Source organism: Schistocerca americana, chromosome 1 (assembly GCF_021461395.2).
Source record: "Schistocerca americana isolate TAMUIC-IGC-003095 chromosome 1, iqSchAmer2.1, whole genome shotgun sequence".
NCBI lineage: Eukaryota > Metazoa > Arthropoda > Insecta > Orthoptera > Acrididae > Schistocerca > Schistocerca americana.
The window spans coordinates 988,242,877-988,314,965 of record NC_060119.1 but is presented as its reverse complement, the minus strand read 5'-3'; the positions used below and the strand labels follow the sequence as shown (position 1 = coordinate 988,314,965).

The 72,089-nt window shown below is 41.4% G+C and overlaps 4 non-coding genes across 4 annotated transcripts; 1 reads left to right on the top strand and 3 right to left on the bottom strand.

Moving 5' to 3' along the window:
• Window positions 1-52,593: 52,593 nt before the first annotated feature.
• Window positions 52,594-52,668, bottom strand: Trnas-cga. Its single transcript has one exon. It is a non-coding gene; the product is annotated as a tRNA-Ser (tRNA).
• Window positions 52,669-52,894: 226 nt separating this feature from the next.
• On the bottom strand, window positions 52,895-52,969 carry Trnas-cga. Its single transcript has one exon. It is a non-coding gene; the product is annotated as a tRNA-Ser (tRNA).
• Window positions 52,970-53,195: 226 nt separating this feature from the next.
• Trnas-cga lies at window positions 53,196-53,270 on the bottom strand. Its single transcript has one exon. It is a non-coding gene; the product is annotated as a tRNA-Ser (tRNA).
• A 251-nt stretch (window positions 53,271-53,521) lies between these two features.
• On the top strand, window positions 53,522-53,596 carry Trnas-cga. The gene has a single exon. It is a non-coding gene; the product is annotated as a tRNA-Ser (tRNA).
• The last annotated feature ends 18,493 nt before the right edge of the window (window positions 53,597-72,089 follow it).

Sequence of the window (72,089 nt, the reverse complement as noted above, 5' to 3'; positions counted from 1 at the left end):
CTGTTCTCATTTCTATTACATCTCATTACCTTCGTCTTTCTCCGATTTACTCTCAAACCATACTGTGTACTCTTTAGACTGTTCATTCCGTTCAGCAGATCATTTAATTCTTCTTCACTTTCACTCAGGATAGCAATGTCATCAGCGAATCGTATCATTGATATCTTTTCACCTTGTATTTTAATTCCACTCCTGAACCTTTATTTAACTTCCATCACTGCTTCCTCGATGTACAGATTGAAGAGTAGGGGTGAAAGGCTACAGCCTTGTTTTACACCCTTCTTAATACGAGCACTTCGTTCTTGATCGTCCACTCTTATTATTTCCTCTTGGTTGTTGTACATATTGTATATGACCCGTCTCTCCCTATAGCTTACCCCTACTTTTTTCAGAATCTCGAACAGCTTGCACCATTTTATATTGCCGAACGCTGTTTCCAGTTCGACAAATCCTATGAAAGTGTCTTGATTTTTCTTTAGCCTTGCTTCCATTATTAGCCGTAACGTCAGAATTGCCTCTCTCGTCCCTTTACTTTTCCTAAAGCCAAACTGATCGTCACCTAGCGCATTCTCAATGTTCTTTTCCATTCTTCTGCATATTATTCTTGTAAGCAGCTTCGATGCATGAGGTGTTAAGCTGATTGTGCGATAATTCTCGCACTCGTCAGCTCTTGCCGTCTTCGGAATTGTGTGGATGATGCTTTTCCGAAAGTCAGATGGTATATCACCAGACTCATATATTCTACACACCAACGTGAATAGTCGTTTTGTTGCCACATCCCCCAATGATTTTAGAAATTCTGATGGAATGTTATCTATCCCTTCTGCCTTACTTGACCGTAAGTCCTCCAAAGCTCTTTTAAATTCCGATTCTAATACTGGATCCCCTATCTCTTCTAAATCGACTCCTGTTTCTTCTTCTAACACATCAGACAAATCTTCACCCTCATAGAGGCTTTCAATGTATTCTTTCCACCTATCTGCTCTCTCCTCTGCATTTAACAGTGGAATTCCTTTTGCACTCTTAATGTTACCACCGTTGCTTTTAATGTCACCAAAGGTTGTTTTGACTTTCCTGAATGCTGAGTCTGTCCTTCCGACAATCATATCTTTTTCGATCTCTTCACATTTTTCCTGCAGCCATTTCGTCTTAGCTTCCCTGCACTTCCTATTTATTTCATTCCTCAGCTACTTGTATTTCTGTATTCCTGATTTTCCCGGAACATGTTTGTACTTCCTCCTTTCATCAATCAACTGAAGTATTTCTTCTGTTACCCATGGTTTCTTCGCAGCTACCTTTTTTGTACCTATGTTTTCCTTCCCAACTTCTGTGATGGCCCTTTTTAGAGATGTCCATTCCTCTTCAACTGTACTGCCTACTGAGCTATTCCTTATTGCTGTATCTATAGCGTTAGAGAACTTCAAACGTATCTCGTCATTCCTTAGTGCTTCCGTATCCCACTTCTTTGCGTATTGATTCTTTCTGACTAATGTCTTGAACTTCAGCCTACTCTTCATCACTATTATATTGTGATCTGAGTCTATATCTGCTCCTGGGTACGCCTTACAATCCAGTATCGGATTTCGGAACCTCTGTCTGACCATGATGTAATCTAATTGAAATCTTCCCGTACCTCCCGGCCTTTTCCAAGTATACCTCCTCCTCTTGTGATTCTTGAACAGGGTATTCGCCATTACTAGCTGAAACTTGTTACAGAACTCAATTAGTCTTTTTCCTCTTTCATTCCTTGTCCCAAGCCCATATTCTCCTGTAACCTTTTCTTCTACTCCTTCCCCTACAACTGCATTCCAGTCGCCCATGACTATTAGATTTTCGTCCCCCTTTACATACTGCATTACCCTTTCAATATCCTCATATACTTTCTCAATCTGTTGATCTTCAGCTTGCGACGTCGGCATGTATACCTGAACTATCGTTGTCGGTGTAGGTCTGCTGTAGATTCTAATTAGAACAACCCGGTCACTGAACTGTTCACAGTAACGCACCCTCTGCCCTTCCTTCCTATTCATAACGAATCCTACACCTGTTATATCATTTTCTGCTGCTGTTGATATTACCCGTTACTCATCTGACCAGAAATCCTTGTCTTCCTTCCACTTCACTTCACTGACCCCTACTATATCTAGATTGAGCTTTTGCATTTCCCTTTTCAGATTTTCTAGTTTCCCTACCACGTTCAAGCTTCTGACGTTCCACGCCCCGACTCGTAGAACGTTATCCTTTCGTTGTTATAAAGCCTAATATATTTAGTCGTGCGTTCTCTACTCCGTCGCTATAAAGCCTAATAAAAGCCTAATATATTTGGTCGAACACGACCGTAAAAATCCGGACACGTCCAGCTAAAGCTGAACTCCAGGCAAACCTAGTGGCATGGCCTATAGGTGGTACTTATGTACGTGCAGTGCGCAAGACTTTACCTCACCTGGTCTATACGATAGTTCCATGCCGACGTCCTCGGACATCATTTGCATTTTAAAATGGTACCAGCCCTATTTTGTGGAAGTAAGAAACCAATGAAGTATGGTAACAATAAAGTACAATGATACATTTGGTTTAAAAGATTAAAAATGGGAGCAGGTGCAGCAAACTTGCTACGTCATATAACGGGAAAACATCCATTATGTTCCTTAGAAGGGAAGAAAAATTTGATTAATATACTTGTAATTTTATTGATATCATTCGGATAATAACTAAACCCTTAATTCTGTGGTCGCTTCAGGATGAAAAAATCATACCAGCCGAAAGTGAAGGTGCAGGGAAGTCGTCAACTTGTGACCTTTCACTCTCGCTGTCCCCGCACCAGTCGACTTCATTTTTGCAATCTTTGCTGGAGACAATGAGGCCGATTTCTGCAGCAGCCTCAACTGAGGCAGTTGATAAAATATAAATATATCGATATTTCAAATGGTTCAAATGGCTCTGAGCACTATGGGACATAACTGCTGAGGTCATCAGTCCCCTAGAACTTAGAACTACTTAAACCTAACTAACCTAAGGACATCACACACATCCATGCCCGAGGCAGGATTCGAACCTGCGACCTTAGCTGTCGCGCGGTTCCAGACTGTACCCTCTAGAACCGCTCAGCCACCCCGGCCGGCCTGAGGATAAACGGGCTGCTAGCTTGTTGATGTACAGAATATGTAATAATAGATCAATATTCAAATACACAGCTCTAAAACCGGCAGTATATTTTTATAGGCCGGGACGTCGACATCTTTCCCGTCGATATATCAATACATCGGTACTTTTTTCGATATATCAACGGCCGTAAATGATAAATATTTAAATATCAATATATCAGTCTACCGATATTTTTAAAAATATTAACAGTCCAAGCCTCAATCCCTTATCGGTCGTGACCTTCTATTCCTTCATCTTGATTACAATTTTTTAGTCTTTGTTCGAAGACTACATATGTTACTGGAAGTAACAGCAATAAAAAAACCGAAAATCGGTTATTTCACAAACCGGTTGTTTTGAGAGGTTTTAACAGTCAGGTTAAACTGGGGACGAGAAAAATCGGTGTGACCCAAAACAGGTTCTCTCAGCTATAACCGGCACCTCTACTCTGTTGTCGATCGATTCTAAGTGGTGCTAGGTGTCTTCATCCCACGTCAAAATAGATCTGCGTAAAATACAACTGGTGTAAGTTTTCCTACTATTAACCACTTTTAAGGAAATCATCAGTGTAGATGCATAATTTTCTGAAAATGACTCCGAAATTTTTCTATTGCGCACTGGAAAAAATTATAAAAACTGAGTGCGGAGTCGCGTTCACTATGCGAACTAAAATGTAAAGAAATGTCATGTTCCCTTTTTAGAGGAGTGACATAGAAAAAATGTCTCGAGAGAAACAGACTGAACGTTTTGCTTAATATAGTCGCTATCAGTGCGTCTCATCTGACGGTTAGCGAAATTGCACACGGCCTTTGCGCCAAACGAGGTAGTTAATTGCGTCCATCAGCTGGCACTGTCCGGCGTCGTCGCAGGAGCTTAGAGGCGGTCCGGCCGGCGTGCATTAATTACAGGACCGGCCGGGGCTGGATCTGCAGAGGGGCACAAGAGAGCTCCGCACGCAGCCACGCGGCGAGACGACCACTTCGCCGCGCTCGGCCGCCTTCACGCTTCGCCTGGTGACATCACAAGTGCCGGACTGCTCTTTCCAGATAATAATCACCGTTTTCTCTGCCGCCTTTCCTCTTGCGAATAAAAGAGCGTACTGATTCTCCGTACCCATTAAGCACTGCAGGAGAATATGAACTTGTGACTTTTCAACAGCTACTGCCTGAAAACGTTACTGGCTGAAGGTACCAAATTCAAAAATACTAAACTTGAAAGAGACATATATTTCCCTAGACAACTTGATTTTTGCTCCTCTCTTCAAATTTTATTTTAATTTAGAACATTGTCACCAAGTGTCACTTTTATTGATACATAAAATGTCGACTGCCAAACGACAGTGAAACCATCATCATCATCGTTATCTGATTCTTCTTCATTTTCTCCTTCTCCACTTCATGAATTAGGACTTATGCCTGCCCCTTTACTGCATACTGTCTACTCATCTCCGCTTAAGTCTTTCCACGTCCCTCCAACCCTCTGATTTACAGGGCAATGCTAATTTTATAAGTCGTGTGTTTTACGTGTAGTACGTGCTCGTTCACAGGCGTTAGGATATTTAACTATCCTACAGTTACTGGGTTGCATTTCTTGCCCATGAAATTGCTTTTTTTTTTTTTTTTTTTTTTGTCCGATTCTGGGAAGCCTTAGATTCACCTCTAAATATTCATTTCTTCACTGATCCTTATGTTTTCATTGTAGACAATCGGCGTTCGTGCACACAGCATGTGGGGACAGCTATATTTCTCTTCGCCAGTTTTGTCCAGTGGCAAAATAACAAATGTATCAAGCAAATGTTGTTTAACCACACATGGCTTCCTTTCCCGTATCGTTACAACAGTATGTTTAAAACAAAACAAAAACTTTCGTTTTGTATTACCTGTAGGTTTTCTCTCCTCACGAACTGCTCGAAAACGTATAACATACTCACATAAACACGACATTCATCTTGGTAAGAAATAAAAACGGGGATCTTTATTACCACTTTGTAGTATTGTAATGCATTCAGGGCACAAAATGTGATAGAATGTCCGAATATGCTTAAATCGGTCACCGTGCACAGTCATACACTGGTCCACAAGCTGGATGGAAAAATTCACCCTGTTTCCGGTGCTGCTTCCAGGTATGAGATACAAACAAGGATGGTACACTTCTGTATATTCCCTGGACTTGTTCGAATATCTTTTATACATTCCCAAAGAAAGAATTCTAAAGATGTTAAGTCAGGAAGACAAGCTGGCCAATCCACCATTCCTCCACCATCATTCTATCTGGCAGGATAGCTTCGGTTCAGAACACGACGTTCATGGAGGGCATTATGTGCTGCACATCCATAGTATCGGCACCACATAAGTAGAAACGATTAGCATTTCAACCATGTTTGCCGGCGGATTCAAGGTCAACGTCGATATCACTGCGCAACACCATCTACCGGTAAAATGTGCCTGCAGCTCTCGTTGTCGCTATAAGCCGAAGGTTACGGATCAGTGTGATTTGAGCAGACGTGCAGGATACCTCGCAGGCCTATGCGCGAAAGTACCGTCAAATCAGTGAATTTGAAAGAGGACGAGTTATTGACATGAGACAATGTGATGCATCCATTCGGAAAATGGCTGCTCGTGTGGGACGAAGTGTTTCGGCAGTGAAAGAACATGTGCAGAAAGGTTCACGGAAGGCCATAGAACACGATGCGATGAGTCAGGTCGCGCCACCCCCCCCCCCCCTCCTCCCCCACCCCGGCCCACGCGCCGAGAATGTAACACACATGTGCATCCTCTTCGGTTTTGGCGCGACTATGGAATATTGTAATACACCGTACAGTATCAAGGGTGACAGTCCGTCATCGTTTATTACGGCATGGGTTGCGTACACGTCTCCGCCTATTTTTGACGAATGTATGGAATGACATCACGAGAACATGAATGGTATTAGATATTTTTTTCGGAGGTATCCAGGTTCTGTTTGTTTAAATAATGATGGCCGCATTTTGGTTCGCAGCAGGCAAGAGCCGCCGCGGCATCATAGTGACTGCATTTGCACAATACAGCACCAACCCAAGGCCTCATGATGAGTTGTTCTGCCGGGTACTACCACAAACCATAGTTTGTGTGTGTCCAGCTCACTGTGACCAATGAGGCCTACGTGAATGACATCGTGCGACCCAGTAGCCATACCCTTCTAGACACACCCCAGACGCAATTTTTCAGCAAGAGAGTGCATGACCACGTGTTGAATCACGAAAAAGTGCCTTCTTCGCGTCGTATCCCCCATATCACCAGACTTGTCACGAATCGAAAATGTGTGGGATATGGTGAAACGATGGGTGCTACTCTGTGACCCAATGCCAATCAAAGTTCGTCTGTAACTTCGGAACCAGCATTCGGTATGAATGGCTACACCACATGACGCCATTCGCGCCTGATGAGCGTCGATATCATAACGCATGGAAAAAGTTATCAGGGACCATGGCGGACCCTGTGAGTACTAGGCAACAGGGCAGAAGCTGAACCAATGTGACTGAAATGCTAATCATTTCTGCAGATCATACAAATATACATGTCCTGTGAATACTAGAGTCCTATCTCTAGTCGTTCAAGGCGTTCTGTTTTTTTCTGAACGTGAGTGTGTATATGTTGAATCCTGCCTAGTCGTCAAATGTTGGGTATCTGGGAAACCTGCTTTCTCGGATCGCCAGACAACATTGAAACACAGTATTGAGTTTTATTACAAAAGGAAAAAATACAACACTTTGTGTTAAACAGATGTGTCGCAAGTAAAGCGCGACAGACAAAATAAGAAATCTCTTCAGTATAACAATTCCAAGTTTGAGCTACATAGAATGTACATCTAAAGTAACGAGTGTTGACGCTTCTGTCCTAGTTGCTAGTCTTGACGCTGCTGTAGAACTGGACCGCAACCAGTCCTCTTCGCATAGAGGCCACGGCTGTCGCGTTGTCGTCCTGGAAAGGGGTCGGTCAGCGTGCCATTGGCTGACATCTCCGCTCTATCGTTCCCGACTGGCCTGCCGACGCTTGACTTTAAGCCGCATATAGCAGCTGTATTCAAGACGCGACGAAAGAAATGTAATGCCTGTTCTTTGTACTTATCTGTCTATTATTTGAGAAGAACCATTCAATGATTAAAAAAAAAAGCATCGGAGAATTAGTTCTTGTTGGCAAGGATTTGCTGCTGTGATCTCTGACAGAACTGTACGTCACTGTGGAAATCATTCCCAAGCAATTTTTGTGTAAATGTACATAATGTGGATGTAACTGGCGACATGTTAAAATTAATGTCAGTCTCTTGTTCAAGCTGTCGTGTGCTCAAGTGCGTGTTCGTCTGGCGTCTTCATCTCTGCGAATTCTACAATGATTGTCTTGCTGGGCTGGAACTTCCTGTTTCCTGAAGGGTCATATCAAGAAGAGAAACTTCCGTCGGGAATATTATATACGTATGGTATGTGCTCTTTCGGACATGTCCGACAGAATAGACACCAGTATCTTTCAGTACAGTTATTTCAATTACGGGCTGCGGCCGACGTCGGCCCTCCCTTGAAACATTCGTAGGGAAAGTGGGTTCCTGGCAGCACACCGCCTCTGTGGAGTTCCCCCTGCCTGATGCGGTGCTGTGTTTTATTTAATTATTTTAATTGCTGGTTGACCGCGTTTTGTAACCCACATAAAAACAGATTTTCGTGTGTCAAGGAAACTCAATAATTTCATTACGTATATTGATTGTACTTCTATCCGAACGCTCTTCTAAATTAATTCAAAAATGTTGTTGCAGGTTCTTTTATCACCACGAGAGAGGAAAGCTGATGGGGAAAAAAGCACGGATGACGACAGTGATTAAATTATTCAATTTTATCTGCCGTCAAACAAATCAAATATCTGCCTCTGATCGGCACAGACTGGATACATGCACAAAAAGAATTACGAACTTCTCTGTATTAAAACCCTTTTTTCACTTGAAAAGCTGACCAGACCCTTCTATAAAATCAGTCTTCACTTTCGGTTAAAACATAATGTAAATCTCACTCTAACTTCGCAGGAGGCGAAAATAAAAATTAATCACTCCAGTATTCTGCACGTAAATGAACATCCGTTATTTATGATTAACACGAACTTTTATCCAGATAGAAATAAAGCTGATTATAACTTGTCAAAATCACAGTATTTAATAACTTTCCAACTTCCTAACGCCCTCATTACAAAAAATTGTTCCGAGGACAATACCCGAGCAATGGCTTTTGGTGCATTCGGGGTTGGAGACAAGGTATTCGGCATAGCTTCCTCTTCGCGGGCGTCACGTATCCCTCCGAATTATTTATTTATTTATCGTGTAATTTTACAATTGGAGGCACAAACACCGAGATGGTTAAAATATATAAGATATAAAAATATATACAATATGTTCGAATATGACACAGATACAGTACAAATACTAGCATAAATACAACAAACACCAGTACACTTAATGTCCATATCAGAGGATAGCTGTAGTAGAAGGGGATCTACACTACACAACGAAGTTAAATCCAAACGAGATAGGCACTCAATAGCAGCTGGGCTACCCTCGATAATATCACTCCATTTTCCAGAGAATCTACCCAACAGGCAGTCTAGTACTATAAGTAGCAATGTTTGATCAGCAGTTTGACAATTGTAAACAGCATTGTCAGTATACCTCAAATGTGCATCATGGATTTAGTTTTTGTGTGTCCAGTACTTACAACGTTTAACTGACAACATATTTTGCGGGGAAATCGCATACCTGGGAGTTGTTGGTTGGGGGTCTTCTAGGTTGTGTCGGTTGACGTCACTGTTATTCCACTTAGTTTTCCAGGATTTACAGCTGTCAAACGAAATTCCTTAGGCAAGTAATCTGCCTTTTCATGTTGGTGGTCTTGACTAAAGACGACCTCCACAGTGTTCAACTAGTACTTGGTGTATGATCTTATCATGTTGCCAAACTTCAAGATGAGACCATCCATCCATACTGTGCCATTCCTGGATTGTTTCCTGCTGTCTTCGGATTTCTGGTGGAACAATATTTGATATGGCATGAAGCCATGCTATTGGGGTCGACTTCAACGTTTCTATTATTATTATTTTCACAGTTTCACAGAAATGTACGTCAATTTTTTTCACGTGGGTACTCCTGCTCCAAACAGGAGTCCAGGAGCACAGTACGCCCCTCAGAGTAGACTAGTGCTTGTACGCAGTGCGTAGTGTAGTTGCATTGACAACCCCCTCCCCCCCATTTCCGGATTATATTATTCCGGGTCTTCAATTTCTGGCTAGTTAGCTCCAGGTGTTTTTTGAAGGTAAGTGATTTATCAAGAGTTACGCCAAGGTATTTGGGATATTTGCTGCGTCTTGCAACAGAACTCGGGATCGTTTACTACCTATTTTTCACGTGGCTCATCTGTAAAGGGGGTTGGTAGTAAACGGTTGCATTTGCGCCCCTATTATTGAGTCTGATATTGGCTGGCTTTTGAAGAGCAGTGAATTGAACTATACACGTTCAGATTGAAACTTATTTATTCAAAAGAAACACTTTAACGTTGTGGCCATGCATTTTTAAGTTCACAAATAATAATCGGTGCAATTTGTACACTGTTTGTCTCACAACCACACAATTTCACTTTGTTCCTTCGCATACCCTGGCGTCCATGCTTGCACTCGCGGCACTTTGCCGCTCCAAAACTCCACCACCACGGCCAACGACCAAAGACCCCGATTTTCCCGCTCATATCCACAGTCCTGAGTCGGGTCACATGATTAGATTAGATTAGATTAGATTAGATTAGATTAATACTAGTTCCATGGATCATGAATACGATATTTCGTAATGATGTGGAACGAGTCGAATTTTCCAATACATGACATAATTAGGTTAATTGAACAACATACTTAAGTTAATATAACTACTTTTTTGTGTTTTTTTTATTTTTATTTTTTTATTTTTTTTATTTTTTTAATATTTTTTTTCTTAATTTATATCTAAAAATTCCTCTATGGAGTAGAAGGAGTTGTCATTCAGAAATTCTTTTAATTTCTTCTTAAATACTTGTTGGTTATCTGTCAGACTTTTCATACTATTTGGTAAGTGACCAAAGACTTTAGTGCCAGTATAATTCACCCCTTTCTGTGCCAAAGTTAGATTTAATCTTGAATAGTGAAGATCGTTCTTTCTCCTAGTATTGTAGTTATGCACACTGCTATTACTTTTGAATTGGGTTTGGTTATTAATAACAAATTTCATAAGAGAGTATATATACTGAGAAGCTACTGTGAATATCCCTAGATCCTTAAATAAATGTCTGCAGGATGATCTTGGGTGGACTCCAGCTATTATTCTGATTACACGCTTCTGTGCAATAAATACTTTATTCCTCAGTGATGAATTACCCCAAAATATGATGCCATATGAAAGCAATGAGTGAAAATATGCGTAGTAAGCTAATTTACTAAGATGTTTATCACCAAAATTTGCAATGACCCTTATTGCATAAGTAGCTGAACTCAAACGTTTCAGCAGATCATCAATGTGTTTCTTCCAATTTAATCTCTCATCAATGGACATACCTAAAAATTTGGAATATTCTACCTTAGCTATATGCTTCTGATTGAGGTCTATATTTATTAATGGCGTCATACCATTCACTGTACGGAACTGTATGTACTGTGTCTTATCAAAATTCAGTGAGAGTCCGTTTACAAGGAACCACTTAGTAATTTTCTGAAAGACAGTATTGACAATTTCATCAGTTAATTCTTGTTTCTCAGGTGTGATTACTATACTTGTATCATCAGCAAAGAGAAGTAACTTTGCCTCTTCATGAATATAGAATGGCAAGTCATTAATATATAATAAGAACAACAAAGGACCCAAGACTGACCCTTGTGGAACCCCATTCTTGATAGTTCCCCAGTTTGAGGAATGTGCTGATCTTTGCATGTTACGAGAACTACTTTCGTAGCCAAAAGAGTGGGGAACAACATGGTACACTGGTATCCGGAATAAAACAAAACCTGCTTTCAGAAAAGTATGTGTTGCTCGCTTATTGAACGTCTCCCGTACTTAAACGATGTGACGGGCTCTGCAGTAATTTATCCCGAAATCGCTAAAAATGGCCACAATTCGTTTACAATATTTTATAATATATAAATACTTAAATCTAAATACATTATATAATTTTACAAATTATCACCACACTCATATAATTCGTTGCAATTAAAAGAAAACCAAAACACTATGCAACAGAACTACAACGCCCATCAAAACACACAACAAGTATTTTCCGGTCTATTTTGCCCAGCATATTATTTCTGCTGCTGTGCTTTAAAATTTAAATTACTTGAAAGAGTTCCATATTATTCCCTGTTACCTTACATACCCCCACTTCATGGAGACATTACCTTAGTAGTGGCAACATGAAGTAGCACCAAATGGAGTGAACCCATATTACTTTATATATTAAACATTTTAATTAGAACTATAATGGCACCAAAACATGTAGAACAGTGTTATAGTGGTGAGTTAATCAGTGTAAGTACTGTCATCAGAAAACATACATACATAATCCAACAATGTATCCAACTCAAATATACAATTAGATAGTCTCCTATTGAGTCTGATTGGGCAGGCAAAATAAATGCCCATGTTAGTCTATATGTAGGTTGCACACTCACTGCACATTAACACTTTCACTTTTTATACAGTTGTTTCTGTAAGTTGAACGAAGTTGTTGTAACCAGATCCTTGTGTTCACATGTTTATGCATTGGAATACAGTCTTTCCAAACTTGTCAGCCAGCAGCACTGTGCTTCCTCTTGTTAGCCAAGCCATCCTATCAAAATTTAACCAAATCCTCATGAATCTTGCCTAGACATGCAGACCCACATTTCCCAGGAATCAGGCTATCCAAATCCTCCCCAGAATATCCTGTTTTCACTGATCAGTTCTTATTGAGGTTTGTACAAATGATGAACATGCACAAAAATCAAACACAAACATGGCATAGTTAAATAGATTCTATTTCACCCTTCAAATGTTCCCAGATCAGGAGCTCTGACACTTCTACCCCCCGCACCAAGAGAATTTATTCCCAGATGCAGATTCTTATTTTTTTTAAGCATCCATACAGCTATATCACTGTACATAAATACACTCAATTTCCTTTTATGAATTCCTATATAAATTTTCACATAATATTTGGCAATATCTTGAAACCCATTCTTTTATGACATTTCCATGGCTACCTAGATTCAATCATAAATGGCAAACAAACTCACCAAGGTCATAAACTTTTACTAGCATCCACTTAGCCATTAGTGTTCTTTCCCTCACTTTCCTCATGAACATCTTATAATAATCAAGTTAATTATTTCCCATATACCTCTACAATTTGCATATTTAGTGATTGCCCTACATGACTGTCCCAGCAACAATCCTACCCCCACACACCAGTATCAACTCCAGGTGCCACAGATACATTAGAAATTTTAATAAAATCTCAACTATTTTTTGAACAAACTATTTGCAGATTTCCTCCCTCCTATATTCTCCACACATTTATACAGATGTAGACTAGATGTACAGTAGGTTTCAGTTCCTGTATGACTCAACAAGGCTTCCATCACACCCACACCAGTTGTGCAAATCCATTGGACAACAGATTCCCTTGTTGCAAATACATACAGTATAATGAAGTTTGTTGACCACCAACAAGGGCATTGCAACATACACAGTAACACAAATAATACTCCAATTATAAATACACGTATACATAGCCCCCAATAATTTTTTTTAACTCAACAACAGTGTACATGGGAATCTCACTTCCTTAACCTTTATTCTTTTACCACATAGTTTTTCAACTCCGTTACATTTCTCAGTCCAAATGGCTTTTTGGACACTGGATATACCAACCTATATGCATTAGGGTGTGGACAACCCGTTATCTCAAAGGGTCCGTGGTATAATTCAAATAACTTTTTGATTTCGCCATCAATGTCACCAGATTTTTTCTTGTTCCTCACCAGCACCTTATCTCCCTCCTTGAATTTTGTTGTCTTATACCTTTCTCCATGCCTCCTCTGTCTCTCATGTCCTTTCTTTAACATTTGCTGTCTGGCCATCTGCATCTTCTCTTGACTTGTCAAGTCTTGAGATGGAGGAAAATCTATGTGTTCTGCTATTAGATTGTCTGGCTTGATATCTTTCTTGAGCTCATAGGGTGAGAATCCTGTTGCACAACTCTTCACTGTGTTCATAAGATCCTCAAACACAGTTATATATTCTGCCCAAGTACTATGCTTTTCACTTCAAAATGTCCTACATAGCCTACCCAGCTCCCTCATATACCCCCAGCAGGGTTTCCCACAGGGTGATACACTGAAATCCTTATATGCTTCATCCCAGATCTTTGCATAAACTTCCCCCACACACTAGATACAAATTGTGCTCCATTATCAGACAGAACATTCTCTGGTTTTATAACATTCACAAAGTAATCTTTCTCTAGCTTGTTAATTATATTCTGGATAGTGGCCTTTTTCAGTGGATACAGCCTTACAAACTTTGAGAATACATCAACAGCTAAAAGAACATACTTTACACCCCCTCGACCTGTTGGCAGCCTCCCAAATAAATCAATAGCCAGCATTTCACCATTTCTTTTAGGAACAATATTCTGCATCTCTCCTTGTACTGCAATAGTATTATACTTCACTTTTTGACATTTGTCACAAGAAGCCAACTGTCTCTTTACTCCCCTGGCCATGTTGTTAAAACTAACATAGTCCTGCAGTATTTCCAAACATTTTTGAGCCCCATAATGCCCATGGCTAAGGTGGATGTAATTTATTAACTTTTCCACATGCTCATCTGGAAAACATACCTTCCACTCCTCTTTGTCCAAATTTCCTCGTCTAAATAAAATACCCTTATAAATTCTATAATATTTAGCTATTTTTTCATGTTCTTTACTTCCAAAGTTTGTTTTGATAAACTTCAAGGTTTGTTCCCCATTCTGAAGTCTCCTCATGCCCTTACAGATGGATCTGATTTCCTTCTCTCCACCCACTCCTTTCATATACAATATCTGTAGTTCTTTCTCGTCTCCATTTGCTTCATGTTCTTCTCCAATGAAAGGTAATCTTGATAAGGCATCAGCCACATTGTTGTCTGTGCCCTTAATATATCTTATCTCACAGTTAAACTGCTGCAAAAACATGACGCATCTCATGAGTCTATTATTTAACAGCTTACATTCTTGCAAATAGCTCAGAGCCTTATGGTCTGTGTAAACAATCACTTTCCTACCTTCCACATATATCCTGAACTTCTGAAATCCCAAAACTATGGCTAAAAGTTCCTTCTCTGAGATACCATACATTAATTCATGTTTGGACAGCATTCTGCTTGCAAAAGCGATTGCCCTGTGCTCGGTCTTCCCATCTACTGCCATCTCCTGAAATAGCACTGCCCCTATCCCATAATCTGAGCTGGCTGCCCCAATACAGAAAGGCAAAGACAGATCTGGATAGAACAAAATTTTGCTGTTTTTTAAGCTATTCTTGATGGCTTTAAATTCCCGGTCACACTCAGATGTCCAGCACCAGGTTACACTTTTCTTTAATAGTCTACATAAGTTAGGTGAATTCAGGCTATAATCACTTATGTACTTCCTATAGAATGAACATAGTCCTATAAATGATTTCAATTGTTTCCTGTTCATTGGCACCTTGCAGTCAACAATAGCCTTGATTTTCTCTTTATTGGGCAGAATGCCATCAGGAGTTAACTGGTGGCTGAGAAATAGTAATGTTGCTTGAAAAAATTCACACTTAGTTAACTTAAGCGTCATCCCCCCTTTAGATATAGCCTTGAATACATCCTCCAACAGCTGACAGTGCTCTTGCCAATTGCTACTCATAATCAAAATGTCATCTACGTACACTTTCAATTTTCTCATTAGTTCATCACCCAACACATGACTTAAAGCCCTTACAAAAAGTGCTACAGATATTGATAAACCAAATGGCACAACTGTAAACATATAAGTCCTGCCCTCAAATAAGAAAGCAGTGTACTTTCTGCTCTCTTCAGCAAATTGCACCTGCCAGAACCCTGATATCAAATCAACACTTGACAGAATTTTAACATCATAAAATTTTTGCAACAGCTCATCCATGTTCTCTGGCTGATCATTTTCTTTGACTATTATTTTATTTAGCTTTCTTGCATCCAATACTATTCTTATAGAACCATCCCTCTTTTTCACCACTACTATTGGATTACAATACTCACTCCTCCCCATTTCCAGTATGCCCCACTTCAACATCATCTGTATCCTTGCCCTTACACAGCCGCTCTATTAGCTATTGCTATAGGATAAGGTTTGGCCCTTATCACTTCATGTGGCAATACCCTCAAAACATAACTGAAATCTACGACTTTTCCAGGTCTGTCAGAGAACACATGCTTATGCTTACACAATAAACCTGTAAGCTGCACCTTTTGTTCCTCATTTAAATGTCCCATTTCATTTACTTTGTCATGTATCTGCTGTTCAGTGCACATCTCATCACCTACCTCTTCTATCCTTTGTAAATGAGTAATTGTCTCACCTCCTTTTAATTCCCCTTTAAATTTTATTCTTCGTCTATTTCCACCAGCATCAAATTCTACCACTCTGTCCTTTACAAAAATGCTACAGTCATACTTGTACAAGAAGTCCATACCCAAAATTACATTCAATGCCAAACCCTTCACCACAAAGCAACTAATATCAAAACAATACTCGTTACTATTAAATTCCAGTAATACTTCCCTGCTGATGGGCTTGCTACATGTCCCAGTTGCTGTCTTAATTTTGACTCCTGTAACTGGTAATTCTATTAATCCTAAACCTTTAATTTGCTGCCAGAAAGATTCAGAGATTGCAGATAAACTTGAGCCAGAGTCTAATAATGCTATATCTGCAACTCCTCCCACACTGATATCAATTATTGGCTGTATCACCTCTATTTCTACTCTGTTCAGCCCTGATTCCTGTAATAAATCTCTTTCTACTTCACTCCTGCTTTCCTCTTGCATAATGCAAATATCTTAACGTCTTTCTCCAAAACATACATCAGTATCCCCTTCAAACAGATCCTTAATAGCAAACTCAACATTCTCTTCTTCACTTAATTCTTCCAATTTTCTGGCAATTTTAAATTTTATTTTACCCCATTCTTCAGGCATCAAAGCTTTATGTAATTTTGCATAGGACACCCAATCACTCAAATCATAATCAGCCTCCTCCTTTCCTAACCATCCACAATTAACATCTTTGAGGCTTGCATCATCAGTTAAGAAAACATAGGTTTCAATTTTATCTTCTGGGCAACCTACAGCAACATTCTCCATATCATTACGCATTTCCATATCCACACTGAAGTCATTATCACTACCCCAGTTAACACCTGCATCCACAAGCACAGTAACCTTATCAGTAGGTAATTTACCAGCATTTTCCACATTGTCAAATACACCACTCATATTAGCCTTTACATCACACTGAATAACCCTCTCCTCACCTTTTCCACAATTCTCCATACTATTTCCAATAGACATCTCTACCCATTCATCACACCCATTATTACTGTGAACATTGCCCCTTAAATCCATATCCACTTCTGTTCCCCCTTTTGATGAAACTACCCCTGTCTCTGATCTTTCAATGAATTTTGCGGCACACAAACCAATATTGTCCTCCTCTGCTTGTAATTTCTCTTCCCTTTTAAACATGTCATCAATGTAAAACTCACACTGTTCATTGCAGATATTAGCCTTGTTCCCTTTTTTCCTCTTATACCTTTTATCTGTATTTCTATAATTGTTAAAACCCCCCATAGATTTTCATTTCCTAAGACAGCATCCATATGACATATCCCAATTTCCCTATTTTCCTTGCTGACTTTATTACTCATCTCATGTCCATGTCTGGCTGGCCCTGTTCGCATAATTACCAGCCCCCCTGCGGACCTTAAGTGAGGCACCAATTAGTTTTTTGATTGCCTACCCTGTCCATTTGCATCCGGCATTCCTACTCTCATACCTTCTCTATCACTCCTCGTCTGATCAAAATTGTCTCTTCTCCCTCCAAAATTTCTGTTATACCTTTGTGGCTTGCTTCTCCAATCTCTATCCTGATTATTCTGATCACTTCTATCTTCTCTCCACCTGTTATCATTATTACTGTATTCATAATTAATACCGTTTCCCCTTTCATGATACCTTCCACTCTCCCTATGTTCCATGTGTTTAGGTCTGTAACACAATGCCCTGTCCATATTATCCACAAAATTAAGAAATTCTTCCACTGAATCTGTTGCACTGTGAATCAAATCCCATTGCAAATGCTCTGGTAATCTTCTCTTTAGTGTAGATATATCTGTTAATACGCCCAGTGGCCTATCCAGATGATTTAATTTATTCAGTTCTCTAACACAGAACTCTCTCATACTTTCCTTTCCACTCTTGTAACTGGATCCAATCAAAAAATCGTTTTGCAATCTTAATTGTTTTGCTTGGCCCCAGTATTTGTTCAAGAACAGGTTTTAGAAAGTTTTAAAATCACAAAATTTATCATCATTTTGGTTTGCCCATGTTTGAGCTCCCCCTTCCAACTGCCTTTTAACATATTTAATTTTTGCCTGCTGACTCATCCCTGTCACAAAGTTATCCTTACACGCAGCTAGAAAGTCAACTGCATGGTATTTATTCTCCCCATTAAAAGGATTTGACTGAAATCCATGCCCCAGAGGATATCCCAACAATAAATTTCCATTCCCTGCTGCCACAGTATTAACTGTTTCCCTCAAGACATTTATTTCCCCTTCTAATTCCTTCTTATTGTCAGTAATTCCCTTATGGCAATCCAGCACTCCTATCTTAATGGATTCAATGTCTGCCTCTGTTTGTCTTTGAAATAATGTGCATTTCTGTTCCTGTACCTGAATCTGAGCCACAAGATTACTTTGCACAGTGTCCATCTTGGCTACTAGGCCTCTTTCAACCTCATTAACTCTCTCGATAATTCCCTCAACAATTTTAACTGTGTTTTCAACTTTATCTGTAATTTGAGTGAATTTGAGATCTAGCTGATCAAATTTTTCACTCACTGTCTTTATTTTATCACTAAGCCTTAATTCCATATCCCCTATTTTCGAATCCATTTCTCCAACTATTGCAGTTTTTATATTCCCTATTTTCGAGTCTATTTCTCCTTATTTACTAGTAAGTTTTACAAAAAATGTGCTGAGGTCACTTCCTGGTATCCAGCCTATTTCTTTTGGCATGCTAGGGCTACTACAGGTACTCCTAACATCCACTGATTCGCCTTCACTTTGAGATTCACGCGTCTCATCGGCCATGGCTAACGAGAGGACACAATTTTGCAATGTAGCTGCTGGCTGTACTTATCTTTTATATCCTCGTGTGACGCGACGTCTGCAGTGAGCTCCGCAGCACAGCTATGCAATGAATCGTAATCGGCGGCGTGGACACACAGCAAACTCAATCAGGAGCGAGAACACGTTGCGTAGGCCCCTGGCAGCATGTAGTCGTGTTGGTCGGTGGCACGGACGACGGCGTTGATCGTCGGCAGCACGTGGATACAGCTTCGACTGCTTTACCCGTAGCAACACATGGACGTGGCACGGACGACGGTTTCTTGTCGCGGCAGCACGTGTCGCGGCACGGACGACTGTTTTACCCGCGGCAACACGTGGACACGGCAAGCACGGCGGTTTTACCCGCGGCAACACGTGGACACGGCAAGCACGGCGGTTTTACCCGCGGCAACACGTGGTCGACACATCAGACTGTGTAACTGACTGCTTCAAAATCGTGGCGGCCTTATATCGGCGTAACCACGGGGCAGCGCGTATCTTGTCCAGCACAAACGCTCCGGTACTACGAATGCACCGATTTAGCTCAGAGCCCCCACACTGACTGTTCAAAAGCCTAACATCAGACGGACATTCGATTCCGAAATACTATGGAATATGGAAGAAAGTCCTATCCCGGACGAGCCCCCAATTGCAACAGAACTCGGGATCGTTTACTACCTATGTTTCACGTGGCTCATCTGTAAAGGGGGTTGGTAGTAAATGGTAGCATTTGTGCCCCTATTATTGAGTCTGATATTGGCTGGCTTTTGAAGAGCAGTGAATTGAACTATACACGTTCAGATTGAAACTTATTTATTCAAAAGAAACACTTTAACGTTGTGGCCATGCATTTTTAAGTTCACAGATAATAATCGGTGCAATTCGTACACTGTTTGTCTCACAACCACACACTTTCACTTTGTTCCTTCGCATACCCTGGCGTCCATGCTTGCACTCGCGGCACTTTGCCGCTCCAAAACTCCACCACCACGGCCAACGACCAAAGACCCCGATTTTCCCGCTCACATCCACAGTCCTGAGTCGGGTCGCATGACACCACAGTAGTCAAAATAATCGCTAAACATGGCCACAATTCGTTTACAATATTTTATAATATATAAATACTTAAATCTAAATACATTATACAATTTTACAAACTATCACCACACTCATATAATTCGTTGCAATTAAAAGAAAACCAAAACACTATGCAACAGAACTACAACGCCCATCAAAACACACAACAAGTATTTTCCGGTCTATTTTGCCCAGCATATTATTTCTGCTGCTGTGCTTTAAAATTTAAATTACTTGAAAGAGTTCCATATTATCCCCTGTTACCTTACAGTCTGAATCGCTTTCCACAAAATGTTATGTATAGTTCTCTGTCTGCCAGTCAGTTATTGAAATCGATGGCGCAAGTGTCTGTTTTATTTGAATTTGGGCGCAGTCTTCATTGTTATAGTAATGGTTTAGTACTTCTAGGTCAGCTGTTAAAGTTGTTCCTCGTTCTGTACATTGTTCTTCTAGCCACTTGTTTTGAGTGGCAAAACTTACGTGACGTAGTATCTAGCATATCCCTGACGCTAACATTAAAAAGGAGTGTATGATACTGTTCCTTGAGGGAGTTAATTCTTTATTCTTTTGATTTGTTTCTTTGTGATTCAAGACTTACCTTGAAATATCGGACTTATGCCATTCTTTCCAACAGGTTTGTAAAGACCAAGTATGGAATCAGGTTGCCAAACTTCAGGACGATACCACCCATCCATACTGTACCATAAGCTATGCCGAGGTCAACAACGCCTTCTGATGTTTTTAAACCTTTTCTAAATCCTGTTTCTACGTATGACGTGAGGGTGAATAATTGTTCACAGAAACTTCAGTTTGATCTAAATCCGACTTATTCGTGTGGCAGGTGTTTGTCTATCGTTGGGTATATCCTGTTGTAGACCAGACTTTCCAGCAACTTATAGCAAGTGCACAGCAAGGCTATTTGGCGGCAGTTTGCAAAGTCTTTGAAGGATTTCCTCGATTTATGGATGAACAACGCAAGAAACACTCCAAATTCCTTCGGGGTATATCCTGTTTTTAATACATTGTTGAAGATGTCTTTAAAACAGGTTCTTGGTATTGGTCTCACATTTCTATGCAGCTGCTTTTCTTTATTTGAGAACTGTTATACCTTTTTTCATCTAGCTGATAGTAAAAGGTTTTGAAAGCATTTGCCCCTCTGGTTTTTGACAAGGGAGAGAGCAGGATTTCATGCAGAATTTAAACAAAAACGACCATGTCACTATTGTTTTTAACAAGCAGGATTACGTTAAAAAGATGCAGTGTTTACTGTATGATTCAGCGTACAGCAGAATCGTTGCTGACCCCACGAAAAGTGTGAAAGACTAACAGCCTGCTGAAGAAAGATTCCTTACTGCATGAGACTATCAAGAGCTTTACTTCTTACTGTACCGTTCACCCCAGTTTATATCACCTCCCTAAGGTCCACAAGGAAAGGGTCCCCTTCTTCCAGTTATGAGTAACATCGCTTCTCTGACATATCGTGTAGCAAAACACGTTTTTACTCTGTTGAGCTCTTTAGTATGTCGAACTTAGCAACATATTAAGAACTCAGCGGATTTATTATTCCGATTACAGGGAATGCGTTTGAATGTGTCTGATATTCCAGAATTTTAAAAATACATAACGCTGTGCTGCCTGTAATGATGTTATTTCATATTGCGATTGATTTTTGTTCTGAATCATCATTAATGGCAGCTGTACAATATACAAAAGCGGACAGTGTAAGAATGCCAAACGAAGTAAGAAAAACAGAAAAACGTATAGCGATCAAAGGATACAGATGTATCACATGTTTTATGTGCTTTAACATAAGTTACCACAGGAAATCATAATTGCCAAAATAATATAAAATCGAAAACTGTGACAAGTGAAAAATATGACAGCACATTGACACAAGGACAACAAGTGATTTATACCAAAACAAGTCAAAGAATTTCAATTTCAGAGATGACAGTCTTGAATGAATCCAAAAAAGTTGCCATTAAATAATTATGCACTAATCAGATTACAAAACTAATAGTTCTACAGAAAAACACCAATAAAATAAAATATATAGTAGCAGATAAGCAAGACTCATGAATGTAAGAATATATAATATTTTACAATCCATTCAAAAAGTGTTTGCATATAAAATGCAAGCTACAGATCAATCCATAAAATTAAAATCAGTCAAGGCATATCTGACGAAAATAATCATTAAATTAAAATAATGCGAATATTTTAGGAGTGAAGGAAAACATAAAAGGAATTTAGAATATGTAGATGCAAAACATGTAAAATTTTATGCATATGACACAATCTAACCACAAATTTTTATGATGAAACATGATATGCATCCAAACCGTTACACATTGGTTAGAAAAATATGACTACACAATAGTAAAACAAAATTAAAATTAATTAAAAGTCATGGAATGAACCTATGGTTCAACACATTGCTTAAAAAATATTTCATCAATATTACTATATAGTCATAAGACAAAATCAACAAAGACCATTTAGCATACAGATAAGAATTATTAATGGAATAAAATAATTATGAAATCAAAATACAGATAAATGATCATTTCATTTGGCAATATTTTTTAATGTAATGACAAAGGCAGGGATATAATGGGAAAAATTACAAGGGGGCTTTTAATGTACCTCAGACATATCTGTGAAAATAATAAAATGGAGGGTGTTTAAAGGAAAGGGGTAATGGAAAGGCATTAAATATAAGATAAAACTTACAAATTTATAATGTCAAAAATTAATACAGTCATAAGCGTTATAAAAGATCAAAACTAAGGAACATTGTCCCTACAAAGCTAAGGCACTTACAGAAATGTTTGAAACAGACACCATAATAATTACAGCTAGTCTAATGTATACAGTATTTCTTATCAATAATTAAATAAAATTAGAACAAATACCAATATATGGAATTTGATGAGAGTTACTGACCAGAACGCCAAAACCATTGATGACCACATTTACATTCAATCATGATACTACCCATAAGTTGGGATATTGCTAAGAAAGATTAATTATAAGGAGAACAATACTAACTTCACATCGATTTGGAAACTGCGTGAACAAAAGTAAGGTGTAAAAAAGTGAGAATGAAATTAAATAGGACAGGGAAGAGAGATGGTGAGGAAGGGTGGCTAAGAGTTAAGAGGAAGATGCAATATATGTGCATCAAATATTGTGGATTAAACAACATTCATTTTTTGTTTGCAGAGATGAAAAATATCATAGAAATATAATAAATGACAATGGATCTGTAAATTATGTGCAAACTGATTCACACTTTATTTGTGCTACTAACTACCATAAAACCAATAAAAATAAAAACTACAAATATTATTCGTAAGAATCACAATAAGTCAAGGTAATACACATATGTAAGAAAGCCCTGTTGGCTAAAAAACAAGAAAGTGGGTAAGGGCAAGGGATAGGATTTGGGATGGGGGGATAGAGATGAAATAATTAAAGGGCTCATAACTGAGGAAAGTTATATTAAAATTCCTTAAAGAGGCCCACCGAAATATTCAAAACTGTCAATGAAACGGTTTAATTAGTTTTTGTTTTCAGTTCAACTGTTCATTGAAAACTTTTTCTACATAATGGGGGACATAGACAAAAAATAGGGGGCATAACTGAGGAAATTATATTAAAATAGTTTAAAAAGGTCCACTCCAATATTTAAAAAAAGTCAACAAAATTGTTTAAGTAATTTGTTTTTCAGTTCCACCTGCTCATTGAGAACTTTTTCTAGATGAATAATTCTGTTCACAAGAATCTCTGTCTCTTCTAGAAGTTTCATAATCACACACTTTCTAGCTCTATGCAACAACTCCATCTGATCAGCAGTTCTGTTCAGTGTATTACTGTATGTCTTAAATGTACACTTAATGCACAGGTACTACATGGCTAAGAATGTTCAATAAATCTAACTTTAATTTCATTCCTGTTCGGCCAATATGTATTTTCTTACATTGCAAACAATTAACTTTATAAATTCCTTACTGACTGTAACTTGTTACAAGAAAATGAAACACCTACAGTCGTCCTTGTAATGTCATTTATTGTGTAGCTACCAGTTTTGACACTTCAGTGCACAATCTTCAGGACTTAGTTGATGTTGAAGGTGTTATCACGATCCACATATATGACACTTCAGTGACCAACAACTGGTTTACACAAACTACCTGTTACTGTGATATTATCTCTCCAACCATCAACTGTCAACTTGCAGCTTGTCAGTGACAGTTGACAGTTGACAGTTGATGGTTGGAGAAACAACATCACAGTACAGGTAGTATGTGTAAACCAGTTGTTGGACACTGATGCATGGTATATATGGATCTTGCTAATCCCTTCAGCACAACTTAGGCCTGAATATGGTGCACTGTAGCGCCGAAACCAGTAGCTGCACAATAAGTGACATTATAAGCATGGCTACAGGTGTTTCACTTTCTTGCAATAGTGAACAGTCATAGTCCCCCAGATGTTCCAGTTCAATGGATGGACATACAAAAACTTGCTTATAAACTGATTCTTGACGCGTATTGTGGTTTAATTTTTGCCCTAAATTATCTCCAGATTTAAATTAAATTATACTGTTACTTACTAAATAAATGTTGGATTTTATGAGATACTTAACTGCAATATGGAAGAGTAGAAAAATCACGAATCTGGCCTATCTTTTATCTTTTCCAAATTGATTTCATATCTACATAACTTCTTTTTAGCTTTGATTTTTTGAAATGTAATTAGATATTTAGTTCTTTATTTATGCTTTGGTCAGAAAATAACAATCTAACAACTGTGTCCAACACAGACTTGAAAAAGGTGTGTTTATATGTGATTGGGTGCCATGACTGGTCATTTATTATTGTGTAAGTGATTTTTGGCTTTCTGTATACATTAAACTGATGTCTACCATTATATGTTTTCAACCTTAAATCCAAAAAATTTGTCTTCAGTTTTCACAGTTAATTATGGATGCATATTATTAAAAACAGTGCCTAAGCTTTGAACAGCATAACAAAAAAAATGGTTCAAATGGCTCTGAGCACCATGGGACTCAACTGCTGAGGTCATTAGTCCCCTAGAACTTAGAACTAGTTAAACCTAACTAACCTAAGGACAGCACAAACATCCATGCCCGAGGCAGGATTCGAACCTGTGACCGTAGCGGTCTTGCGGTTCCAGACTGCAGCGCCTTTAACCGCACGGCCACTTCGGCCGGCGAACAGCATAACATCCCCTTTTATTAAGATGAAGGTGTCATCAACATACCTTTAATAGTAGATGATTTTATGTGCCAGCTTGGAATTCCTTTTAAATAATTTACACACAGTATTATCAAGGAAGATAGTGGCAAGAGTTCCAGCTAAACAATAACCCATTGCAAGCCCATTTTGTTGCTTGAAATATTCATCATTCAAGGAAATATAATTGTAGGATGGAACAAATATTAAAAGCTCAAAAAAATCAATAATGTGAGGAAAATTTAACATTGTAAAAAGTTTTCTGACTAACTCAATAGATTCTTCAGTTTGTACATTGTTAAGTTATCCAGTTCAAAAGAGCACAGTGAAGGATTTCAATATTATTCAAAAAATCTATTAACTTACTGGTATTCTTAATGCTGCATTTTTTAACATATAGTAATTGATGACGATATAATTGAGTTTCTCACTTTAAATATCCTGGGCTATTATTAAAATTAACAATGGGCCTTAATAAAATACCTTTCTTATATGCTGCATTTTTTAACATATAGTAATTGATGATGATATAATTGAGTTTCTCACTTTAAATATCCTGGGCTATTTTTAAAATTAACAATGGGCCTTAATAAAATACCTTTCTTATATATCTTGGGTTGACATCCAAGCTTTAGTGATTTAGGCATTATTACCGGAACTCTCTTTTTCTCAAAAAGATATTGGATAATATTTGTTTTACCTTTAACGGTTTTTTGGAGAAAGTCTGTGGGATCACCATCTAATTATGTAATGCTTTAGCTTCAAAGAATGCATATGTTATCTCTTGGAATCATCTGTATACAAGAGGAAAGAGAATTTCCTTTATCAGCCTTCACAACTATGTAATGTTTCAGCTTCAAAGAATTCATATGCTATTCTAATGGAATCATCTGTATACAAGAGAAAAGAGAATTTCCTTTTCAGCCTTCACAACTCAAGTCTTGTTTTTGTTAGCTTAGGCTTTATCTTCTTTACCATATGGTATTCATAATTGTTAATTTTAGACCTCTTATTTTCAATTGTGTGATGTTCTATGATTGTAGCCACCTTACCAGAAATAAAGTTTTTTTGAGCAGAGAATTTCCCAGTTTCATCTGTTGCCGCCTTTGTACTAACTGTAAGTCTCTTCACATTCTTATCGCTAACAGTAGGACACAAATTGTACTTAAGACCTTTTTCCAGCATTTGGACCTCCTTACTGGGAAACAATATCTGTTAAAGTTCCCAACCTAACACAAAATTTAAAACCAGGATCTATACTTCTAAAGTCAGAGCACTGTTTTGAAACAAGGCTATCAGTTCTCTTTTATGTCACTCTATAACAGACTGATTCTCTAGATATCCAGATTTACCCACAACTTAAAGACTATGTCAAGGGTGAAACATTTAAAACTTCCCATAAAAGCAAATGTGGCATGTAAGCATTTCTGCTCAAATTAGATTTCCACTTACATTTGGCTTTCAATTCGTCTTTCAACCACTTCCTCTCATAATGTTCTTTTAACTTTTTAGTAACTTCATACCTAACCTTAATTTCAATGTGGACGAAAACAGGAGTAATATGTTATTTCTTGTGTAACCCTCCCCCTCGTTCTCCTCTTCCCCTTGCCCTTCCTCATTTTCTTCTTTTTTAGCCTATAGGGCTTTCTTATGTATATGTTTACTTTGACTTATTGTCATTCTGAAGGGCTATACCTTATGAATAATATTTGTAGTTTTTACTTTTATTGGTTTTACGATAGTTAGTAGGGTAAATAATGTGTGAATCAGTTTACACATTATTTACTGAGCCACTGTCATTTATGACATTTCTACGATTTTTTCATCTCTGCAAACCAAAAATGAATGTTGTTTAATCCACAGCATTTGATGTACATACACTGCATTTTCGTTTTAATCCTTAGCCTCCCTTCCTCGCCACCCACTTCCCTGCCTCCCCCCCCCCCCCAACTTCATTTTCACTTTTTTACACTTTACTTCTGTTCACCAAATCTCTAAACTGATGTAAAGTTAGGATTGTTCTCTTTAATTTGACATTTCTTTACCATACCCACAACTTATGGTTAGTATCATGACAAACTAATTATGGTCATCAATGGTTTTGGCTCTCTGGCCAGTAACCCTGATCAAATTCCATGAATTGGCATTTGTGTTCTATTTTTATTTAGCTTTTAATAAGAAATACTGCTTATGTTAGACTGGCTATATTTATTACGGTCTCTGTTTTTAACATTTCTGTAAGTTCTGAAGCCTCGTAATGGCAATGTCTTTTAGTTTGGAGCTTTTATGTCTGTATTAATTTTGACATCAAGACATTGTAAGTAGTATCATTCATTCCCCCCTCCTATAAACACCCCCACCCACAGAATATCTTATTATTTTCACAGTTATATTACTTTTATAATATGTTTAAAGTCAGCATTAAAAGCCCCATTGTATTTTTTCCCATCATATCCCTGGTTTTGTCAATATATTAAAAAATATTGTCTGTGTGATTTAATTTTATAATTCAGTGTTGTCTTGCCTTATTAATTTTTATCTCCATGCTAAATTGTTTATTATGATTTTGTCTTACGACTGTGTTGCAATGTTGATTAAATATTTTTTGCTGTATTCTATTTTTAGGTTCATGAACATAAAAACAGGATACACTGTCTACACAAAGACTTAAATACTGTACACAAAAGCACAAAGTTCACAACAGAAGGTGAACAAGAAAACTAACTCAACTTTTTTAGACATAACTATAAGAAAAACATTAACATACACACATTGGACATGTACAGAATACACACAATAAGTGATACTATCTTAAATGCAACCTCAAACCAGCTGCAGAATCAGAAACAGTTTTCAGTGAGATACATGTTAAACGGACTGAACAGAATCCACTTAAACACTTCTCATTATCAAAAAGAGCTGACCATTAAAGAACAAACATCATTAAAAATTGACAAAAATAAACAATAGTAGACTACTAAACAGGAAATAAAGACACAAATAACGAAAAAAACTAACCAAAGCACGCCAACTCGTACAACGTCTGCTACCACAAAAAATGACATACAATGCCCTACCACAGCAAATTCAGACATAAATTAACGCATTCAAAAAACAAGGAATAATATTGCTTACAAAACAGACAACTCAATACAAAGGCACATCATAAAACTGAACTACTCATAAAACAGATACCAACAATGCGGTAGCTATCAGAGATTGTGAAAAAATGTACACTGGAATGACTGGCATGACATTTGACACGAGATATGAAGAACATGTCGGAGCACTTAAATATACTACAGATCATTCAACATTTGCAAACTGTCTAAAACAAGAATACCACAGACTAAGCAATATTGGAAAAGATATGAACACCATAAGAATGACCAAAGACACCTCCTCCATTTCCAAGAAATTTTCCACATACACAAAGCATTAACACAAACTAAACAATTGCTCAGTGACCAAATAGATATTGGAAACTAGACACTATAGAAAATAATTGGAAAAATCATACGAAAAGAGCCTTTTCCATCCTTCACTGACTCCCACACCACCCACCACCCCCAAACCTCATTTCGCTTCTCCCTCCCACCTTTTCCTCAAGTTCACTCTCCATCGCACTAGTATGCACCTAATTGTTAACGAACTGTCTCTCGATATTAAAATTAATCAAATTATAAACGTTTTTAATTACAAACAATTGATGACGCTTTACCTCAATAAAGCAAAATGCGTCTGGTAGAAACGCAGTTTCTGTAGCTGTAACGACGGAAAAAAAACACACAAAGGAATTTTAAAGTGGCTATGGAAAATATGGCCACACAAAGAACATTTGCTAGATATATTATTAATTTTGTTTCTGGACAAAAGTTTTTAAGTGGTAATGAACGTAAATGGGATCCAAATAGTCTTACAAATATGTTGTCCCGTCACATAAATGCAACCACATGTCAGATGCCTGAATAGCCACATTTTCAGCATAGGCCGGCGCGAGACGTGAGGGAGGAGAATCAGTGGGGTTGTGGAAGGTATCGACCGAAAGTCGCAGCGGCGCTTTGGCAAATCTATTGTTGTATCTTACTTTTCTAGGATCTCTTTTCAGATTACTAGCCATTTACACAGTCATTGGCCATATTTACGATTGTCGTAGCTCAAGAAAAGTTTGGAATACTATCTTAATATGTAGTCTATGTTACTAGAGGTGTCACTGACCTACGCACTTCATGCTTCACCTAGTCAGAGCCTGCATACTGGATGGTTTTTACTACTGGCACGCTTTGTGACCGTTTCTTAGTCATGTAAATACATAGCTGCCGCAGACCCCACTGTGAACAGTCCAGTATCAACAACAGCTTCATTCAGTTTGTGTTTAGCGCTGCAGTAACATGTCGCATAGAGGCATGCAACCTTGTCATAGTCAGGATACTGGCTTTACTTTCAGCAGGTCATACAGAGCAAGGCGTTGCTGAGTGGTTTCATGTCACTCAATGTGGTGCGTCTAAGGTGTGGAGAAAGTACAGAGAGACGGGAAATGTGAATCATAGACACTGCAGTGGTCGTGCTCGAATGACGACACCCATTCAGGATCGTTTCCTCCAATTGTCGGCTTGCAAGGGCTCAGTAACCACTGCCAGATATATTGTAAATGACTTTTCCCGGCACCAGGGATTCGTATCTGAGACCAAACAGTGTATAGAAGATTGCATGATGCTGCTCTTCATTCCAGAACACCAATGAGAAGTCTTGCAATGAACCAACGGAAAGCGTTGCAGTCGAAGAGCCTCGGCTCTTGCACATTAACATTGGACCATTGCAGGGTTGAGTCATGTCATGTTGGTTGACAAGACCGGGATTGGTTTGCCACCCAACACTAGACATGTTAGGGTTTGGAGAAGCGTTAGACGACACCAGTAACGTCAATACGTCCAGCGCGTTTGCAGGTGGAAGTACAATGTTCTGGGCGGAAATAATGATGGTATGGCGCACACCTCTAATTACCATCTACAGCAATCTGACTAGTCTCTGATACCTCCAAAAGGCCCTACACACGATTGCAAGGTCCTACAGATGTGAAGTAGGTGGCTTCTTCATCCTAGCCTATGACAATGCAAGGCCGCATCATACTCTTTCCGTGTCTTGGTATCTTGTAGTTTTTTGAGATGTGTAGTTTCATATTATGCTTTCATGTGTCCACCCACCTGTGTGATTCGTAATTACAACCTTTTGTCCATTTATTAAATGTTTATGTATGTAACTCAGTGGGTCTATGGCTTTGTTCAATTTCTTATGGCAGTAAATTTGTTTGTTACAGTGACCGCTAGTTTCCTTTTGTTGTTAGATGTGTCGCTTCATTAATATAAACGTGTGTAATGTAGTAGCCATATTTTCAGAGTAACTGGGCCACCCCTAGTAAATCTCATCAATAAGACATTATCCATTGCGCGACATTGTTTCTTTTAAATTTACATGATCTTACAGGGACCGTCCCTTTGCTGCAGGTCTCTGGGATCGGAAAAACACCTCAGCTGATACCTCATATAGCTATACTGTAATTTTAGAGTGCAGGCTGAAGAAATCAAAATACCTATAATACTGTCATTTGATATTTTAGTACCTGTTTCTACACATTCTGGCCAGTTTTAGATAACTTAACTGCTGCAAGTGCTGTACAGACTAGGTAATATTAGATACCCTTGTTCTGCACTCCCATTTGTCAAAATATCGTCTGCTTCTACACTTACCTTTGCTTACTATAACCTTCGATAGTGAATAGTCTTCTCATGGCTGTAATTAAGTTGATGAAATGCCCAATGTTGCTTGAGGCTTAGTTTCATTTACATTGTCGAATGTGTTTGCATAGTGGATTTTTGTCTTTTCGCTAATATTTACTGCTGAATAATGATATTGCATATAATTACTAACTTCTATCTTACTACAATTACTTCTTCATGAACTAGAGTTTCTCAAATTATTTTCAACCTACTACTTACTATTTAAGCTATGCATTATTTTGGCCTATGAGTAAATATTATTTATAGCTCCTAAAGTTTTTACAGCCATTGGTATTAAATTTCTGAAATAGGGGTTTACTTCCGCCATTCTATATGAGCCAAGTCTTTTGTTTGTGTGCAGCAGTGAAAAAAAAAATTAAGTAGTAGCACCAAAAATCGTCTGTTTCACCGAACAGGCTGTCACATCAGATGAAATGATAGCTCTATGAGGCCTTCTCGGTCTGATTTAGATTTTCTGTGACTCCTTAAAACTCTCAAGGAGGCGTCCAGATACTTCTTCTGATAAGGCTGCACCAGTCTTGGATCCTTTTCTGATAAACAACGGTTGTATGTGACTGTTTTCCATAATATCACTCTAACAAGTGGACTGTACATAAAATTTTGAGATATAATCAGAAACATAAAAATTACAACAATTCTAACCACACAAAAAATGGAACATTGAGCAGTAAGTATGCATGAACTAAAAGATCTCGTATATAGTTAAATTCCTCATGGATAGAACGGAGACCTCCTTAAATTTAATGCCATTCAAATGGAAGAATCTGGCAGCGTGTGAATGAAGTCAGCTTCATTTAATGAGGATTCGTTTCTGTCTTCCAATTTTCCTAAGCATATTCAAAGACGTCGAAGTTTGTTGACTTGGTACCCCACAATAAATTCAAATGCTTCTTCAGTAAATGAGGAATAAACTGCACTTATTTAAATCATAAAACTTTAACTATGGAAGGAGGCATTTATGATGTCCCAGTGTGCAATACCGATCATTCTGATTCTGTTCAGTTACTCCTCAAGAGCTTTACAAACCGTTTTAACTGGACGTTTAAGAGAAAAATATCAGACAAAGAAAAAGGAGTCAAGTGAACAACTATTTCCAGTTAGTCAAACAGGAATATATTTTTAACATTAACCATGTAGTCACCTACTATTTCACTCAAAATTGCAACAATAAAAAAGTAATTAAAGATTTGTGGTCAATGTCTCTCAGCACTAGACATGTTACCAACAGTTGCAACGACTAATCTGCACATTAGTTTGGTTTTACTGTACTTCTGTTTGTTCAGTAAACTGAAACGTTCTTGACTTAAGAATTTTTTTATCTCGGCAACTGTAGTTAACGAGCTTCGATAACTTTCGAGAAGTAAAGTTCTTCGTCGATTCCACGAAATCACTGCGTTATACACTGCTCGGTGAATTATTATTATTATTATTATTATTAAGGTCACAGTTGTATATCTGACAAACACTTGGTGAACCGGTAACTTATAATCATCATTATAATTGGAAGAAATCTCAGATAATTTCTGCATAAAGTAATCGGTTTTTCCTAGGAAAGACTATTTATAGGGTTCGCTTACTACTTGTTAAGAAAAAAAAACATATTCTTCGGTGTTACATCAACATGTCTTGTCCATGTCCTATTTTTTCAACGTAGTCTCCGTCACGTTCTATGGTCGTACGCCAACGTTGTGGAAGAGCATGTATTTCCTGCTGGTAAAAGTTCTTGTCTGTAGGCGTGGTCATGTTTTCACTGAATGACTGACTCTCTCGTCATCTTCAAAGTGTGTTCGCCGTAGAGAATCTTTAAGTGGCCCAAAGAGATGGAGGTCCGAGGCTACCAGATGTTGACTATAGGATGGATGAAGCAATGATGTCCAACCCAATTTGGCGATGTGTTCCCGGGTTCTTAGACTTGTGTGTGGGTGTGCATTATCGTGATGGAGCAAGATTTCTGCTGGATTCTTGACCGATCGAACACGTCGGAAACCATTATTGAGTTTATTTAAAGTCTTCACGTATGCCTCTGAATCAATGGTTGACCCTCTTGACATCACATCCACGAGAAATACGCCTTCACAATTCCAGAAGGCTGTCACCATGACTTTTCCGGCAGAGGAGGTTGTCCTGAATTTCTTCTTTTGTGGTGAATGAGGATGATGCCACTCCATGGACCGCCTTTTTGTTTCCGACGCAAAGTGGTGGCCCGAGCTTTCATCCCCTGTAACGATCCGTGACAGAAAGGCCTCTCTGTCGGTCTCAAAACGCTCCAACAATTCGGATCAAATGGTCTTTCTTTGATCCGCTGTGATCATTCGTGGAACCCATCGTGAGCACCTCTTTAAATATTCTAGAATCTCCGTCATTGCAGACACACTTCCAATGCTGACTGAGACAATTATTGAGTTTTGATGCACCGGCCTGCACGAATAATGGCATCCGCACGATTCGGTATGTCTGCACCAGTGGCTGTGACAGTACGTCCCGATCGTGGCCCATCATGGAGCTCTGTTTCTGCATTTCCTGGGGTTGTAACTTTCCTTACCCAACGCCCAACTGTTCTCCTATCGCCATACACTGCACACAAACGTTTATGGATGTTCTCCACGGTTTATTTTTCTGCACACAAGAATTCAATAACAGCACGCCTGCTTGTAATGTGAGTCGTAAGCAGACGCCATTTTGACGCTGTACTATGACTCTGTCATCTGCCAGAATGGTTCGAGACCTCACCGGCACAGAGGACAAATATCAAATGTGAAGCACCAACAAGGACGTTTGTCTGTATATATTAATGACTTTTTTAAAAAAATGTGGGGTATTTCTTACTGAAGAGCCCTCGTATTCACGCATTTTTATCCATTACTGTTAAAGTAGTTATGCTTTGAGCAGTACTCATCCAACAGTCCCACGGAACTTCCTGGCAGATTAAAACTGTGTGCCCGACCGAGACTCGAACTCGGGACCTTTGCCTTTCGCGGGCAAGTGCTCTACCATCTGAGCTACCGAAGCACGACTCACGCCCGGTCTCACAGCTTCACTTCTGCCAGTATCTCGTCTCCTACCTTCCTCTTTTTTTTTTTTTTTTTTTTTTTTAGAAAGCCGTCGTGCGACTTGTAGTTAAAGACCAGTTCTTACAGGAGCTCCTGAAGTATCGCCGCCTACAGCAGGCCAGCTCGTCCAAACGTGTCTTCGCATGCGTATGCGTGGGTTCTGGGTAGCTGGCTAGCAGATCTATTCAGTTCGGTTAGGTTAATACAGTTTTCAGCTTCTCAGGACTTGGACGTTCCAGCTACGAGGTGGGTCATCGAAGGTCCCCGTGAGAAATTGGAAAAATATTGCTCATAGCGTGAGTTGCGTATCAGGACGCAGTGTCGTTCGTTGAGATAAGTCCAATATCCTAGCGTAGACTTGTCGCCAGAAGTAAAAAGATAGCGGATCGTGTGGCCGCAGATCCAATGCACAGAGTGAGTTTTGGCGGAGGGGTAGAAAGTCTTATCGGGGTACAAAAGCATGTGGACGTCGATCTAAGCTGGTGTCTGTCGAGTAAGAAACGCCAAATTCGCCGCGCAAGTGTCCAGACGTCGAACGCTGTGCCACAGTGGAACCGGTGGACATCCGTGTCATCCACTCCACAGTGGGTGCAGAGGGATGAATCGGTGAGATGGATGCGGTGCAGACGATCTCGGTTAACTTGTTTGCCATTCACGGTGATGTAACACGCTGATTGAACGTCTGATTCGAGAAAACGCGCATGGATCGCCATCCATATGTGTTGCCACACGTACTGTGGATACTTACGTTCGATGGGGTTCGACGGGCGGCACTGTTGTAACAATTCGGAGACCGATTTCGTGAGGTACAAACGCGTAAGTGGTAAGGACCGGTAGACATAACTGAACTCCAGGAAAAATCGTTGGATGTAATAAAAGGGGGTTGGAATGGTCGATACCAGTACTGGGGCGGACAAGGAGGCCGGCGCAAAGTTGTGAAGCAGGAGGCTAGTAAGGCTCTGCGGGTAACGATGCCAAAGTTTTAGTTGGGAGCCGACGTAAAGTGCCTTGACACGAGTCGGCACGTGGATGAGTCCCACCCCGCCACGATCTCGTGGCAGTGCAAGGGATTCATATTGCACCTTGAATAACATCACCGAGCTGACGAAGGAGGCGAAAGCCATCAACAGTCGTCGAGCCAGGAGATTTGCGACTGGTAGTACTTGAGCCACGTGTGGTATACGGGAAGCATGATACATGTTCACGTATTGCGCGCGTTGGATAACGTCGAGAGCTCGTAGCCGGTGATCTGCGAGATTTGCTCTAATTGTCTGTAGAAAGCGTCTACCATTGATAGTCGCTGAGCGGCGCAGATCTGCTGCGAAATCAAGTCCAAGACATCGTATGTTGGCGGCGACACAAAGGGGGGCAATGCATCTCACCAATGAGCAGGACCTTGGATTTTGACACGTTGAGGCAGCTCCCCGACGCTTCGCCGTAAGTCTCCACCCATGTCAGTGCTGCTCGTACTTCATCTTCACTGCTCAGATATAGTACTATGTCGTCTGCGTAGGCTGTACAACAAAACGGTGGCCGTGGACAGCCATACCTTCCAAACGTTGGCGCATGCCCTGGAGCAGGGGTTCCAAGGCGAAAGCATACAAAATCGTGGAAAGAGGACAGCCTTGTCGTACAGATCGTGCGATGACCAGGGGCAGTGTGAGGCGACCATTGTACATGGTTTTAGAGGTTGCACTACTCAACAGGCCCATAATCACTGTGGCAATACCGCCAGGAAAACCCATATGCTGAAGAACTGTCCGTAAATAGAAGTGGTCAACACGGTCGAAAGCCTGGCTAAAGTCCAGTGATGCCAAGGCGCCAGGGAGACTTTGATAATGCGCTAATGCTATCATGTCTCTGTAACGGCAAAGGGCTGTACGGATGTTGTTGTCGCCTCCTAGGGAAATCTGGTCGCAGGATGTGACGTAACGTGCGACCTTCTTGAGTCGCGATGCCAGTAGCCGTGTGAATATTTTCATGTCGCTCTTGAGCAAAGTAATTGGTCGATAGTCCTGAACCCTCGATAACCCGTGCGGTTTATGTACGGGGATAATAATGCCATCTAGAAAGGCGCTCGGGAGCACTGTCATCGGTGACATCAGCTCTTGTGCGATTGCCGTCCACGTGGGAGCCAACAAATAGTGAAAACTTTTATAAAATTCGATGGGTATACCGTCAGGTTCAGGAGATCTGTTATCGGAACCCGCCTTGATAGCATCTACCACTTCATCTGTGATTACGTCGTCTTGTAGGTCATGCACTGCATCCTCCGGAAGAGTGTTCGTAGTAAGCTGAGCGACTTCTGTGATCAGTGCTGCAGAATGCGGTACGGCTGCGTATAGCCCGGCAAAATGAGCATGGAGAGCGCGACCGATGCTTTGTTGGGTGTCGTGCCGGCGCCCTTCCACATCAGTGAGTACTTGGATCAGAGCTCGTCGTCGTCGTTGTCTTTCCTGAAGGAGGTGGTGCATCGACGGACGTTCTTGAGGGATACGATTAGAAGCACGAGAACGGACTACAGTTCCTTCCAAGTGACGCCGCATGATCAAGGAGACCTGCGCCTTCGTGCGATGGACCATCGACTGCCGGGCTGGCGAGAAAGGCATCGTCGCACAGTCACGTAGTATGGTGTAGTATAAGTGCAGGGTATTAGTTTGCCACGCCTTAAATTCCTTCCCATAACTCATCAGTGTCTTCCTGAGGGTCGGCTTTGCACAGGAGAGCCACCATGATAAGGTGGAGTCATAGGCTTCTCGACGATGGTGGCAGCGTACCTACGCTTCTTCGACCATACAGCGACAGTCTAAGGAGGTCAGATGAGCGACATTGAGTTTCCACAGACCACGAATATGCCACACTCGCTGTCGGGAGAGAGTGACGTCACAGAGGTACGCATCATGGTCTGAAAGGGCCAAAGGGCCAGACTTCCGCATGACGTGTGCCATCAGCAAGGGAGCGGGTAACGTAGATGCGATCTATGCGGCTTGACGAGTGAGAGGTGTAGAATGTATAGCCCGGTTGAATTCCGTGGAGCTTCTTCCAAGTGTCAAAAAGTCGTAGACGGTCGATGACCACTGAGAGAGATGCACAAGGTGAATGTCACGGGAGTTGGTCCGCGGGCTCTTGTGTCGAGTTAAAATCCCCACCGAGTACCAAATCGTCCTGCGGACCTGTGAAGAGGGATGTGACGCTTTCGGTAAAAAAAGTCTGTCGGTCATGACGGCGGCCAGTGCCGGACGGAGCGTAGATATTAATAATATGCACGCCGAACAGTGTGAGGGCCATACCTTGCGCAGTGGGGAGGTAGATGACGTCCTCTGCAGGGAGTCCGTCGCGTAGCAGGATGGCGACGCCGCTACCGGTGTCAGATGCGGGGGAAACATGGGCGTTGTATCCGGTGGGAACTAGGAAGTCAGCCACATACACCTCTTGTAAGAGTGCTATATCAACATCCGCTGAGTAAATAGTGTCTTGCAACATGGCCAGTTTATGGGGGGCACGAATGGTGGCAAGATTCATCGTGGCGATACGATATTGCTGTGTACGGCCATCCTCAGTATTTGCAGAACGTGCGGTAGAAGTAGCCGGCAGCTGGGGACCCGCCGGTGGTGCCGCAGTGGTGATATTTACTGGCGGGGCGCCAGCCCCAGTGTCGCCGAGGGGGACTCCTGTGCAGACACGCTGGCAGTCTGTTCCACTTCTTCTTCAACGTCATCGGCCCAGGAAGCTGACGACGTGGACATGTAACGGTCACGTACTTCCGGAACGGGTGTTGTGGATTCCGCAACATGAGTGGCAGGGGGACCGCCGTCATCATTCGTTGACAACGGCGAGGACACGTCCCAGGCTGGGAGAGGAGGCGTCACAGGAGGGGCGCCTGTTGCTGCCGCATCGCGTGACTGGACGCAATGTGGGAGATCACCGGCAGACATCAGGTCGACATGTCGCGGGGCCGTCTGAGAAAGGGTGTCATCGGATGGCGTTCGTCGTCGTTTCCTGTGTTAGCGAGGCGACCGCTGTTTTCTGATGTGGCCTTCTGAATCAGAATATTGTCGGCCGTCGTCTGACGCCGAACCTGTCTGGACAAAGGCAGACGTCGGCACGACACCGAGGTCGACGTCCATGGTTCCAACAGGAACATCGGTTTCAGTCTGCAACCCGGACGGTCGTGAAGCGAGCACCGCAGGCGACGCCGTGCTTGTGTCGTCGCCGCGTTGTGCTGCGGCGGGTGGCGTTGACGATGCTGCTGGCGCAATCGGGAGTGGCACGACGGGGTCCTGTGCAACCTTGGCGTAGGTGATGGGTAAGCATGTGACCGCCGAAGCCTGGGTCTCTTCACGTAACGGCGTCTGTATTAAACGGCGTTGTAAGCATTCGGAACGCACATGTCCCTCCTGGCCACATCCTGCGCGCGTTCGTGGCTGTCCATCGTACATGACGATGGCCCTCACACCGCCAACCAGCAGGTACGATGGGACATGTTTCGTCAGCTCAGTTTTCATTTGCCGGACGCCATTTAATACGGGGTAGGTCGTAAATGTTTGCCACTTCTCCGCGACGCGACCCAAGACGGTGCCATATGGTTGGAAAGCGGCAATGACATCCTGAGGCAACTCGAACGGGAGCTCAAACACCCGCAATGTCCGGAGACCGAATCCAGCATGGGCGACTGTCACAGCACCCATATGTCCATCAGAGTGTTTAAATTTTAGTCCAGTGGCATGACGGTGAATTATATCAGTGCAAATTTCTTCCGTCGACATCTTGATGTAGACAACACTTCCAGTGATGGAAAAATGTATGCCGATTACGTCCTGGGGGTTCAAACGTAGATCCTCTCGAATGAACTGTTCGACTTCGAAAGCACTGGATCGTGGATGTTCGGCCCGAAACGTTACTTTGATCGTTGCACGGCGGTACGAGTGCGCCATGGAGTACGTTAGTACTGGACTCGATAGACACAAACACCGCGACGCGGAAGTAAACACCGCCGAGATCGGAGCGTCGGACGGCGCGCGGAGCAGCTCCGCACGCTAACACGGCTGTGAGCCGACTGCGTCCACTCAGCTACCAGGGGTGGACCAGCAAACATTAAATGTTTAGAAATGAATGTTGCTTCATCTAATGTGGAATCTACACACAAATACATACCAAAGAAGACACCATCAGCATGCTACGCCCTTAGAGGTCTATCATCAGTGCGTAACACACATTGCCTTGTAATTACATACTATTACTACATGCATTCCACCCTTAGCTGTGGACTCATGTTTCAGGAGTCCCATACACAAACCACGAACATGGCTTTCAAACTACAGAATTGGGCCAGTAGAACAATAACTGAAATTAGTAACAGAGTTCCCTGTATAGATTTGCTCAAACAAGTGGGGACTGCACACATGTGGAGTTGATGCCACGGGGTTTACACAGTGTTACAAGCACTGATCAACAAAGACTGAGACTGATTTTTTTCCTGTAGCTTCCGTGATAGTTTTCTATCTGACAGATAAATATTAGAAAAGAGCGGGTTTTAGTGGACAATGTCCATAGGCGCCAGCATTTTCATATGGGTAGGCTGGTAGTAATGTGCTATGCATTTCGCATACCAAACTATCTAAGTGACGTGAGAGGAGCATGTAACTACCTAACAGTTACTGGTGAGCACGTGCTCTTCTAAAGAGCACCCTACATGAGAAATCCAGTTGTGTCTTTACCTGCGGTTAGCTGTGCCTTGGGTATTTGGGCTATGCACGGCTCTGTTTAAGAAATAATAGTTCGATGTAGACCTAGGGTAGAGCCGTGTACGTCTGCTTTCATGCTCCGCAGCTAACTCGTTGCAAATAGTGAGCTGCAGGTGTGATCCTGCGGTCAGTCTATGCACTGGCTGAAATTGCGAGTTAATAAACTACACTAAAATGTAAAATAAAAGATAAGTGAGTAATTTAATAAAAAGGGCCCCTTTCTAACTTCTGTAATTGATATGGACGACAAGGTTTTCGTCGAAGAATGTTTCTTCAAGACAGGACATCTCAGTTAAGTGGAAAGTGGTCCTACGGTGTTCAGTTAAAATACGGACATAAAATACCCTAATCAAATGCAGAAAGTTACTACATCAAGAACAGATATTAGAACAGTGCCCTTTTTATTAAATTATTCATTCATATTTTATTTTATATTTTTGTGTATTTTATTAATTCGCAATTTTATCCAGCAAACAGACTGTTTCACTATAGGATCACAGCTACAGATTATTATTCGCAGCGAGTTAGCTGTGGGGCATGAAAGAAGACCTACGTGGCTCAACTCTATGACTACATCGAGCTATTCTTTTTTTAAACAGAGCCGTTCGTAGGTCAAGCACCTGTGGTAAAATTAACTGCAGGTAAAGACAAAAGTGGATTGCTCGTATGGGGTGCTGTTTAGAAAAGCAACTTCTCAGCAGTAACTGATACGTACCGTCGCAATTCGTGGCTCGTTAGGGAATGGTAGCAAAATCTCCAAACTAAATAGTCATCAAAGACTCGCAAAAACTAAGTTCATTTCGTGATCATGATACATGAAAGGCTCTACGGCTCAAAATAGTCCAGAATTCAACATGGCGGTTCACAAACTGACACATACGATACAAAGAATAGTTCCTACTCTGTCTATCCTCAATTCCGTAATACAAGCGGAACAAGTCGAAGCCCTAGCCTGGGGCACATTCAGACCTCTTGAAATATAAAATCCCCTCAAAAGTTAGAGATTGTAGCTGCCATTTATCGCCAGAATCAGTTACGTATATGAGTGAATAATGCACATTACTCTAGACAGGTCTGCCTTTTTCTGGAATTGGCCACAAAGTGTACAGATGAGATCTTCGTCCTAGATATCCCAGTCTCCACTTGACTGTTGTAGTGTTCCCCTACCGTCTGCTTTTTCATTGGCTGAAGACCGTCCCCACCAAAAATACATCGTTCTTAAGCCCTAAAGACATGCTTTGGCTCAACATGACCACTTTCCCATACTAAAGTAATATATTACAGCAATGTTTAAATAAATAAATGTTGTAAATATCCAGTCACACTCAGAACATTCACAACAAATATAAATAAAGATTAGTCCATGAATAAGCTCGTCAGTATTCTTGGGCAAATGCGCTCACAGTAAACGACCGCAGATTGTCGATAAATATGGTTTAAACAATTATTTATGTCTGCCTTTCAGAAGCGTCTGTTGGTTCTCTTTCAAACTGTGGTGTCCGTTAATACATGCGACAAAACATTTTTAAATTAGCACAGTTTTTAATAGTAACTGCATTCAACATATAAGTAAAGTTGGTGGAAAAATAGTAAAGTATCCATTAAATAAAAATACAAGTATGACAAAATAAGAGGTATTGTTGCTGTGTTCTCTTGCCGTGTAAATGCAGTGAAAACGATGTTCTGACAAACTTTTTCACAATGAAGGAGATATAAAAGACGTCGTAAATCAAACAAAAATAAATAGAATAGATACAGATATGTCGCTTTCAGGGGCATAGCCACAGTGCATTGCTATCACCTGAGATGACGTTTATTGAAAGCTGCATGAATCGATTAAAAATTGTTAATTCAGAGGGTCATTACGAAAATGTTTATTCGCTGTGGGATATTAACTTCTGTAGTGTTAAAGCTATCGAGATATTGTAGTGTCACTGGATGCACCTCATATTTCTGAGATCACAAATGTATTTAGATTTTCATTAATATTTATTGTGAGTTATTGCCGAATCTCAAAGAGCTGAAACTTGGCCATCTTTAAGAGTGTCTGACATTCCGTCATTTCCTGAAGCATATTGTGCACAAAGGAAACGCGAGCATCAGCCGTCGAAATTCATAGTTCTGGGATTACCCTTTTCCGGCGACGAGCTCGTTGTCTCTGCACCTGAGCTCGCCTGATTCGGCTTCATGACTTCCTCGTCCCACCGACTTGCACCCAGCCCAGCAAGCAAATTCAGCTCTCTTTTTACCAATTCTAGGTGGCCGATTAGCTCTGCACTACCTCGTGTAACAGTATTTACGTGGTTCAAGGACTTCAAAGACGGCTGACTTGTCTGTATTAAGCGAGGTGGCCGTAGTGTTTCGGCTTCTGCTCTGACTGAAATCAACATCAACACAGCTGTTATAATCGCCCATGGGGATCGCCAGGTAACGTTACATAATCACGATAAATTATAGAGAATTTCGCGTGGCAGCGTATTCATGATTGTGCATGATCATCTCCACATGATTCGTGTTTATGCCGTTGAGTGCCACGTCTGTTGACTACCGAACACAAGGCTGTGCGAATAGAGACAAGCAGGTATGACTCATGGCTGCATCATTATGGTCCTGAAGGAAAACGAGCATGCGCTATGGAAATCGCTATGTTCTCCAACACCAAAAAAGGAGAAAGTTGATCCAGCTACAGGGAAAGTGATGGTGATCACATTTCTTGACTGTCATGGAATGACTTACCAGCATGCAGTTGCTCGTCACATCACTGTTACAGCAACACACTGCACTTCGGTAGTGGATAAACTGAAGAAGCAGACTGCAAGGAAACGACTAGAACATTCTCGGTCTAGATGGCGATTTCTGCATGACAATCCGCGGTCTTATGTCGCAAACCAAGTTTGCCGCATCCGCCTTTCAGCCTCGATCTTGCACTCTGTGATCTTTTTTTTTCCTATTACTAAAAACATTCTATCTGGGAATTCAAGCTGTGCTCAAGAGATGTGAGGCGATTCCCAAGAACATGACAAAGAATGGCATGCATCACATGATCGAAGACTGAGCGAGACGCTATAAAAAGTGCATTCAAGTAGGAGGGGAGTACTCTGGAAAAGACCATGTAGACATTGAAATGGAGTAATAAACATTGTGCTTCAGACCGGAACCGCGCTACTGCTACGGTCGCAGATTCGAATCCCTACCGCTGTAGAAACCACATTATCAATTAACATACATAAAAAGGCACTTGTGTACAAAACACAATCTCCTAGTGGGCTACCGACTATCTGCTCATTTTATGCTGACTTATTTGATACAGAGTATTTCAATAAGAAAATTAAAATTCGCTGTCATAAGTACTTCAGTAAATAAAATGTATAAAACTGCAGCCTAAAATCTGCAATTGCCGTATTTAATCACGAACATGCGATAAACCTACGACAAGTAGGTACAGTCGTGGACAAAACGAGCGAGACCCCTCGCCTTTTCGTTATGCTGATCAGTACGGCTTTAAAGTCTTCTCCACGGCATAACAGGCAAGGCGTGAAATTGAAAAACTATCCGAACTTTGTCAGACTGTTTTCAATCATGTGTAAGATTATATTAATGCTCATTAGTGTGTTAAACACAACACGTAAATATAAGATATAAGTGAAAGAAGAAACCTCAATTAGTATGAACTGTACTAATAAAACTGAATTTCAGCTCGTCGAGATAACATAACTGTTTTCGTAAGACGAAGTACAGCAGATCGCTACGGATTAGCAGAATATAATGCGCATTCGGCCGCGAAACGGTTTGTGTCAACGTTCAGACCAGTCATACTGGATTACCGTTGCTGACCTACCATGAAAGTCTGCAAATTTAACAATGCGTGAAGATTCGTAAGGAAAATCGGTTAAAAATCATTCAGCGCCACACTTAAGTCAGTTCAATTATCGACAGAAGCGGAGAAAGTAGGCAGTAACAAGAATGAAATTCTACAAGAGTTTCGTATTGACATCCACAGGGCCCGGGTACAGAATAAAGATAGCAATGAAACGTATTGGGGACGCGAGAATTTCTTAAAATTGCTTTACTGATAGTCTATCTGCCACCATCCAGATTAAAAACGAAAACAAACCAGACCTCCCTTCCAATAGCAAACACCTTTCACTACGCTAGCAGACAACCCAGACAAACAGCCCTCTATTATTACCCCAGACACGAATAAGCCGGCAAATTCGCAATGAAAATGGCAAAATGATTTGCAGTTTCTGTTGCATGGAGCTTTCTGGACTCAAAAACATAAATTTTCTACCTTTATGTCAACGCTGATGTGACAATCATTAGGGATGTTTATCGAAATAACAAAATACTGTTATTAGCGAGTAAATTTAGTAGGATAATTCTGCACCACCCTAGGAAATAAACGTCGACGTAGCTGCCAAACGTATTCTACAGTGTTTCGAATTCTCCATTAGACTTGCCGCAGCCAGAAAACCTCCATTAGTCGAAGTGTTTCTTAAGCTAGCTAGCAATGGGAACACGGTGGCATTAATACTGGGATCTGAATTATCACGTGTATAGGCAAATTGATTATATTTGCATTCCTGGAAACGTGATCGAATCGGAAGCGTAACTACGATTAATATGCTGATGTATCGACTGTAATTAGAACATTTCGAATAAAGAGTAGGGGTAATTATTTATGCGGCCCTCATCTTCAGTAACTGTCGTCGCTATTTTCGTCGTTAGTATCTCGTCACATAAATCGGTAAAAATGGAACCCTACAAGTCTCACTTTCTTGACCGTCTATCTGTCTACCCAACCCTTAAAACCCGTTTACCTCGAGTTCGGGTAGACATAATAAGCGAAAATGAGCACACACGCGTCTCGGTTTATCTGCATACACTCGACCGCTTCTGACAAAACGACGGTCAAAGTTTTCAATGCCCTGTTGCTATAGTGTAGATGTCTTTTGCGTGTAAGGATTCAATTAAAGCGGTGGCTAAGCGGCTACCGTCGCGATTTCAGAACTTGGCGCTGCGAGGTAGAAACCCGATTGCCCCCCCCCCCCCCCCTCACCCTGAATTATCTAAGAATGTTTTGCCACTTTATGTTGAAACAATGTTGTCGTTATTCGTCAATTAATTTACTGTGTAATGAAAGAAGTTAAAAAAATAAACGAATGAGAAAATGATGTGAAATATTTGTGAATGTCCTTGCAACCTTACAGGTTGTAAGGAAGTTCAAAAATATTTCACATTATTTTCTCAGTCGTTTATTTTTTTTAAATTCATTGATTACACAGAAAGTTAACTGACGAATAACAACATCATTATTTGAATATAAACTGGAAAAAACATTCGTAGATAATTCTGATAAAAAATAATAATAAAAAAACAATATGGTCTCGAACTCAGGAGTCAAAGTTAAGAAGGAACGACGGTAGCCACTGAGCCACCGCTTCAATTCCACGCTCGGGTGCATCTACATCTACATCTACATCTACATCCATACTCCGCAAGCCACCTGACGGTGTGTGGCGGAGGGTACCTTGAGTAGCTCTATCAGTTCTCCCTTCTGTTCCAGTCTCGTATTGTTCGTGGAAAGAAGGATTGTCGGTATGCCTCTGTGTGGGCTCTAATCTCTCTGATTTAATCCTCATGGTCTCTTCGCGAGATATACGTAGGAGGGAGCAATATACTGCTTGACTCGTCGGGGAAGGTATGTTCTCAAAACTTTAACAGAAGCCTGAGCGTCTCTCCTGCAGAGTCTTCCACTGGAGTTTATCTGTCATCTCCGTAACGCTTTCGCGATTGCTAAATGATCCTGTAACGAAGCGCGCTGCTCTCCGTTGGATCTTCTATATCTCTTCTATCAACCCTATCTGGTACGGATCCCACACTGCTGAGCAGTATTCAAGCAGTGGGCGAACAAGCGTACTGTAACCTACTTCCTTTGTTTTCGGATTGCATTTCCTTAGGATTCTTCCAATGAATCTCAGTCTGGCATCTGCTTTACCGACGATCAACTTTATATGATCATTCCATTTTAAATCACTCCTAATGCGTACTCCCAGATAATTTATGGAATTAACTGCTTCCAGTTGTGACCTGCTATATTGTAGCTAAATGATAAGGGATCTTTCTTTCTATGTATTCGCAGCACATTACATTTGTCTACATTGACATTCAATTGCCATTCGTCAATTCGCTGTAGATCCTCCTGCGTTTCAGTACAATTTTCCATTGTTACAACCTCTCGATATACCACAGCATCATCCGCAAAAAGCCTCAGTGGACTTCCGATGTCATCCAGAAGGTCATTTATGTATATTGTGAATAGCAACGGTCCTACGACACTCCCCTGCGGCACACCTGAGACTTCTCTCCATTGAGAATGACATGCTGCATTCTGTTATCTAGGAACTCTTCAATCCAATCTCACAATTGGTCTGGTAGTCCATATGCTCTTACTTTGTTAATTAAACGACTGTGGGGAAGTGTATCGAACGCCTTGCGTAAGTCAAGAAACACGGCATCTACCTGGGAACCCGTGTCTATGGCCCTCTGAGTCTCGTGGACGAATAGCGCGAGCTGGGTTTCACACGATCGTCTTTTTCGAAACCCATGCTGATTCCTTCACAGTAGATTTCTAGTCTCCAGAAAAGTCATTATACTCGAACATAATACGTGTTCCAAAATTCTACAACTGGTAGACGTTAGAGATATAGGTCTATAGTTCTGCACATCTGTTCGACGTCCCTTCTTGAAAACGGGGATCACCTGTGCCCTTTTCCAATCCTTTGGAAAGCTACGCTCTTCTAGAGACCTACGGTACACCGCTGCAAGAAGGGGGGCAAGTTCCTTCGCGTACTCTGTGTAAAATCGAACTGGTATCGCATCAGGTCCAGCGGCCTTTCCTCTTTTGAGCGATTTTAATTGTTTCTCTATCCCTCTGTCGTCTATTTCGATATCTACCATTTCGTCATCTGTGCGACAATCTAGAGAAGGAAGTACAGCAGTCTTCCTCTGTGAAACAGCTTTGGAAAAAGACATTTAGTACTTCGGCCTTTAGTCTGTCATCCTCTGTTTCAGTACCATTTTGGTCACAGAGTGTCTGGACATTTTGTTTTGAGCCACCTACCGCTTTGACATCAGACCAAAATTTCTTCGAATTTTCTGCCAAGTCAGTACATAGAAGTTTACTTTCGAATTCATTGAACGCCTCTCGCATACCCCTCCTCACACTACATTTCGCTTCGTGTAATTTTTGTTTGTCTGCAAGGCTTTGTCTATGTTTATGCTTGCTGTGAAGTTTCCTTTGCTTCCGCAGCAGTTTTCTAACTCGGTTGTCGTACCACGGTGGCTCTTTTCCATCTCTTACGATCTTGCTTGGCACATACTCATCTAACACATATTGTACGATGGTTTTGATCTTTGTCCACTGATCCTCAACACAATCTGTACTTGAGACAAAACTTTTGTGTTGAGCCATCAGGTACTCTGAAATCTGCTTTTTGTCACTTTTGCTAAACAGAAAAATCTTCCTACCTTTTTTAATATTTCTATTTACGGCTGAAATCATCGATGCAGTAACCGCTTTATGATCGCTCATTCCCTGTTTTGCGTTAACTGTTTCAAATAGTTCGGGTCTGTTTGTCACCAGAAGGTCTAATATGTTATCGCCACGAGTCGGTTCTCTGTTTAACTGCTCAAGGTAGTTTTCAGATAAAGCACTTTAAAAAATTTCACTGGATTACTTGTCCCTGCCACCCGTTATGAAAGTTTGAGTCTCCCAGTCTATATTCGGCAAATTAAAATCTCCACCCAGAACTATAACATGGTGGGGAAATCTACTCGAAATATTTTCTAAATTATCCTTCAGGTGCTCAGTCACAGCAGTTGCTGAGCCAGGGGGCCTATAGAGACATCCAATTACCATGTCTGAGCCTGCTTTAACCGTGACCCTCATCAAATAATTTCACATTTCGGATCTCCGTCAATTTCCTTCGATGCTATTGCACTTCTTATCGCTATAAACACGCCTCCCCCTTCACTGTCCAGCCTGCCTCTGCAGTATACATTCCAATCTGAGTTTAGAATTTCATTACTGTTTACATCTGGTTTCAGCCAATTTTCTGTCCCTAGTACTATGTGGGAATTGTGACCGTTTATTAATGAGAGCAGTTCTGGGACCTTTCTATAGACGCTCCTGTAGTTTACTATTAGCAGATTAATATTGTTACTCCTTGTTGCATTTTGCCTACTCCTACCTCGCCGCGTCTGAGGAGGCGTCTTGTCGGGCCTAGGGAGGGAATTCTCTAACCTAAGAAACCCACATGTGCACTCCACACGTACTCCGCTACCCTTGTAGCCGCTTCCTGCGTGTAGTGCACGCCTGACCTATTCAGGGGGACCCTTCATTTCTCCACCCGATAGCGGAGGTCGAGAAATTTGCACCCCAGATCTCCGTAGAATCGTCTGAGCCTCTGGTTAAGCCTTCCACTCGACTCCAAACCAGAGGACCGCAATCGGTTCTGGGAACGATACGACAAATAGTTAGCTCAGATTCCACCCCGCGAGCGAGGCTTTCCGCCTTCACCAACTCCGCCAACCGCCTGTATGAACTGAGGATGACCTCTGAACCCAGTCGGCAGGAGTCATTGGTGCCGACATGAGCAACAATTTGCAGTCGGGTGCACCCAATGCTCTCTATCGCCGCCGGCAGGGCCTCCTCCACATCTCGGATGAGACCCCCCGGGAAGCAGACAGAGTGAACACTGGCCTTCTTCCCCGACCTTTCCGCTATTTCCCTAAGGGCTCCATCACCCGCCTAACGTTGGAGCTCCCAATCACTAATAAACCCCTCCCCCCGTGTGCCTGCTTGGACCTTGCTGAAGGAGCGGTCACATGTCCACTCACAGGCAGAGCGGGCGATGCCACACGGCCAGCCTCCACATTTACCCTCCGCCTCGTGCCACGCGAACGCCGCTGAACCCGCTACTCCCCTTGGGGAGAGGGTGGCCCAACCGCGCCCGGTACCCGCGAAGATGTCTCGACAGCAGGGACAGTGGGTGAAGCATGTAACACCTGGGGTGTACCACGCGACGCACCAGACTCCCCCACTGCCGCTACACTCCAAGGCAGCAGCCTGCAGACGGCTGACCGCGGCCATAAACACGTTCAGCTGTTCGCGAACAGTGGCCAGCTCCTCCTGCGTCCGTACATAGCAGTCACACATCCTATCCATCCTAAGAAATCAATTTATTGTAGAGAGTTAATCAACTTTTAACTAGACAGCTAATTCACTAAAGACGGCTGATAGTTGAATAAACTGTAGAGAGTTAATCAACTTTTAACTAGACTGCTAATTCACTAAAGACGGCTGATAGTTGAATAAACTGTGGTTACTAGACACTTCTTGTAGAAAACAATGAAAATAGCACTACCTGTCTCTGGACTGTATTCAAAACAAACACTAGCACTACTGGCACTGTGGCTGACTAAAGGGACTCTGCCGGCCGGAGTGGCCGTGCGGTTCTAGGCGCTACAGTCTGGAGCCGAGCGATCGCCACGGTCGCAGGTTCGAATCCTGACTCGGGCATGGATGTGTGTGGTGTCCTTAGGTTTAATTAGTTCTAAGTTCTAGGCGACTGATGACCTCAGAAGTTAAGTCGCATAGTGCTCAGAGCCATTTTTGAACCAAAGGGACTCTCTCTGACTGTATTCAAAATAAACACGAAATCTATGGAACACTATTACTAGCACTCGACAATTAAAGCTTCCTAAAAGCAAAAACACACGGAAGAAGAAGTGGCAAGCAAGAAAAATACAGTTAATACTTAAATTAAGGTAGCTCGCTGCACAGCAGACGTGACACTGACGGCAGTTACGACGAAAAAGGTATCTACAGTATAGCAACGTCGCGTTGATAACTTTGACCATCGTTTTCTCCGAAACGGTCGAGTGTCTGCAGATAAGCCGAAACACATGTTCGCTTATATTGTCTGCTCCTTCACTGAGCAAAGTTTCCGGACAATCAGCGTATGGCACCTGGCGAGTTCCCCTCGTTAGTCGAGTCGCTTCTTACGCCCGGCGAGAACTATGTATGCCTCAGAGTAAACTGTGCCACTTGGAAACACGGCGAGCGAGGATAAACACGTTTTCCTTCTTATAAGACAACCTTCTACAGCTAAAATTCACGGAGTGTTCTTCAGGTAGTCTCAGATATTTTAGGAATGTTTCTTGCGTTAGGCCTACCTTATATGCAAAACGTAAACGTTTCATTTCATGTAATATTTATCAGGATAAGACATGACAAGAGCGGACTAGTCCCTTCTGAGAAAAATTACAGATTCTAAATTGCTCCAGTATGTAATGACACGGGTACGCGATTGCGATCTCTCGTTTATGCCATCGATTTCCGTGTTACACATACTTGGCCATTGCGTTGCGGCTGCAATCGTGGAGGAGGCAGTCTGTTTCCTACTAGCGCTGTTTTCGCAGCATATATTAACTACAACGAATCATTCAGTGAGGTTTTCAAATGGCTATATAGCAAGAACTATGGGTCTTCGCAAGTCGAAGAGGGGGTAACCTGAATGGAAGCGCTGCTGTGAAAGAGACATTGACATTTTCCCACAGAGAAGCCCGCCTTGCTTTTGCTGCTGAAAATGTCGACAAACCTCTCCAGTTTTGGAGGTGAGTGATTTTCACGGACGAAAAAGTTTTCTCTACGACATCAACCGGAAAAGTACTTGTTTACCGACCAAAAGGTGCTAGGTATAATCCAAAATATATTTACAGTTGCCGAAGGAGTGGCAGGGAGTCGGTAACGGTATGGGCATGGATATCGTCCGAAGGGTGTGAGCTCCTGTGGGGAGTGGAAGGAAGACTCGATGCGCGCAATTACATATCAATTCTGGAGAACGTGATGTTTCCTTCTGTGACTGCAAGGTCATGTTCCAACAAGATCGCTCGCTTATTCATATGTCACGTGTGGTTAAGAGGTGGTTCGACGATCGTAGTAATATTACTGTATGGAATGGCCAACTAAAGGAGCTGGCATGAATCCCATTGAGAGAATATTTGGACAGAAATGGGCAGAGTAATACGGGAAAAGGGACAGTCACCGTCGACAGCTTTGTGATGTGATTCATGACGCTTGGAATTATTTACTTAAATCTCCTATTTCTGTGACCAGAGCTATGGGCTCAATGCCCAACAGACTTCGAGCCGTTGTGGAAGCCGAAGGAGTCTATACGCGATTCTAAGCAGCATCAGCAGAGGTGGGTTTTTTTTCAGGCCTTAACCAATCAGCTGCAACAGATGTTTCAAGTTTTTTTTTTTTTTTTTTTTTTTTACAGACGTATATTTTATATAGTTTTAAGGAAACGCAATAAGTGTAATCTGGGCAAACAAATTAATTCACAACAAGGTATGTAATATTTCATTTGTTAAGAGAAGAAATGCTTACGCCATATTTTCATGCAGTCTCTAAAAAATACATGACATACTTGTATATGCAAGAAGGTAAAAAGCAATTCAGCACAAATGAAAAATATTGAGGAGAAGCTCGCCGATGAAGGCGTAATTGGAGAGCGAAGGTTTGACTAGAAGGGGAGGCAAGCAGGCCCTAAAAGGAAGAGAAAAATCAAATACCCAATAGACTTCGAGTCTTTGTCGCAGCAGAGGGCGGATGGTATATGCGATTCGGAGCAACAGTAGAATAGTTTTATTTACTGATTTTTGAGGCTTTATTTTGTGACGTCTAAACAGTGCTGTTTCCTGAGACCCACTATTGGACCACATGTGGCTAAACATCAGAGGTGTAGGAAATTTTGAGAGGTGCCGAAGTTCTCTTGAACAGTAATATGTTTTACACAAATGATTATTTTTAGTTCATTTCATTTTAACCATTCACAATATGGTTTGAGATTCTAATCTTTGATTTCATTTTATTATTATATATCTTTTCTTCAGTGAAAGTGAACGGTAGTAAGTTTCAAGATATAAAGAATAACTGGAAGTTTTAATTTGTGGAATAGCGTATTTAGCAGTTAATACTTTCAACAAATCTGTGGTTATAGGACATATTAAGAAACAAGTCAAAAATGACATTGTGGAAAGATCAGATTGGTCTCTAAAGGGTGACGACGGTCAAATAGCAAATACAAAACTACGGGTAACAACTATTGTTGATGGTGAGGAGCCATAATCGATATGCCATTATTCTGTAATTGTATTTCTGAAGTTTATCGTCGATCCTAGGACTGAAACCGATATTCTGTTTTACGTAAAGAATATAACCTTTAAAATTTACGTAGCAGCGCAGAATATTAGTACACAGTATATAGATCAGGAGCCTAATACCACTGCCTTTAATTTTATTCTCACGGATGACATTGAGACAGTAAATAACAAGAGGAATAACAAAATCCTCCGAATCAATATAGAGAATTCAAGTGTCCAGTGGATTCTAAAGTTTGCTATAACAGCGAATACTTGCTTTCACTGACTCCTTTATGCCTACGTTTTCTCAGTCAGACAATGTCTGAAACTAGGACTAACAAGGTAAAGCACCCTTCCACAAATTGTCAAATTGGAAGTCGAAGAGCAAGTTACATAAATTACAATGGCAACAAACTTTTTTTCAAGTAGACTGATCACTGTAGGAATCCAACGCTTTCATTGTGTGTTACATGCGCAGTATGTAAACTAGCAACGCCACCAACACACAATACTGCTAAACTATGAAACAACTGTAGCAAAACAGGGCATCCTCGTTGTCCATGTGATGGATAAGATTACTAATTCGCAATATAAATGTCAATGTAAGCAGCAATTTCTGTTGGAACGTCCTTCATGGACCAAATAACATACATTTCCCACGTCTTCAGTGCGAATCATGTAGCAAAAGTAATTCAAAGGACATAAAAATATTGAGTGGATTTACTAACATAATTATGAACCACTCAAGAACGTAAATGGATCGTCACATAGTTGTCAAACGTATTCTACGGCCAGAATGAGATTTTCACTCTGCAGCGGAGTGTGCGCTGATATGAAACTTCCTGGCAGATTAAAACTGTGTGCCCGACCGAGACTCGAACTCGGGACCTTTGCCTTTCGCGGGCAAATGCTCTACCAACTGAGCTACCGAAGCACGACTCACGCCCGGTACTCACAGCTTTACTTCTGCCAGTACCTCGTCTCCTACCTTCCAAACTTTACAGAAGCTCTCCTGCGAACCTTGCAGAACTAGCACTCCTGAAAGAAAGGATATTGCGGAGACATGGCTTAGCCACAGCCTGGGGGATGTTTCCAGAATGAGATTTTCACTCTGCAGCGGAGTGTGCGCTGATATGAAACTTCCTGGCAGATTAAAACTGTGTGCCCGACCGAGACTCGAACTCGGGACCTTTGCCTTTCGCGGGCAAATGCTCTACCAACTGAGCTACCGAAGCACGACTCACGCCCGGTACTCACAGCTTTACTTCTGCCAGTACCTCGTCTCCTACCTTCCAAACTTTACAGAAGCTCTCCTGCGAACCTTGCAGAACTAGCACTCCTGAAAGAAAGGATATTGCGGAGACATGGCTTAGCCACAGCCTGGGGGATGTTTCCAGAACGAGATTTTCACTCTGCAGCGGAGTGTGCGCTGATATGAAACTTCCTGGCAGATTAAAACTGTGTGCCCGACCGAGACTCGAACTCGGGACCTTTGCCTTTCGCGGGCAAATGCTCTACCAACTGAGCTACCGAAGCACGACTCACGCCCGGTACTCACAGCTTTACTTCTGCCAGTACCTCGTCTCCTACCTTCCAAACTTTACAGAAGCTCTCCGCTGCAGAGTGAAAATCTCATTCTGGAAACATCCCCCAGGCTGTGGCTAAGCCATGTCTCCGCAATATCCTTTCTTTCAGGAGTGCTGGTTCGCAGGAGAGCTTCTGTAAAGTTTGGAAGGTAGGAGACGAGGTACTGGCAGAAGTAAAGCTGTGAGTACCGGGCGTGAGTCGTGCTTCGGTAGCTCAGTTGGTAGAGCATTTGCCCGCGAAAGGCAAAGGTCCCGAGTTCGAGTCTCGGTCGGGCACACAGTTTTAATCTGCCAGGAAGTTTCGTATTCTACGGCGTTGCCATTGTCCATTAGACTAGAAGCAGGAAGAAACCTCGGTCAGCTGATGTGCTGATATAGCTAGCTCTGGCGAAGCTCGCGCTTCGAAGGCGCCACAGCATCGCCTGGGCGCGTGTTAGCCGTGTGTTCAACGGCGTCATATCGTGGACCGCGCGGCTGCTTGCGCCGTCAATTCGAATCCTTCCCCAGGCATGGATGTGTGTTAGGTTAGGTAGGTTTAAGTAGTTCTAGGTCTAGGGGACTGATGACCTAAGCAGGTTGGTCGCATAGATTTTAGAGCCATTTTTTGACATTTCGCGTAAATTTTCTTTACATAAGCGGCCGTATCTTTAGATTGCGTTGAAATAGAAGCTCACTTTTTTACACCACCAAGGGACCGTGTACCGCAGGAAGTGCGATACATTTCCGCTTATTATATCTACCCGTACTCGAGGTAAACGGGTTTTAAGGATTGGGTAGACAGATAGACGGTCAAGAAAGTGAGACTTGTAGGGTTCCATTTTTACCGATTTAGGTGACGAAATCCTGATATTGAAAATAGCTACGACAGTTACTGAAGATGAGGGCCGCATAAATAATTACCCCTACTCTTTATGCGAAATGTTCTAATTACAGTCGATACATCAGCATATTAATCGTAGTTACGCTTCCAATCCGAATCACGTTTCCAGGAATGCAAATAAAACCCATTTGCCTATACACGTGATAATTCAGATCCCAGTATTAATGCCACCGCGTTCCCATTGCTAGCTAGCTTAAAAAACACTTCGACTAATGGAGGTTTTCTGGCTGTGGCATGTCTAATGAAGAATTCGAAACGCTGTAGAATACGTTCGGCAGCTACGTCGCCGTTTATTTCCTGGGGTGGTGCAGAATTATCCTACTAAATTTACTCGCTAATAACAGTATTCTGTTATTTCGATAAACATCCCGAATGATTGTCACATAAGCGGTGCCATAGAGGTAGAAAATTCATGTTTTTGAGTCCAGAAAGCTCTATGCAACAGAAACTGCACATCATTTTGCCATTTTCATTGCGAAATTGCCAGCTTATTCCTGTCTGGGGTAATAATAGAGGGTTGTTCGGGTTGTCTGCTAGCGTAGTGGCTCTAAATGGCTCTGAGCACTATGGGACTCAACTGCTGAGGTCATTAGTCCCCTAGAACTTAGAACTAGTTAAACCTAACTAACCTAAGGACATCACAAACATCCATGCCCGAGGCAGGATTCGAACCTGCGACAGTAGTGGCCTTGCGGTTCCAGACTGCAGCGCCTTTAACCGCACGGCCACTTCGGCCGGCTAGCGTAGTGAAAGGTGTTTGCTACTGCAAGGGAGGTCTGGTTTGTTTTCGGTTCTAATTTCAATGGAGGCAGATAGACTATCAGTAAAGCAGTTTTCTGAAATTCTCGCGCCCTCAATACTTTTTACTGCTACCATTATTGTGTACCGGCGCCCTGTGGATGTCAATATGAAACTCTTGTAGAATTTCATACTTGTTACTGCCTACTTTTTCCGCTTCTGTCAATAGTCGAACTGACTTGGGTATGGCACTGAATGATTTTTAACTGAATCCTTATGAATCTTCACGCATTGTTAAATTTGCAGACTTTCATGGTAGGTCAGCAACGGTAATCCAGTATGACTGGTCTGAACGTTGATTCAGACCGTTTCGCAGCCGAATGCGCATAGTATTTTGCTAATTCGTAGCGATCTGGCGTACTTTGTCTCACTAAAACAGTTATGTTATCTCGATAAGCTGAAATTCATTTTTATTAGTAGAGTTCATACTAATTAAAGTTTCTTCTTTCATTTATGTCTCATATTTACGTGTTGTGTTTAACACACTAACCAGAATTTATATGGTCTTACACATGATTGAAAACAGTCTGACAAAGTTCGAATAGTTTTTCAATTTCACATCAGTGCGTAGTATGTTGGTAGCACTTCGTCGCCTTGCCTGTTATGCTGCGTAGCAGACTTTAAAGCAGTGCTGATCAGCATAACGAAAAGGGGAAGGGTCTCGCTCGTTTTGTCCACGGCTGCACATTACGTAAATGGTTTGGCAGTACGTTAGTAAACTTACATCATTTCAATTTTAAAGTTTTAAACATCCTTTAAAACTTTATATTGAGTAAGAAGTATATTATATACAGACATTTTGTCAAAAAAAAAAAAAGAAAAAAAAGAAAAAAAAAAACATCCCACGTGCGTGTGTGTCAGTGTGCACACTACTTATTAAAATACACCAAACAACATATTAATCTTGACACACATGAGACAATATTACTATGTGCGTGAATTAGTTATTTTTTGAATTATCGTTTCCTATGTCAAGTAAAATGACATTTGTGATATCACCCTGTAAATTACCTGTGGCAGAGTGAACAGGTAACTAAATAAGTGAAAGCAAAGTAGACAGTGTCTCTCGTGAAGATGATTCACACGGATAAGGTCCCAAATATGCTGACGCAAACCTCTAGAAAGTGCACAGTATGATAAGAGACTGGGCATCTTCTAATGTCGGGGCCATTAATTGTGAGAAGGCTTTGTGCAAAATGGATGCTACGTTTGTTGAATGTCATGATTCAATAGCCTCTGCAAATGCTGCTTTAGGAGCCTAATCACGAAAATACACGCAACAACAAGACGACTGCAGAATATGCGACTGTGGACTGTGTCTTCCAACTATGAAAAAAGCCAAAAATTGCTAGGAGTCAGGTCATTAGAATAAGGGTAACCATGAACCACTTCAGACTTGTTTTGAAGAAGACATCCCCGCACCGTGTTTAACTAAAGCGCTGGTACATTGCCTTGGTGAAGTCCTTGTCGGACTATTTTTCTTGCAGTGCTGTTCTTCAAAACGTCTAGATAGCTGCACCTGTCACCACAGTGCCTTTGGAACACAATGAGTAAGCATTACGTCGTCGCTGTTTCAATGCATGGGCACCAACATTTTTCCAGTACTTGCCGTTAACCGAAATTTTTTTGGTACCCGTGAATCTGTGCGATTCCACTGAGTTAACTGACACTTCATTTCAGGAATGAAAAACGTTATCCATCCCTCATCCATTCTCAGAGTTGTTTAAAAGAAAGTCCCATTTGTACCATCATTGCCAACATCACCTGGCAAACTGCCATCCGCACAGCTTCGAGGTCCTCCTTCAGCTTTCGTTGCACTCACCTGGACAACACTTTCAGGTCGTCTTGCAGGAATGTGGCACAGGTCTCACGGAAATGGCAACCAGTGGAGGCGATGTCTTTCACATTCAGTCGGGGATCCTCTAACACACGTGTCTCCACCCGCTGTACTACGTTGTCAACACGGCTGGTGCGAAGCGGAGAATGTTTCGTTTCGTTGGCACACGACGTTCGACCCTCTTTGAACTGTCACACACACGAACGCACATTCATTGAGTTCATGATACCTCCAGCATACGTCTCATTCTGCTGAAAATTTATTTAAATTAGTGTTACAGCACGTAATTGGAGAAAACGAATGATTATTTTCTTTCATGAAAACGTTGTCATTATCAGTGTGATAATCACTCCAAACTATCGTCTCAGCTCCTAGAATTCTGTGAGCCGTTCAGAGCTGCCGTCTGTTCCAGAGGAAATGTTCCAACTGTTTTAACCAACACTCGGTCCTAAGAAAGAAAATCGTGTTCTTTAAAACTTGAACACACCTCGTATACACACTGCCTGACAAAAAAGTGAAGCATCCAGAAGGGAACGAAGAAACTAAACTAAACTTCATGTGATGCTATTTCAGTGATCACAAAAGAGTCAGTATGAGTCCACCTAACACTATGCCGTTTCAGTCCTCTGGACACCCTCTCTGCACTGATCTGGTTGGGAATGGCGTCATAAAGCCGTTGTATCTTCTCCTGAGCTAAGCTGACTCTCAGCTGTTGTAACTAGTCCTTGATATCCCGGATACTGGCACTGGGATGGAGTTGACGTCCGGACTGGTCCCACGCGTATTCTATCGAGGATAGCTATAGCAAATTCGTGGCCACATCACACGGATAGCTTAGAGACATGTGCCATGTGTGAACGAGCAATGTACAGTTGAAAAATGGTCGACGCACTGGAGGTAACACACATGACGACGTAGAACGTAGGACGTCCGTGGCATAGCGTTGTGCCGTCGGAGTTCCCTCAATCGCAACCGGCAGTAGCCAGAAGTCATATCCAATAGCTCTCCACACTATGACGCCAGGAGTAACAACGCATTGAACCTCCAAAACACCGGAAAATCGGACCTCGCCCCAGGACGCCACCACATATGTCGACGGTTGTCTTCCGGGGTAGTGCAGTACCACGATTCATCACTGAACACATTGTAACGCCGGAAATGCATATCCTCCTATTTCCATCTATTGTACTATAATTTGTTTTCCTTATTTTTGTTACCTGAATATATGACATTTCTGTCTCTTTATATATTGTAATATAATTGGTTTGTTTCGTAAATATAATTTGTATTTTTACGCTGGGTCTTGCCTAGGGAAAACTACTATCGAACGATTACATCGATAGGTCGTGTGAAGACTCAAAGTGTGTAGGATCTTTGGTAGTGTTAACTCTGCCGCGTGAAGCGCGGGCGGAGCAGTGAGAGTCTGGCGGGAGTAGCGAGTGGAGCAGGTGTTGTGTGACGCTCCCGCGAGTTGCCGCGCTTTCGGGGTTTGGCAGCATGTAATTGCGCTCGACTCGCGATGATAGTTTCTGACATGGTGTCGCGGACGGGAAGCATTAGCTGGCGCACATCAAGAGCCCATTTCGCCTGGTGACCGTGTCGAGAAGAAGGCGCGCCAACATCCAGCTTCTGCAACAGCGACGGCCGACAATGAGTGACTGTCGCCACCTCCTCGATCGACGGCTTCAAACCTTCAATCAACCAACAAGGAAGACTAAAAGCACGTAAAGTTTCAGAACTGTATGGCAGACCTCAGCTTTTCAAATTGTTCCATTTGCCTCGCAAAATTACAGCAACTTAGCATGAACCTTTGTTGCTCATTGTCCCAATTGCATTGCCAAGCAGGGTCCCTTCCTTTTCCGAAATGAACCCGAGTGTCGTTGAAATTCAAACGCCAGCATTAAAATAATATAATTAGATTTCACTGCTTTAATTTCAAAGTTCAGTAGCTGGCTACAATATTTAGGTTACACGAGCACAAATTTAGAGTGCGAGTTTTGTTAGCATATTTTAGCTTACCTGTGACTGCAGCTCAGCTTGGTACGTTCTAAATTTTACCATTGTTAATAGTTCAGAATCATTTAATTCAAGTTCAAAGTAAAATCTCTTGTTTCTAAATTGCGTAGAGTCAAGTTGCTTTTGAAATGATTGTTGAGGTAGTCCAAGACTAACCGTATTTTACTGGATTTCGATGTGCTTCAGAAAGAAAGCTCACTATTAACTTCAGTCACTAAATTAACTTTCGATTTTCCGGTTTTATTAATTCTTTTGCTAAATTAAGTCAGAGTGTAGCGAAATTTATTACTTCTGACAAACTTTCAGTTTTCACACTACACGTGTCAACCTTCACTTGCCACGCTTCTAGTGTTAATTATATGTGTAATAACCTTTCTTTTTCAGTTACTATAGTAATTGTCCTTAGGACTGGCGACCGTGATTTCCCCCAAATCTCAAATATCTAATTACCGCTAGTTAATTGTTAACGTAACGGCCGCACATTTACTTTCTTTATTAACTTTACCCCTTTTCAAAATTAATTTCCACCAGTTTCATTTGCATTTTTCCTTTCATTTAGATGTAACCCTTTCCTCCCTCTTTACCGATAGATTAACTTCGGTGACGATTGCTTTTCCCAAATTTCCATTAGGTACACGCGGTTTAATTTTTCACTGTCATTAAGGTCGATAAGTGAGGGGGGAGGTTACAACATTACGATGGCATTCATCAACAGTTCATGCTTCCTAGTCACGGAACCACCCCAGATACAGCCATATGTTTTGTGGTGTTAACGATAGTCAACGCAAAGGATGATAATTCTATAGTCCGGCTGCTAGCCTACGACCAGTGGTATGGGATGATACAAAATGTTGAAGTGAGTCCGTTACTTGTTCTCAGATGGCAGGAGCACACGTAATGGGGCTACGATATGCTTGTTGCACAAAACGGCGATCCTCCCCTGTGGTGTTTAGACGTAGTCGACCAAACTTACCCTGCTAGACCTGCTCATAGCACTAAACACGAACAACACTAATGTTCTCTACTGGTCGCTCTACCTGTCACAGAGAATCGCAGATCTAATCATCTACGTACACTCCATTGATGTGTGCTTGTACGAAGTTTCACTGACATCCAACCATGTCTTCTGGGTGCTTCACTTTTTGGCAGGCAGTGTATTACAAACCCAGTCACAAAAATGTACTCTACAAATTAATTTAAAAGGTACGAATTTTGTCTACTTCCATATGCTATTATATAAATTTCATCTAAACCTTACAATGCGAATGTTTCTGAACAGAATCTACTGTAGAATATATTCTCTATCACTCCATTTTGGAAACAGGCAGGTTATTTATTAAGTAATTTAGCGGATTTTCTCTTGAAATTATGCGTAACTATCCCTAATACTGGCTCGAAGCTGTTTACTAACTGAAAACTAAAACTGAATGGGATAGAACTGATATTTTCTCGGTGTCAGGGTCCAACAACTTGAATGCTTGGCTGTCGTACCACTTTTCCCTCATTGAAAGTAGCATGCCAATAGAATCTCAGAGTATGGCAGATTCTGTGGGAGCCTTAACACCGACGGCGCAGTATCTACCGTAATTGTTGCATCGAAGGGCAGCCCTTTTGCTCCGTCCTTGCTTATACATATTGTATCTACCCACTTAAGACCATAATAAAGAAGTGTCCGTGCAAGAAGTTGGTGAGCCACAAGAATAATTTTGCCAGCATTGTGAAGATCATATTTTTCGTTTACTTGCGATGTACGTAATTATCTTATCAACTGTAATACAAATATGCAATGGTTTGGTGGATACAGTCATGTCTGACACTTGACTGTAAAAGCATACAAATGACTTTGATCTCAGACACCTACCTTCCAAGTCGAACCTATACGACATGTCCTGCAATCAACCTTGTACGAGGTCATGAGGGTACTTCTCACGAGGAGATAACACATTGGACCCTAACGGGTCGGCAGTCCAGTTAATTCCCGGATCCTGAGGAAATTTGCTGCAATTTACAATTTTTTAATAAGTTTACTAATCTTCTTACCCCTTTAGCCAGTACATCAGCTTAACCTTCCATCTTTCATCTTTATGAATATGTATGGGCTTAGCACAAATAAATAATACAGGGATTTGTAGATATTACTCTAAAGATACTGTTTTTCAGCATTTTTTCCCGAAGTGGACAAAATTTTCATAAGTCGTAGGGAATGGTAGACTATTGATTTAAAATCACTTGTCAGCAGGAAATACTTAATGCTTCACTTATAGGTAAAATGTTTTATTGTGAAATGTTTGTTCTCCTTTCTACAAATTAGAGAATGTCACTCGGATATGAAATCTTTCAGACCACACGGGAACACAAAGGCCAGTGTTAAATGGCCTACAGCAGAATCTGGTCTCTTTCCTCGCTACCTTGCCTGCAGCTTTCCCTTGTTCCCAACAGACATTGAATCTTCTAGCTGGGTTTGTTTTCTTTTCTGTTGGTGGCTGTTTTTCAGAAAAATGACGTGCTGTGAGTCTGTTTGCACTTGCAACTCCATATGCTGAATGTGCGTCTTTATTTAGTTCCTCTCCTCCTTTCTGAACCAATTTCTTTGCTAATTTACAGATCAAATCTGCTAATGAACAGTTTTTTGATATTTTGATATTGTGAATAATGTTGGCATTCACAACTGCCCTCATAAAAATATGGAAGAAAATCTTTTTCCACCATTTTACAGTCTTTTGCTGGAAGAGATAGTAACTCATCAGCTGGTCTCCTCTTCCAACACCTGTTTAGACAAGTTGTAGTCTAGTACAACGTCTGGCTTTAATACCTCAATATAACCACTCCTGCATTTTATACTGATATGTGAAGCAGTCATCTTATGCTGTGTTGACAACATGAGTACATCACGTTTGTCTTTCCATTTCAAGCAGAAAAGGTGTCCTTTGGGACGAAATGTCATTTCTCCTTTCTTTAGTTTTTGATCTGTTAGGTCTCTTAGGCTAACCTATCCTTTCTTCATCGCAGTTCCAATGCCCGGTGTATTTCTTTCCCATAGTTCTTCAAGGACTGCAGGACATGTATAAAATTTGTCCATGTATACCACATGTCCTTTTCCCAAGTAAGAGGAACATAGCCTCAGCAGCAGGGATTGGACAGAATTGTCAACATTTCCTTTCCCTCCAGTCTAAACTGCAGTATTGTATATGTAACCTGTTTGATCATGACTTACAACATACAGTTTTATCCCATACTTATCTGGCTTCTCTTTCATATAAACACGGAATGCAATTCTTCCTCGAAAAGGACATATAGCTTCATCCACTTCGTGATGGATAAAAGACTTTTCAGCATCTTTCCGTGAAAAAGTACCAAACAGGTCTTATTTTATGCAGAGGGTCAAGGCCTGGTTCTTGTTGAGGTATCCATAGCGCATTATTGTTCACATGCAGCATCCTGAACATGGCAAAAAGTGTATCTCGAGACATTAGCTGAGAAGCAAATGATGAAGCAAGCGCAGGGCTTTCAGACCAAGAATCCCTAAGTTTAGGTTTCTTTACAACACACACGTGCAAAACGATTGCAAAAAATTCATACACTTCATGTATCCTCACTACTCTCCATTTCTTCGATAAAGATTTTGCGTTGATTCTGTTCTGGCGACGAAGTTCAAAAACAGTATTAGTAGCATGTGTATTTGTCTCTGACTTTACTTTTAGAAACATGCTGTGATCAAAAAATTGCAACAAAGTCTAGTTCTGTTGATAACGTTTGACAGAAACATGAATTCCACTCGTTTCTTCAAACAGAGGTAATTCAGGGAGTGCATCAAAATGCCACCATTCTTTAAGAAGGGCCCGCTGTTAAACTGAATGACAAACCTGACTAATAGAAACTTGTGCTTTAGCTTCTTCATACTCACTACCAGCGTTTCTATCAGCAGCACAGGTGTCACTCTCCAGCTCACATGAGTCATCGTCGTCTTCTGAAAAATGGCCGATGTCGTCCGAAAGATCGTCAAGTTCTGAGCGATTGTTCAAGAGTTCTTCAATCTCTAAGTTTGGTACAAGCGATGTCTGTTAGCCATATTCAGTATTTATATGTTTTTACATACGGTAAGGATGCACGCTATAGAACAAACGGAAGCCGACACAGAACAAAACAACCTTCAACAATATTCCGAGCGTGCGCGCAGTTCACGTAACACTGGTATCATTAAGGAGAGACTGGCGCTCGCTAGCCATCAACAATGCCCTTACGACAAACAAAACAATTAGTCTCACCACTTATAGATGCAAATCAAGCGTTTAAATCACAAATAAATAAGTCGGAAGTGAGGAACATATGACATACGTCCTTCGGATTTTATGGTTAAAACAGTGAACGTATTTAGTACGTCCGTTGGATCCAGTGTGTTAAACTTTAAATGAAATATAGCTAAAATGCAAACCCATTAAATAACTTAAATATCACTTTGAAACTGAAAAGTGGTAATTGCATCTGCTACGCAGGACTTTAGAACATTCCTACAAAAGGAAAGATGCATTCGAGGTTTTCACTGCAAGTTTTTGCTCACAAGTGTATTCTGAACTTGCTGACATATTGGGACATCAAACTACATCATGCAAGTAACAATTTATTATCGTATGCAAAAGCTAAGTAACATCGCAAAATAAGCAAATGATAATCCAAGTGCCAGAATCACTTGCCCTTCTTGATGTAGCTGCGTCAGGAATAAACAACGTGAACTACTATCGTTCTAAATAACTTCACAAGTACAATAATACTCATTTACAGACAAAAGTCGCTGCTTTGTCCACACGCAAATACTGACGCGTATAAACATGGATCCAAATCATTTTGCTAATCAAAACTAGTTCAGAACCTTATAAGAAGTTAACATGATTTCTTAACTAACACCAAAGCTAATAAATTACGGAGCAGCAATTCATACGTTTGAATGCTATGCAAACTGGCTATCTGGCTTCTACGGTTTGCGCGTCAGACGCATTAGCAAGCATCCGTTCATCTGTATGTACGCCTCCAAGACATGTCAGCATCAGACTGATAAACTAACGAAACGATGTTGATTAACTAAGCGCAGTTGACCTACTGATGTCGCTTTCCGCACTTCCAGCTTTAGTTTTGAACTAGATGGGGTACCCGGCTTCACTCAAGACGTTGATATGACATTGTGTGATAGTTGAAATAAAAGAAGTATAAGAGGTAAAAAAATTATTGAGAACATATTCTAACTATTTACAATACTTGTTAAAGTATAAGGGTTAAAAATTTTATTGGAAACATATTATAACTATTTACATTTTTCATTTTTTCATCTGGGGTATATGTGCACAAATTTTTCGAATTTCCAACTCGAAAGCAGGCTGCATACAAATGACCGTGAGAGAAGCAGGACTCTTTGAGATTGATTCCTCAATATTTTAAAGTTTGTCCATGCGCTTCGCTAATTGTAAAACTGAAGGCTAATTTATTTGGAAATTGCAGTCTTTTAAATTGGAATGGCAATTCAGTAGGGGTCAGTGGCATTCAGGGGATGTTTAGTGTATGTCCTTTGTACTTTCCAGTCACAAGTTCGGCTTCGATGATTTTATTCGATAGTTATTTGACGATCGTCCTCGTTCCATCACATAATTTTGGTGGGATGAGATTTCTGAGTAGTACAATCGGAGATCTAGTTTTAAGTCGAAGGCAGTGTAATGGTATTCCTGGTACTTGCAAGGAGTTTATAAAGTCTGAAATTCTTAGGCAAGTTCACACTGCCTTCAATGTTTACCACTGTGGCCGATCGATTTATATGTTCTCTCTTCACTGGAATTTTCTTTTGCATTATAAAACTGATATCGTCGTAAATACACTCCTGGAAATTGACATAAGAAGACCGTGAATTCATTGTCCCAGGAAGAGGAAACTTTATTGACACATTCCTGGGGTCAGATACATCACATGATCACACTGACAGAACCACAGGCACATAGACACAGGCAACAGAGCATGCACAATGTCGGCACTAGTACAGTGTATATCCACCTTTCGCGGCAATGCAGGCTGCTATTCTCCCATGGAGACGATCGTAGAGATGCTGGATGTAGTCCTGTGGAACGGCTTGCCATGCCATTTCCACCTGGCGCCTCAGTTGGACCAGCGTTCGTGCTGGACTTGCAGACCGCGTGAGACGACGCTTCATCCAGTCCCAAACATGCTCAATGGGGGACAGATCCGGAGATCTTGCTGGCCAGGGTAGTTGACTTACACCTTCTAGAGCACGTTGGGTGGCATGGGATACATGCGGACGTGCATTGTCCTGTTGGAACAGCAAGTTCCCTTGCCGGTCTAGGAATGGTAGAACGATGGGTTCGATGACGGTTTGGATGTACCGTGCACTATTCAGTGTACCCTCGACGATCACCAGTGGTGTACGGCCAGTGTAGGAGATCGCTCCCCACACCATGATGCTGGGTGTTGGCCCTGTGTCCCTCGGTCGTATGCAGTCCTGATTGTGGCGCTCACCTGCAGGGCGCCAAACACGCATACGACCATCATTGGCACCAAGGCAGAAGCGACTCTCATCGCTGAAGACGACACGTCTCCATTCGTCCCTCCATTCACGCCTGTCGCGACACCACTGGAGGCGGGCTGCACGATGTTGGGGCGTGAGCGGAAGACGGCCTAACGGTGTGCGGGACCGTAGCCCAGCTTCATGGAGACGGTTGCGAATGGTCCTCGCCGATACCCCAGGAGCAACAGTGTCCCTAATTTGCTGGGAAGTGGCGGTGCGGTCCCCTACGGCACTGCGTAGGATCCTACGGTCTTGGCGTGCATCCGTGCGTCGCTGCGGTCCGGTCCCAGGTCGACGGGCACGTGCACCTTCCGCCGACCACTGGCGACAACATCGATGTACTGTGGAGACCTCACGCCCCACGTGTTGAGCAATTCGGCGGTACGTCCACCCGGCCTCCCGCATGCCCACTATACGCCCTCGCTCAAAGTCCGTCAACTGCACATACGGTTCACGTCCACGCTGTCGCGGCATGCTACCAGTGTTAAAGACTGCGATGGAGCTCCGTATGCCACGGCAAACTGGCTGACACTGACGGCGGCGGTGCACAAATGCTGCGCAGCTAGCGCCATTCGACGGCCAACACCGCGGTTTCTGGTGTGTCCGCTGTGCCGTGCGTGTGATCATTGCTAGTACAGCCCTCTCGCAGTGTCCAGAGAAAGTATGGTGGGTCTGACACGCCGGTGTCAATGTGTTCTATTTTCCATTTCCAGGAGTGTATTATTCTTACGATGGATATAAAAGCGTATCAGATTTATGGATATTATTTCTAGTTGCCAAAATTGCCTTTCAAATAGATAGTCCAGATTGGTATAGTTGAGAACACTGTTTGGATGAATTTGGTCGATGATTTCGATTTCAATAGAGGCTATGCTGCAGAAATCATTGTTGAGTTTAATGACGCCGGTTGACTGGTGAGTAGGATATGTGCCTTCACCTATTTGTAAAAGTTGTTCAGCAAAATGTGCTGTTGTTTCGTCTTTAGATAGTCAACTCATATTTTTTGTTAGTCACAGTATTTGTATGTGTGGCCAGAGATGTGATTTTTTAAGCATGCATTGATCTCATGTGTTAATGTGGACATGGGAGTAAATGGTAGTGTTTGTCGGAAATCTCCTGAGGGTTTGGGTAGAGCTCCTCCAGTCACTTGAGAGTTTTCTCGCAAGTCTTGTAATGTTCTGTCCATGGGTCTGAGTGATTTTTTTACGTGCCATTGTGAATTCATTTCAGAAGATAATTTTATCTTGCTTTAGAAGTTCACCCCGTCCAGATGGTCTGAAGATTTTACATACCGGGAACTGTTCTTCGACTACATTCAACGGCAGTTGCAGGGCTGAATGGGCAGCCCATCCTCCTTCCATAAGTATGGCTGCAATGCCGGATGATGCCAGTACAAATGCGATGTGTTGTTTAACATGTATTTCCGCCAGCAATAGATTTATTAGAAATTTTTTCCCGGTGCCGCATGGTGCATCCAAGTAAATAATTCCACCAGTGTTGATTAGCGACTCCATGGAGTACTGTGCGCACAACGATCATGTATGTTAAATTAAAAGGAAGGTCAGCGTTGGCCGTAATATTGATGTTTTATTGATAGCAGAATCGATTTTTGATCACATAGTGATCATATTCAGTGCTGTACAAATTAAACTCAGACACTGGCATCAAGTTATCAATAACCAAAACTGAGAAGTGATCACAGTTATTTTCCAGCACTTATATCTTCAAAAGCCCGTTCCTTCAGGTAAAAACAGGAACCTTCTTCATGGATGGGAGGTAGAGGGCTACTACACCATACAACTCTCTTCATCGTACCGGGACTCCTTTCTGAGTTTTAGCGGCAGGCACAATATATACTTACATTTATAGTATACATTATTACAATGATGCTATATAATGTTAAGGGTTAATAAATCTGGCGTACTATTTCGTGACGTCATCGATATCTCGATATCTTGTTCTGCTGACTTAGATAGGTGAATCACCTACGGCTATCGTCTCTCACGCTGTGGAAGATTTATATTCAAAACAAAGCTTCCAGAATATTCGCGCAGCCTATTATTCTCCCACTTACCGGATACACAAACTCCTTCCAGCCACGTGCTCCTGAGATAGTTTTGCCGTCCCGTTGTGGCCTACTGTCTTCTACATGTATGGTCTGCACATGTCTGCGTCATACGATTTCCCTTGACCTATGCCATTCTCTTGGCAGAACATAAAGCAATTAAGGTACATGACAACAAGTTTCATCAATGAATCGCCTTGCGGGATGCGTGATTCTTCTGCTTTAGCTTTAGGCGAAGCCTTTATGTGAATTATTAACAACAGGAACAAATTAATCAAAGTAAGTACAGGAAATTTTTGAAAAGAGATAAACCTTACGTACTTCTGAAAGGTATGTGCAGCTCAATGGCTCATGTAGAACTCAAACGTTAAATCATAGAAGATGTTCTGTACGTTTTACAATAGTTCAACCGAATGTGTTTCCTTCAGTTTATTGATTTGTCTACCACTGGTAGTTGACAATTACCTCTTTATTTTTAGAGCTCTCTGTTTTTTTGTAAGACTTCACCACGGTCTTTTGTGTAGTGGTACAATAAGAGCTGGAAAGACTTTAAGTGTCCTTCATTCTTCGATTTACAGTCATTTCTTCTGCGCTGCCAATGTACTTTCCCTTTTAGACTCATTTTTCTACAACTTAATTCACTCTTTCGTTAATTGCTATTTGTGAAGTAGTTCACAGTTCATCTACTTTTAATTTCCGCATTAATCTTCCTTTTACGCACCTCAAAAGTGTTTTCATTAGGTTACCACATAACAAAGACATCCTTTCTAAGTCTTTTCGAAACTTACAACTGCTTTAATTTTCTTTTCCTAGACGTATTTACTTTTTAAATCTTGGGTTGTGTGTTTTTGTCTCTCATATGGTCATCAACCTTCTGTTGAATAATGTTGACATTTAGTGCAGTTATAACTATGTGCCCTTGGTAATACTTTTTATCTCGCTGAATCTGCAGTTTTCGCTAAAAATCTTCGCTTCTGTTGACTCTTCAGTTCACAGTTCTTTATTTGTATCTTGTTTTACCTACAGTTACTAGAGTAGAAAGGCACGAAATTATTCTGTTCTGCAAATTCAAGAGCTCAGGTCTAGATAGTTTAAAATCCTTCGATTATTATCCTATAATACGACTCAGTGAAACGTTAATGACTCTGACGAAACAGTTTTCTCCCAAAGTGTTATTGTGTAACTCAGCTGTAGTGAATACAATGCCCTATAGCAAATCAATATGATTTTTATGTTATTGTTGTAGTGAAGAAATAATTTTAATATCCTTGATTGTAAGGTGAATTCCCTGTCATGGCCAGAACAAAGACTAGTTATTACAAACTCTAGTACGACGGTGTCGTGTGCGTGGGGCAGATGGGGGAGCGGGTGGGGAGGGGGGAGCATTGGTGTAAGGGGTGAGGGTGGGGATAAGGGATGAACACTCCAATTTGATCTACGGAACTTTATTCTTAATAACGACCACAAACATGTTTTTTTCGCATTGTCTGTACTGGCAGGAGCTTCTAATATCGTCCGCCTTCAATGGGACCAGATGGTGACATTCTTGGAACGTTGGTATCGCTCCCCATCTTGAGGTTTGAACGCGGATATTTGAGTCTTAAAAGTATCGTGTGATGTGTGTACACAGAGGATCGGAAAGCAATCTCAGTTTCCGTATGGTATGTGAAGTACAGGGAGATTTGGGGACGTAGCCAGTGCTAGTTTGATTTAGGCAGTAGATCGATGTGTTTAGAGACGCAGTAGGTGAAATATCCTCACTGCTTTTCGTTCACTGTCTGTAGTAGTTCAAAACGAGAGCGCAAATGAGAATTCCGCCAAACACGAAATCCGTAGTTTAATATTTACAGTGGCAAAAACTCTCAGAGTTGTTTATATTCGTCACGAAAATAGATCGCAATATTCGTCACGAAAATAGGTCGCAACTGATCGGTGAAGGCGGTATTTATAATGCGAGAAGGAGGTGGTTGCGATCTGTCTGATCGAGGAGGTGTGCAATGGCCCTGACCTTAATTCTGCGTATGTGTATCGGATGGCAGCGGTGAGCGTTTCTCGTCTTGATTATTGATGTATGGCAGAGGGCATGTTTACGGTCTAAGAAGTATGTCCTCGTGGAAACTGATCGTCGAACTCTGGCGAGATTTCCCTATGTCCACTGTTTGAAACACGTCATCTTCTAGAACAATCGTCGAATACATTTTCTCTAACTAGATCTTCGAATTTAGTAATACCAGGTAGAAGCTCTCTTCCGAGTGACCAATCACGACACCAGTTCCGCCGCCCACTGAGGCCAAATGCAGATGGCGGAGCGCGGTCAGCCTGCAAGCCATATCCCAAGGGATTGTGGTGGCCGTGATGGATGGCTGCAGCTCTGCTCCTCCTGGTCCCTTATCTTAGACGAATTGCTTCAGATTGCTGTAAGAGAAGTCAGATTACTGTAAGCAGCTGGAGCTAGAGACTGAATCAGGTAAAATCAATAATGATAATTATGTGTTCTCAGAAACGAAAGTGCCCCTCGGGAAATTGACAGATATGTCTTGTTATACTCCACGATGATTTTACAAACTTTCAAGGGACGATGGAGGAGGGTAAATGTAACACTTTGCGGTAGGGAACCCTGGTCCGCAAGCGACTGAATCGAAAGTTAGAAGCGAAAATCAGACACCTCTGGCAGTGGAATACAAGTACTGTTACAGTTCTTGCTAAGATTGTAGGGTAGGCAACTTCCAGAGGTGATAGCATGGACGAAAGAAGAAAAAGTTGTAAACATGGGCTCTAAAATCCATACCTTAAGAGCTATGAGCACCTGTTCATCTTCGATATTGTGAAACAGATCTGTTCTACTGCAAGCTCTTTGGTTTCCACATCTCGCAGGACGTGTTACGGACCAAAAAAAGTAAAAATGTCCAGTAAATATGGGCTTTACAGTGCATACCTTATGAGCTATGGGAAATCAGTACAGGACACGTGTTTCACAGTAGCGAAGATGAACAATTGCTCATAGATCGAAAGGTAGGCATTTTAGAGCCTATGTTTACAGCACAATTTTTTCTTGTTTGGGTCCATACTACTAAGTCTAAAAGTTGCCGACCCTACCGTCTTAGCAACATCAGTACCGTTGCGTATAATCCACTGTCAAAGGTACAAAGGTATCAAAAAGATTTTCGCTTCTGTCTTTCCACTCGTTCGTTACCGACCAAGGTCCCTTACCTCAAATTGATATATTCACCATTCTCCATCATCCTTGAAAGTTTGTAATATCATCATGGTCTCACCGTGTATACAGGGAGTCCAAGATAAGCGGAGGATGGACAGGATTACTCCCATTCCTCAGTATTGACTACACTAAGCTGTTACTAAATAAATAGTCGACAGAGTTACTTTATCAAGTCTGAATGAGAAAATAAACTGGTTATTAAACTTGCATCGATAGTCGAATTGGCTTTTAGCGTGTCATATGCTTGGATATACAAATTATTAGCATTCAACGCCATGTAAAAAATAGATTAGATGAACGCTGTCTACATATTGTTATGTAAAGACAAATTATGCAGTGGGTTTCTTATGCAGAAATTATTTTTAAATTTGTCGAAGACCGTCGTTTGCTCATAGCTGTATTGTCACTTTATTAAACAGCCGGAAACAAACCCTCCTCAGGTATAACGTGATACCTTTAATCACATGCTTGACATATCGCCGGCCAGAGTGGCCGAGCAGTTCTAGGCGCTTCAGTCTGGAACCGCGCGACCGCTGCGGGCGCAGGTTCGAATCCCGCCTCGGGCATGGATGTGTGTGAATTCCTTAGGTTGGTTAGGTTGAAGTAGTTCTAAGTTCTATGGGACTGATGACCTCCGCTGTTAAGTCCAATAGTGCTCAGAGCCATTTGAACCATGACATATAACAGTTAACAATTATCATCGCACAAACCAACATGTTAAATTTCATTACAGTACAGAAGTACATGCAGCGCACAATACTTAATGTGGCGAAGCACATGGCAAGACTCTACCCCTAGGTTTCGCCACATTACCTACTGTGTGCAGAAGCGTTATAATTGAATTTAACTTGTTGATTTGTGCCATGATGCTAGTTAATACACTCCTGGAAATTAAAATAAGAACACCGTGAATTCATTGTCCCAGGAAGGGGAAACTTTATTGACACATTCCTGGGGTCAGATACATCACATGATCACACTGACAGAACCACAGGCACATAGACACAAGCAACAGAGCATGCACAATGTCGGCACTAGTACAGTGTATATCCACCTTTCGCAGCAATGCAGGCTGCTATTCTCCCATGGAGACGATCGTAGAGATGCTGGATGTAGTCCTGTGGAACGGCTTGCCATGCCATTTCCACCTGGCGCCTCAGTTGGATTAGATTAGATTAGATTTACTTTCATTCCAATTGATCCGTAGTGAGGAGGTCCTCCTGGATGTGGAACATGTCAGAAAAACAACAATACATGACAAATATTTACAACTAAAACAAATAAGCTAATGTACCATTCCACAGGTCCCAAGTGGAATGATCGTCATTTTTAATGAACACTAAGAGTCATTTTACAAATACTAATGCACTGAATTTAAAATAAAAAACGTTTTTT